At 42.2% G+C, this 71089-nt stretch overlaps 5 protein-coding genes across 5 annotated transcripts; 3 read left to right on the plus strand and 2 right to left on the minus strand.

The window, feature by feature from the left end:
• The first annotated feature begins 28589 nt into the window (after positions 1–28589).
• On the plus strand, positions 28590–32441 carry tagln3a (transgelin 3a). Its single transcript, XM_041851334.1, has 5 exons — positions 28590–28786; positions 29659–29870; positions 30758–30932; positions 31170–31272; positions 31521–32441. The coding sequence occupies exons 2-5, from the start codon at positions 29691–29693 to the stop codon at positions 31660–31662; spliced, it is 600 nt and encodes a 199-aa protein (XP_041707268.1). The 5' UTR covers positions 28590–28786; positions 29659–29690; the 3' UTR covers positions 31663–32441.
• Positions 32442–32747: 306 nt separating this feature from the next.
• zgc:152816 (uncharacterized protein LOC777712 homolog) lies at positions 32748–42157 on the minus strand. Its single transcript, XM_041851332.2, has 21 exons — positions 42053–42157; positions 39397–39938; positions 39202–39263; positions 38990–39031; positions 38790–38890; positions 38640–38683; positions 38400–38516; positions 38152–38277; positions 37906–38070; positions 37554–37678; positions 36891–37446; positions 35561–35654; positions 35400–35419; positions 35140–35268; positions 34892–35014; positions 34613–34741; positions 34396–34526; positions 34021–34144; positions 33632–33776; positions 33393–33514; positions 32748–33069 (listed from the first exon to the last, which is right to left on the minus strand). The coding sequence occupies exons 2-21, from the start codon at positions 39904–39906 to the stop codon at positions 33031–33033; spliced, it is 2904 nt and encodes a 967-aa protein (XP_041707266.1). The 5' UTR covers positions 39907–39938; positions 42053–42157; the 3' UTR covers positions 32748–33030.
• Positions 42158–45253: 3096 nt separating this feature from the next.
• On the minus strand, positions 45254–53065 carry zgc:175280 (cationic amino acid transporter 2 family protein). The gene is made up of 12 exons (XM_041851333.2): positions 53015–53065; positions 51994–52364; positions 51607–51762; positions 48193–48355; positions 47941–48077; positions 47603–47825; positions 47295–47431; positions 47057–47159; positions 46828–46961; positions 46574–46740; positions 46354–46462; positions 45254–46156 (listed from the first exon to the last, which is right to left on the minus strand). The coding sequence occupies exons 1-12, from the start codon at positions 53059–53061 to the stop codon at positions 46047–46049; spliced, it is 1857 nt and encodes a 618-aa protein (XP_041707267.2). The 5' UTR covers positions 53062–53065; the 3' UTR covers positions 45254–46046.
• Positions 53066–55638: 2573 nt separating this feature from the next.
• Positions 55639–60776, plus strand: eif4e1b (eukaryotic translation initiation factor 4E family member 1B). Its single transcript, XM_041850232.2, has 7 exons — positions 55639–55813; positions 56021–56124; positions 56508–56603; positions 58140–58203; positions 58322–58435; positions 59827–59966; positions 60449–60776. The coding sequence occupies exons 1-7, from the start codon at positions 55787–55789 to the stop codon at positions 60561–60563; spliced, it is 660 nt and encodes a 219-aa protein (XP_041706166.1). The 5' UTR covers positions 55639–55786; the 3' UTR covers positions 60564–60776.
• Positions 60777–62407: 1631 nt separating this feature from the next.
• Positions 62408–67344, plus strand: casr (calcium-sensing receptor). Its single transcript, XM_041850233.2, has 6 exons — positions 62408–62592; positions 62783–63089; positions 63183–64022; positions 64193–64423; positions 65328–65451; positions 65558–67344. The coding sequence occupies exons 1-6, from the start codon at positions 62408–62410 to the stop codon at positions 66694–66696; spliced, it is 2826 nt and encodes a 941-aa protein (XP_041706167.1). The 3' UTR covers positions 66697–67344.
• The last annotated feature ends 3745 nt before the right edge of the window (positions 67345–71089 follow it).

A 71089-nucleotide genomic window follows, 5' to 3' on the forward strand; every position in this document is an offset into this window, starting at 1 on the left:
ATAAATGCAAGGTCCTGCATCCATTCTGCGGAATGAAATTCTAACACTGGTTTGCCCTTTTCTTCCATGAACTGTTCAATTTCTTCTCGTAAATCAAAGAAACGCCTCAGCACAGCACCTCGGCTTAACCATCTTACCTCAGTGTGGTATGGCAGGCCATAGATGTGGTCTTTCTCTCTGAGAAGGCTGTCAAACTGACGGTGATTCAGGCTTCTGGATCGGATGAAATTAACAGTTTGGATGACCACCTTCATGAAGTTATCCATCTTTAATGACTTGCAACACAAAGCCTCCTGGTGCAAAATACAGTGAAAAGACAAAAAATCACGTCCTCCATTTGCAGATTGCACTTTCTCTCTGAACTTTGTCACAACGCCTGCTTTTTTTCCCGATCATTGAGGGCGCACCATCTGTAGCCAGGCTGACAGCGCGGGACCAGTCCACTCCGACCCTGTCCAGCGCGCCCGACGAGTGCGGTAAAAATATCAGCTGCTGTTGTTGTATCTGTCATCGGCACCAACTCCACGAACTCCTCGGTGACGGTCAATGTGTCATCAACTCCGCGGATGAAAATGGCCAGTTGTGCAACATCTGTAATGTCCGTGCTTTCATCAATTGCAACCGAAAACGCAATAAATGACTTTACTTTTGCTTCAACTGGCTGTCCAAATCCACTGAAAGATCGGAAATCCTGTCTGCAACTGTGTTTCTTGTCAGGCTGATATTTGCAAAAGCCTGCCGCTTTTCAGGGCACACAATCTCCGCTGCCTTCATCATGCATGTTTTTACAAATTCACCCTCACTAAATGGTTTTGAAGCCACTGCGATTTCATTAGCAATGAGGTAGCTAGCTTTCACTGCAGCGTCACTGATGTCTCGGCTGTGAGTAAACACAGACTGCTGTTTCTTCAGACCCGCCAACAGTTCATTCACCTTCTCTCTGCTCCGCTGTCCTTGAAAGTTGTCATATTTGTCGGCATGAAGACTCACATAGTGGCGACGAAGTTTATATTCTTTCAGCACTGCAACATGCTGTGAACACACCAAACATACAGCTTTCCCATTCAATTCCGTGAATAAATAGGAGGATGACCATTTTTCTTGGAACACTCTGCACTCTGTGTCCACTTTTCTCTTTTTTGACAGAGACATATTGGGGCAATGAGGGTGCCAAAGCACATAATGTTAAAAGTAGAAGCCGTAATAAATATTGTGGGCAAAACAAAGTAGCTCATTGGCTGCACGTGCTTGACCTACTTGCTCTGCCCCGGTATAAACAGTTTGCTTGCTTAACACAATTGCTATTGCGCCATCCAGTGGACGCAATTGGAACAGCAGTTTATTTTATTGAAAAATTGCAGCGCATTTTTATACTTTACAAAATCATCTCGCGGGCCGGATTAAACCCGTTTGACACCCCTGCGCTACACGCTTCAGCACTCGGCGGTCCCGTTCTGTAAACTTGTGTGGCCTACCAATTCGCAGCTGAGCTGTTGTTGCTCCTAGACATATCCACTTCACAATAACAGCACTTGCAGTTGACCGGGGAAGGTCTAGCAGGGCAGAATTTTGACGAACTGACTTGTTGGAAAGCTGGCATCCTATGACGGTGCCACGTTGAAAGTCACTGAGCTCTTCAGTAAGGCCATTCTACTGCCAATGTTTGTCTGTGGAGATTGCATAGCTGTGTGCTCGATTTTTATACACATGTCCGCAACAGATGTGGCTGAAATAGCCGAATCCACACATTTGAAGGGGTGTCCACATACGTGTATGTATATGTGTGTGTATATACAGTGGGGAGAACAAGTATTTGATACACTGCCGATTTTGCAGGTTTTCCTACTTACAAAGCATGTAGAGGTCTGTAATTTTTATCATAGGTACACTTCAACTGTGAGAGACGGAATCTATAACAAAAATCCAGAAAATGACATTGTATGATTTTTAAGTAATTAATTTTCATTTTATTGCATGACCATAAGTATTTGATACATCAGAAAAGCAGAACTTAATATTTGGTATAGAAACCTTTGTTTGCAATTACAGAGATCATATGTTTCCTGTAGGTCTTGACCAGGTTTGCACACACTGCAGCGGGTATTTTGGCCCACTCCTCCATACAGACCTTCTCCAGATCATTCAGGTTTCGGGGCTGTCGCTGGGCAACACGGTCTTTCAGCTCCCTCCAAAGATGTTCTATTGGGTTCAGGTCTGGAGACTGGCTAGACCACTCCAGGACCTTGAGATGCTTCTTACGGAGCCACTCCTTAGTTGCCCTGGCTGTGTGTTTCGGGTCGTTGTCATGCTGGAAGACCAAGCCACGACCCATCTTCAATGATCTTACTGAGGGAAGGAGGTTGTTGGCCAAGATCTCGCGATACATGGCCCCATCCATCCTCCCCTCAATACGGTGCAGTCGTCCTGTCCCCTTTGCAGAAAAGCATCCCCAAAGAATGATGTTTCCACCTCCATGCTTCACGGTTGGGATGGTGTTCTTGGGGTTGTACTCATCCTTCTTCTTCCTCCAAACACGGCGAGTGGAGTTTAGACCAAAAAGCTCTATTTTTGTCTCATCAGACCACATAACCTTCTCCCATTCCTCCTCTGGATCATCCAGATGGTCTTTGGCAAACTTCAGACGGGCCTGGACATGCGCTGGCTTGAGCAGGGGGACCTTGCGTGCGCTGCAGGATTTTAATCTATGACGGCGTAGTGTGTTACTAATGGTTTTCTTTGAGGCTGTGGTCCCAGCTCTCTTCAGGTCATTGACCAGGTCCTGCCGTGTAGTTCTGGGCTGATCCCTCACCTTCCTCATGATCATTTATGCCCCACGATCATTGATGCCCCACGAGGTGAGATCTTGCATGGAGCCCCAGACAGAGGGTGATTGACCGTCATCTTGAACTTCTTCCATTTTCTAATAATTGCGCCAACAGTTGTTGCCTTCTCACCAAGCTGCTTGCCTATTGTCCTGTAGCCCATCCCAGCCTTGTGCAGGTCTACAATTTTATCCCTGATGTCCTTACACAGCTCTCTGGTCTTGGCCATTGTGGAGAGGTTGGAGTCTGTTTGATTGAGTGTGTGGACAGGTGTCTTTTATACAGGTAATGAGTTCAAACAGGTGCAGTTAATACAGGTAATGAGTGGAGAACAGGAGGGCTTCTTAAAGAAAAACTAACAGGTCTGTGAGAGCCGGAATTCTTACTGGTTGGTAGGTGATCAAATACTTATGTCATGCAATAAAATGTAAATTAATTACTTAAAAATCATACAATGTGATTTTCTGGATTTTTGTTTTAGATTCCGTCTCTCACAGTTGAAGTGTACCTATGATAAAACGTACAGACCTCTACATGCTTTGTAAGTAGGAAAACATGCAAAATCAGCAGTGTATCAAATACTTGTTCTCCCCACTGTATGTGTATATGTGTATATATATATATATATATATATATGTGTGTGTGTGTGTGTGTGTGTGTGTGTGTGTGTGTGTGTGTGTACAGTGAGGGGAAAAAAGTATTTGATCCCTTGCGGATTTTGTGCGTTTGCCCACTGACAAAGAAATGATCAGTCTATAATTTTAATGGTAGGTTTATTTGAACAGTGAGAGACAGAATCCAGAAAAACACATGTCAAAAATGTTATACATTGATTTGCATTTTAATGAGGGAAATAAGGATTTGACCCCCTCTTAATCAGAAAGATTTCTGGCTCCCAGGTGTCTTTTTTTTATACAGGTAACGAGCTGAGATTAGGAGCACACTCTTAAAGGGAGGCTCCTTATCTCAGTTTGTTACCTGTATAAAAGACACCTGTCCACAGAAGCAATCAATCAGATTCCAAACTCTCCACCGTGGCCAAGACCAACGGGCTCTCCAAGGATGTCAGGGACAAGATTGTAGACCTACACAAGGCTGGAATGGGCTACAAGACCATCGCCAAGCAGCTTGGTGAGAAGGTGACAACAGTTGGTGCGATTATTCGCAAATGGAAGAAACACAAAAGAACTGTCAGTCTCCCTCGGCCTGGGGCTCCATGCAAGATCTCACCTCGTGGAGTTGCAATGATCATGAGAACGTTGAGGAATCAGCCCAGAACTACACGGGAGGAACTTGTCAATGATTTCAAGGCAGCTGGGACCATAGTCACTAAGAAAACAATTGGTAACACACTACGCCGTGAAGGACTGAAATCCTGCAGCGCCCGCAAGGTCCTCCTGCTCAAGAATGCACATATACATGCCCGTCTGAAGTTTTCCTATGAACATCTGAATGATTCAGAGGAGAACTGGGTGAAAGTGTTGTGGTCAGATGAGACCAAATGGAGCTCTTTGGCATCAACTCAACTCGCCGTGTTTGGAGGAGGAGGAATGCTGCCTATGACCCCAAGAACACCATCAACACTGTCAAACATGGAGGTGGAAACATTATGCTTTGGGGGTGTTTTTCTGCTAAAGGGACAGGGCAACTTCACCGCATCAAAGGGACGATGGACGGGGCCATGTACCGTTAAATCTTGGGTGAGAACCTCCTTCCCTCAGCCAGGGCATTGAAAATGGGTCGTGGATGGGTATTCCAGCATGACAATGACCCAAAACACACGGCCAAGGCAACAAAGGAGTGGCTCAAGAAGAAGCACATTAAGGTCCTGGAGTGGCCTAGCCAGTCTCCAGACCTTAATCCCATAGAAAATCTGTGGAGGGAGCTGAAGGTTCGAGTTGCCAAACGTCAGCCTCGAAACCTTAATGACTTGGAGAAGATCTGCAAAGAGGAGTGGGACAAAATCCCTCCTGAGATATGTGCAAACCTGGTTACCAACTACAAGGAACGTCTGACCTCTGTGATTGCCAACAAGGGTTTTGCCACAAGTGCTAAGTCATGTTTTGCAGAGGGGTCAAATACTTACTTCCCTCATTAAAATGCAAATCAATGTAACATTTTTGACATGCGTTTTTCTGGATTTTTTGGTTGTTATTCTGTCTCTCACTGTTCAAATAAACCTACCAATAAAATTATAGACTGATCATTTCTTTGTCAGTGGGCAAATGTACAAAATCAGCAGGGGATCAAATACTTTTTTCCCTCACTGTATATACATATGTAAGTGTGTGTGTGTGTGTGTGTGTGTGTGTGTGTGTGTGTGTGTGTGTGTGTGTGTGTGTGTATATATATATTTATATGTGAATCCAAAAATTAGACTTTTATTATCTAATAACGAAAGCCGAGCAGTTCCATGGAACGGCTGTCTTCCTTTGGCTTAGAGCTCCCTTTATACACACATGCACAATCATGTTACATAGCATATACAGTTACCCCCCTTAGGGCAAACGATTAACTTATTTTAGTGCCATTCTACCCTTATCTTTCAATGTCCAGATGTCACATGTGGCTTACTCCAAAAGGCCATGGGCGCTTTTCCATATGAGGCCTCTTCCCTAATCTCATTATATTGGTGGCAGACCCTTTCTTAAAAACAATACACATACATACATTAATGCATGTTTACACACTGTATTGGCTATATTCCTTATTTGAGCATGCATCTGGATTACAAAATGTAAATCATGTTTACTATATTTTACCTTTGACATTTCCCAACATTTTGCCTTAATGATACATAATTTATTACCATATAATCCCCCCTTTGGGACATTCCAACAATGTCCCAACAATACAAAGATTTACTTTAAAAGGAATGTAAGCCTGTGCATTTACTTATTCTTAGCCTTGCCATATGTGGTTACTTTTTATATACATATATTTAAACCGATATATATTCCTCATTGTTTGACCCATCCTGATGAGAACCCAGAGCCCAGTCAGGTATTCGATACAAGTCTGGAAGGTTTTCCTCTAAATTAACCTCCAAATTGTTCTATTGAGCTTTGTAACCATTGCTCCCCTTTTTTGTTTTGTTGTAGCATTTCCAATATACGTGGTAGTATCCTAACACATCAAAATACACTGCTCAAAAAAATAAAGGGAACACTTAAACAACACAATGTAACTCCAAGTCAATCACACTTCTGTGAAATCAAACTGTCCACTTAGCAAGCAACACTGATTGACAATAAATTTCACATGCTGTTGTGCAAATGGAATAGACAACAGGTGGAAATTATAGTCAATTAGCAAGACACCCCCAATAAAGAAGTGGTTCTACAGGTGGTGACCACATACCACTTCTCAGTTCCTATGCTTCCTGGCTGATGTTTTGGTCACTTTTGAATGCTGGCGGTGCTTTCACTCTAGTGGTAGCATGAGACGGAGTCTAAAAACCCACACAAGTGGCTCAGGTAGTGCAGCTCATCCAGGATGGCACATCAATGCGAGCTGTGGCAAGAAGGTTTGCTGTGTCTGTCAGCATAGTGTCCAGAGCATGGAGGCGCTACCAGGAGACAGGGCCAGTACATCAGGAGACGTGGAGGAGGCCGTAGGAGGGCAACAACCCAGCAGCAGGACCGCTACCTCCGCCTTTGTGCAAGGAGGAGCAGGAGGAGCACTGCCAGAGCCCTGCAAAATGACCTCCAGCAGGCCACAAATGTGCATGTGTCTGCTCAAACGGTCAGAAACAGACTCCATGAGGGTGGTATGAGGGCCCAACGTCCACAGGTGGGGGTTGTGCTTACAGCCCAACACCGTGCAGGACGTTTGGCATTTGCCAGAGAACACCAAGATTGGCAAATTCGCCACTGGCGCCCTGTGCTCTTCACATATGAAAGCAGGTTCACACTGAGCACGTGACAGACGTGACAGAGTCTGGAGATGCCGTGGAGAACGTTCTGCTGCCTGCAACATCCTCCAGCATGACCGGTTTGGCGGTGGGTCAGTCATGATGTGGGGTGGCATTTATTTGGGGGGCCGCACAGCCCTCCATGTGCTCGCCAGAGGTAGCCTGACTGCCATTAGGTACCGAGATGAGATCCTCAGACCCCTTGTGAGACCATATGCTGGTGCGGTTGGGCCTGGGTTCCTTCTAATGCAAGACAATGCTAGACCTCATGTGGCTGGAGTGTGTCAGAAGTTCCTGCAAGAGGAAGGCATTGATGCTATGGACTGGCCCGCCCGTTCCCCAGACCTGAATCCAATTCAGCACATCTGGGACAGTTGGCGGATGCTTTAGTCCAGGTCTGGGAGGAGATCCCTCAGGAGACCATCCGCCACCTCATCAGGAGCATGCCCAGGCGTTGTAGGGAGGTCATACAGGCACGTGGAAGCCACACACACTACTGAGCCTCATTTTGACTTGTTTTAAGAACATTACATCAAAGTTGGATCAGCCTGTAGTGTGGTTTTCCACTTTAATTTTGAGGGTGACTCCAAATCCAGACCTCCATGGGTTGATAAATTTGATTTCCATTGATAATTTTTGTGATTTTGTTGTGAGCACATTCAACTATGTAAAGAAAAAAGTATTTAATAAGATTATTTCATTCATTCAGATCTAGGATGTGTTGATTAAGTGTTCCCTTTATTTTTTTGAGCAGTGTATATAAGAAATAAATGCAACTTTGTTTTAACCATAACATCTAGAACATGTTAAGAATAGTGTCAACATCTTTAGCTTACATAACCTTTTTTACCCATATCACTATTATTATAATAATCAAAATATTCTATGAATATCTAATCCATAAATTGCAATGTCAACATCATTAGTTATTAACATATTAATAACTTATTCAAATCAATCAGTCACCTTATAATTCATAGTCATTATCAGATTAATTACCCAAAACAAATTTAGAATGACAATTCTTAGTTATTCACTTTGGTTCCATCATTCAAAGTTAAATCTCTCACCTTGGCACATATTGACACTGGCAGAATGTATATTTATACTATCATAATTATAGCATTAACTTCCTCATAACGAGAATTACAACAGATCAGTATCTTAATGCATTCCTAGTCTAAATTACTATAAATGTAGCAGTGTATAATACCTCCTTATTCAACACACTACCTCAACTAACACTCCCTTCTACCGGCACTCAATCTTCTGGCGTCTTCATTATGTTCTTCAGATAGCTTCATAGTTCATCTTGGATTGCCCATGGCAATGTCCCCATTCCAATGTCACACCTGAACCACCTCACCTCTACCCCCATTCTGTTTTGTCCATTTGCCAACCAGTATACCCAAACTACGAAGAACGTTGCACTGGCATAGACCTCTCTCTTCCTGCTCACTCCACATGGACTCCTGTCACATTCTTGAGAGAAAAGGCACAAAAGAGAAGGCAATTGATTGCTTTGATTTGATGCTGGATTCAGGTCTCCTGGCAGAGGTGGTGTCGGACAGGGACGTCTTCAACGCCTTTGTTGTTCCTCTTCAGCCGGGTAGAAGGTTTTTGGTTTTTATTGAGGTTTACACCGCTCTGGACCTAATTATTTATACTATGCATTACAACACCATCCGTAGGAACATCTTGAATGTCTGGAATCTCTCGGCGGTCTGGAAGGTCTTGGAAGTCTCGGTGGTCTCCTAGTCATCAGTTCCCTCACTCTGGTACAATGGTTTAGATGATACCCGATCGCGCTCCCCTCTATCCGTACCGCTGTTGGTGTAACCTGGACGAAGATGTATGGTCACTTTAGCTGTTAACCTTCCCCATCACTAGGGTCTCCGGAACAGCCAGAGTCCCTCTCAATCTATCGACATCGGTCTGCGAAGAGTGTCCTTCTATCAGCCTACCCATAGGGAAGCTCAGAGTTACTGCTGCAAAGACACAAGCACAGACACACACAAAAGACAACAATGCTACCCAATGGCTGAGGTTGGAACACTCCTATAGTGGGAAACATGGATCTAAGTATCTGTCTCCCCCACTTTTACCATCATTGAGGTAGCCAACAACACCTGGTACAGGCCCCTCCACATAGGGTCTTTCCAGCTCTTTCTTCTGTAGTCTTTTGCCATCACATAGTCTCCAGGGCACAGAAAATACTCAGATTATCCTACTCAGTTGGGCAGAGTTATCTTCACCCATGAAAATAAAATGTTAAGAGCATTGTTAGGTTAGGTGAGACACAGTATGCTACTTAGTCAGCCAACAATTGTGCAAGTTATCCCACTTAAAAAGATGAGAGAGAGGCCTGTAATTTTCATCATAGGTACACGTCAACTATGACAGACAAAATGAGAATTATTTTTCCAGAAAATCACATTGTAGGATTTTTTATGAATTTATTTGCAAATTATGGTGGAAAATAAGTATTTGGTCAATAACAAAAGTTTCTCAATACTTTGTTATATACCCTTTGTTGGCAATGACACAGGTCAAACGTTTTCTGTAAGTCTTCACAAGGTTTTCACACACTGTTGCTGGTATTTTGGCCCATTCCTCCATGCAGATCTCCTCTAGAGCAGTGATGTTTTGGGGCTGTCGCTAGGCAACACGGACTTTCAACTCCCTCCAAAGATTTTCTATGGGGTTGAGATCTGGAGACTGGCTAGGCCACTCCAGGACCTTGAAATGCTTCTTACGAAGCCACTCCTTCGTTGCCCGGGCGGTGTGTTTGGGATCATTGTCATGCTGAAAGACCCAGCCACGTTTCATCTTCAATGCCCTTGCTGATGGAAGGAGGTTTTCACTCAAAATCTCACAATACATGGCCCCATTCATTCTTTCCTTTACACGGATCAGTCGTCCTGGTCCCTTTGCAGAAAAACAGCCCCAAAGCATGATGTTTCCACCCCCATGCTTCACAGTAGGTATGGTGTTCTTTGGATGCAACTCAGCATTCTTTGTCCTCCAAACACTGACGAGTTGAGTTTTTACCAAAAAGTTATATTTTGGTTTCATCTGACCATATGACATTCTCCCAATCCTCTTCTGGATCATCCAAATGCACTCTAGCAAACTTCAGACGGGCCTGGACATGTACTGGCTTAAGCAGGGGGACACGTCTGGCACTGCAGGATTTGAGTCCCTGGCGGCGTAGTGTGTTACTGATGGTAGGCTTTGTTACTTTGATCCCAGCTCTCTGCAGGTCATTCACTAGGGCCCCCCGTGTGGTTCTGGGATTTTTGCTCACCGTTCTTGTGATCATTTTGACCCCACGGGGTGAGATCTTGCGTGGAGCCCCAGATCGAGGGAGATTATCAGTGGTCTTGTATGTCTTCCATTTCCTAATAATTGCTCCCACAGTTGATTTCTTCAAACCAAGCTGCTTACCTATTGCAGATTCAGTCTTCCCAGCCTGGTGCAGGTCTACAATTTTGTTTCTGGTTTTCCTTTGACAGCTCTTTGGTCTTGGCCGTAGTGGAGTTTGGAGTGTGACTGTTTGAGGTTGTGGACAGGTGTCTTTTATACTGATAACAAGTTCAAACAGGTGCCATTAATACAGGTAACGAGTGGAGGACAGAGGAGCCTCTTAAAGAAGAAGTTACAGGTCTGTGAGACCCAGAAATCTTGCCTGTTTGTAGGTGACCAAATACTTATTTTCCACCATAATTTGCAAATAAATTCATTAAAAATCCTACAATGTGATTTTCTGGGAAAAAAACTCTCAATTTGTCTGTCATAGTTGACGTGTACCTATGATGAAAATTACAGGCCTCTCATCTTTTTAAGTGGGAGAACTTGCACAATTGGTGGCTGACTAAATACTTTTTTTCCCCACTGTATGTCCTCTCATCCGTCAAGAGAAGCCTTGAGATTATGAAGCACACCTGCTTCCAGCTTGTTGTAGTCCACTTATCTCATAGACAGACCTCCTCTACACCATGCCTCCTATCACAAAAACAAAAAAGATTTAACCTAACCCATAACACATTATTACTACTGCTCATATCCTTAATACACCTTGCATATTTCCCCACAAAACCATTATAAAACATTAAAAACCTCTGTAAGCCCAACTTCCCCCCTTGGACACATGCATCACATCGTGATTCATGTGTTCAAAAAACAAAACAACAAGAATATTGCCTATCAAACCAAAAATAATAACTAAACTTAAAATGACAACCCTTGAGCATATCTTTACTTAACTGTATCCCATATCACTATTCAAGGAATACCTCTCCTTCAGGACTAACTCTCTCACTTCATCCTTGTCCTGTTTGGACTAATTTATATATAGGATTTTTCCAAATTATATACTTCTTTTACAATTCCTTATTATATCTAACCCCCTAATTCAGCATGCCTCTAGAATTTACAGTGCAGGTGATCAGGTCACACTATAAAGCCAGGACAGAATTCAGAGGTCATTGAAATCATTCAATGAATTGTTTCATCCAATAGTATACTACTCTTAACAACCATCAAGACATTTAATAAATGTTGTATCCCGAGTGTACAGTAAGTCCTTAGTACAGCTCTTTTCAAAATAAATCACACATATTTACTTATCCCTCAGTAAATAAAAACCCAAATGACATGTGTATGCCCCTTTAAGATATTTCACTTCCACCCCGTCAAACCCAAAATAGAAATAAAAATCCTATACAGAATAACATTTCATACTAAGTAGTTTGTTTGTGGTTATTCGAACACCATATAGTAAAACAATAAACAAACAAAAAATGGCCAGGCCTTATTTCTTTTGGTAGCTCCCTATGACAACCTAAAAATAAAACTACTTAAATGTACTAACTAGTTCCACCCTAGCCTACAGACTTTTTTAACATCCCAATGAGATATAAAGAAAAATGTTCCAGGAAGAGAAAGTATACATGTCGTTAACATATAATCAACAATCCAAAGATAGTAATTACACACAAAACATCATACATATATCCCCAGTCCTATCTCATCAACAATCATTACCCCAGCATCGATTTAAAATTGTTTGATACGTCGTGTCCTACTTTACCCCTAACATAATATTATAGGGGACTCCCATCAATCCTGAAAAAATAAAAAACTCCCACTTAGAAGACACTAGATAATAACACGTTTTAAGTTAACTACACCTTCCACTATAAACCTATAACCCCTTTTTAGTAATTTAAACATCGCAAACTGTTGCATTGATGTTTTTTTAAAATATAAATCTATTGTTTCATAATCCAAAACCCATAAAAATATGTCTACTTAATCCATCAGGCCAACAGCAACGTTATCTGAAGTAATGAACCATCGTCATAACTCACCACTGTTTAACCAAACTATATAATGTCATAATAAAATGATCAATTATCAAATATCGTTCCTTATTCAACTATCGAGACGTTCTTCATTAGTAAATCGTCTCCACAAAGCAATACTACCTAATAACATATTCTCATTCTCCTAAATATAAATAATTACTTACAGTGCCCTCCACTATTATTGGCACCCCTGTTTAAGATGTGGTCGAGGACTTCCAAAAATTCGCCTTTTTTTTTTAACAACATAGAACCCAAATGCAAAAAAATAGAAAAATCCAACCTTTTTGTCACGAGTTACAAAGCCAGAACCCAGAAGCAGACCAGGACAAGGTAAGTTGAAACGAAGGTGAGTGTTTATTTACAAATTCAAGAGTGATGCTGAATAATCCAGGGAACAGAGCGGGCGGCGTTGATTAGTTGTTGGGGGTGCAGTGGTTGATCCAATCATGGCTCGGCAGCCGCCGACCACCAGGCAGAGGTTGGATGAAGGTTCCGGACGAGTGACTGCAGATGGAACAAAACGGAGGTAAGTAAACAACAAACCAACAAGGTGCAAAACAACAAAACTAACGCTAGAAGCTCTAAGACTGATACTCTGGTAAACCTACTGTTCATGGCTAACGATCCGGCAGGGAATGGATGTTAGGCCAGAGCCTAAGAAGGGTGATGATCAGGACCAGGTGTGCAGATTGCTGATGGGATGCAGGTGCGGAAATCAAGAGAGCTCCCCGGAGCGTTCCAGAGCCCTCGGGAAACTGGAGATCACGAGCAGAAAAACTAGTCCACAGACAGGACCCGACTCAGACTGCCGGGATCGTTACAGTACCCCCCCCTCCGACGAACGCCACCGGGCGGACTCCCCGGAGCGCCAGGATGGAGGCGGTAGAAGTCACGGATGAGGTCAGCATCTAGGATCTGTCGCCGCGGAATCCAACTCCTCTCTTCAGGACCATACCCCTCCCAGTCCACGAGATACTGGAAACCCCGGCCCCGCCGTCTGGAATCCATGATGCGTCGCACCGTGTAGGCAGGACCACCTCCGATCATCCGAGGAGGAGGAGGAGGAGGCGGAGGAGGCAACAGAGGACTGAGGAAAACAGGCTTGAGGCAGGAGACATGAAAGGTGGGATGGACTCTGAGCGTCCTCGGGAGTTTGAGTCGAACTGCCACCGGATTGATCACCTTCTCCACCACAAACGGACCAATGAACTTCGGTAACAACTTCCCTAGACTCAGTCCGTAAAGGAAGATCCCGTGTGGCCAACCAGACCCTATCTCCGATGGTGTAGGTGGGAGCGGGGATCCGGCGACGATTCGCCTGGAGCTGATACCGGTCCGAAACTCTAAGGAGTGCCTTTCTGGCCCGATGCCAGGTCCGGTGGCAACGACGAATATGGGCCTGAACAGAAGGCACTGAGAGCTCCTTCTCCTGAGAAGGGAACAAGGGAGGTTGGTAGCCATACAGGCACTGGAAGGGAGACATCCCAGTGGCAGATGTAGGGAGAGTATTGTGGGCATACTCAACCCAAGGCAACTGAGAGACCCAGGAGGTGGGGTTGGAAGAGGCCAGGCAGCGTAGCGTGGATTCCATCTTCTGGTTGGCTCTCTCCGCCTGACCATTAGATTGGGGGTGAAAACCAGATGTGAGACTGACTGTAGCTCCAATGGCCAAACAGAAGGACTTCCAGACAGCAGAGGTAAACTGAGGGCCACGGTCGGAAAGCGATATCACTGGGCAACCCGTGGACCCTGAAAACCTCCCTAACCAGGATCTCGGACGTCTCCGAGGCCGAGGGAAGCTTGGCAATTGGCACAAAGTGGGCGAACTTGCTGAATCTGTCCACGATAGTCAGAACGACCGTGTTCCCCTCAGAAGCGGGCAACCCAGTGACAAAGTCCAGGGCCAGATGCGACCATGGTCGCCGGGGAATAGGAAGGGGGTGAAGTAGTCCAGAGCTGGGCCGATTGGTACTCTTATTCTGCGCACACACTGGACAGGCAGCAACATAACCCCGAGTATCCTCGGCCATGGCAGGCCACCAAAAACGTCTGCGAAGAAACGCCATCGTCCGAGCCACGCCAGGGTGACAAGCCATCTTGCTGGCGTGGGACCATTTGAGGACCGCAGGACGAACCGACTCAGGCACAAACAACCGACCGGGTGGACCGTTACCGGGACCGGGCTGCGTCCGAAGAGCCGCCATCACCTCCTCCTCAATCTTCCACCTAACAGCTCCCACGACGCAGTTCCGGGGAGAATTGTCTCGGTCTTGGACCCACTCTCCTCCGTCTTGGAGAACATCCGAGACAAGGCGTCCGCCTTGCCGTTCTTAGATCCAGGTCGGAACGTCAGGGAAAAATTGAATCGTCCGAAAAACAACGACCACCTGGCCTGACGGGAGTTGAGACGTCTAGCCGATTGCACGTAAGCAAGATTCTTGTGGTCAGTCCAGACAATAAACGGCTGCTCCGCCTCCAACCAGTGGCGCCACTCCTCCAAGGCCAGTTTCACCGCGAGAAGCTCCCGGTTACCCACATCGTAATTCCTCTCCGCAGGCGAAAGGCGACGAGAGTAGTAGGCGCAGGGATGGAGTTTACTGTCCGTGGAGCATCGCTGCGACAGGATGGCGCCAACTCCCACATCAGACGCGTCCACTTCAACGACGAACTGACGGGCCGTGTCCGGTTGAGAGAGAATCGGTGCGTTGGTGAATCGCCTCTTCAAATCCAGAAACGCTCGATCCGCCTCCGGATTCCACTTGAAGCTCCTGATACTGGAAGTCAAGGCCGTTAACGGAGCGGCCACACGGCTGTAATCCCGGATGAATCTGCGGTAGAAATTCGCAAACCCCAAAAATCTCTGGAGCTGCAATCTCGTACCGGGCTGGGCCCATTCCAGAACCGCTCTAACCTTCTCCTGGTCCATCCTAATCTCTCCCCTGGAGATGATGTACCCGAGAAAGGATGTCGTGTGGGCGTGAAACTCGCACTTCTCGGCCTTCACGAACAGGCGATTCTCCAACAATCGCTGCAGAACCTGCCGGACATGCTGGACGTGGTCGGAAGGTTCCTTCGAGAAGATCAGAATGTCATCCAGGTAAACAAACACAAAGAGACCGATCATATCTCTCAGGACGTCGTTCACCATACTCTGGAATACCGCTGGAGCATTGGTCAGTCCAAACGGCATCACCTGATACTCGAAGTGACCCATCGGTGTATTGAAACCCGTCAACCACTCGTCTCCCTCTCTGATCCGGACCATGTGATACGCATTGCGTAGGTCTAGCTTGGTGAACACCGTAGCACCCTGTAAGGAGTCGAAGGCAGAACTCATCAAGGGCAGGGGATACTTGTTCTTGACCGTGATGTCATTCAACCCCCGATAATCAATACACGGTCGAAGAGAGCCATCCTTCTTACCCACAAAGAAGAATCCTGCCCCCAGGGGTGATGACGAGGGACGAACGAGACCAGCAGCTAGGGACTCCTTGATGTAGGTCTCCAAAGCCTCACGTTCAGGGCGGGAGATACTGTATAACCTTCCCTTGGGGTAGACAGCTCCAGGGAACAGGTTGATGGCACAATCATATGGTCGGTGGGGAGGGAGTGACAGAGCCTTCTGCTTACTGAACACTTCCCCCAAATCGTGATATGTCTCGGGAACCAGGGACAAATCTGGGGGTTTAGCCTCAATCACCTGACTGGGAACCGAATGGGGACAGGCAGTCTTGAGACAGTTAGCATGACAATCAAGGCTCCAACTCGTTACCTTGCCCGTCACCCAATCGAACGTGGGATTGTGTTCCTTCAGCCAGGGGTATCCAAGGACCAGAGGAACATGGGAAGACGGCAGAATGAAGAATGAAATCATCTCAGAATGATTCCCCGACAACAGCATCTTAACCGGTTCAGTCCTCATCGTGATACGTGCCAGACTACTGCCGTTCAGAGTGGTCGCTTCAATGGCTTCCGGCAATTGCTCCTTGGAAAGCCCCAGCTGTTCCACCAACTCGGCATCAAGAAAGCTTCCATCGGCACCTGAATCGATAAAGCGTTAATCGCTAAGCTCTGATTCCTGTTCACAAGGGTAGCCGGAAACGGGGTCTGACAGAGGTACTGAGAGGTTGAAACTGGCTCGCTAAAAGTCCTCCCAACTTTAGCGAGCCGGGCAGTTTGACGACCGCCGGGAACAAGTGGAGATGTAATGTCCCGAGCTACCACAGTAGAGGCAGCAGTTGGTCTTACGTCTATGTTGACGCTCCTCCTTGGTTAACCCGTGCCGCCCCACTTGCATGGGTTCAGAATCGGGAGAGGGACCTCTCCACTAATCCTTTGTGGTGGAGAATGATCGACGTGTTCTGGTCCACCACCCGACCCGACTGGGAACTGAGAAGCTGATCGATTGGACGGACCCCATTGCTTCTCCCTCCTTCGCTCTCGGACTCGATTATCCACCCGAATAGACAAGGCTACCAAGCTGTCCAGGTCACTAGGCTCCGGATAGGAGATCAACTCATCCTTGAGCTGCTCCGACAGACCCTGGTAAAAGGCCGCTTGCAGAGACTCCTCATTCCACCCACTCTCCACAGCCAACGTCTTGAACTCGATCACGAAGTCGGCCACGCTGCGAGTTCCTTGGTGAAGCGAAAACAGGCGCCTAGCTGCGTCCCTCCCTCGGACGGAATGGTCGAAGAGCTTCCTCATCTCGGCCGTGAACCCCTGGTATGAAGCCATGCAGGGGTCTTGTCGTTCCCAAACGGCTGAAGCCCACTCCAGCGCTCGACCACGCAGCAACTCAATCACAAAGGCTATCCTAGCCTTGTCTGTGGCATAAGAGTAGGGCTGTAGATCGAACACTAACCCACACTGCATAAGGAAAGAACGGCATCTTCCCAGCTCCCCCTCATATTTATCCGGCGTCGGAACCTTGGGCTCACGGAAGGACACAGCTCCAGACGCGGCAGGCGAGATGGGTGAAACCGGTAGTGGATCCTCCACCGGAAACTTGCGCTGGTTCTGGACCTCCGTCAGACCGGTAGAAAGGTTCCGAACTGACAACGCTATCTCCTGTAGTGCCGTGCTATGTTGTCCCAACATCTTCTCCTGATGGGAAATGGCATGGCGAACAGAGTCCAGGTCCGCTGGGTTCATTACTGGCCGGATCGTTCTGTCACGAGTTACAAAGCCAGAACCCAGAAGCAGACCAGGACAAGGTAAGTTGAAACGAAGGTGAGTGTTTATTTACAAATTCAAGAGTGATGCTGAATAATCCAGGGAACAGAGCGGGCGGCGTTGATTAGTTGTTGGGGGTGCAGTGGTTGATCCAATCATGGCTCGGCAGCCGCCGACCACCAGGCAGAGGTTGGATGAAGGTTCCGGACGAGTGACTGCAGATGGAACAAAACGGAGGTAAGTAAACAACAAACCAACAAGGTGCAAAACAACAAAACTAACGCTAGAAGCTCTAAGACTGATACTCTGGTAAACCTACTGTTCATGGCTAACGATCCGGCAGGGAATGGATGTTAGGCCAGAGCCTAAGAAGGGTGATGATCAGGACCAGGTGTGCAGATTGCTGATGGGATGCAGGTGCGGAAATCAAGAGAGCTCCCCGGAGCGTTCCAGAGCCCTCGGGAAACTGGAGATCACGAGCAGAAAAACTAGTCCACAGACAGGACCCGACTCAGACTGCCGGGATCGTTACACTTTTATTTAAGTACATTACTTTGGTGGTAAAAAAAAAATCACACATTTAGAAAAAAAAAAACTTGAAATCATGTGTCCCACAATTATTGGCACCCCTAACAATTCCGCTGAAAATTTTAATTGATTTTTTTAAAAATATATTTTTCTGTAGTTGCTAAAGTTGGTCAGGGTATCTAGGAACTTTTAATTAGTAATTCATGACTTCCTGTTTCCCTGGGGTATAAATATGACGTGACACAGAGGCCTAATTCTCTTACCCATTTGTCAACATGGCAAAGACAAGAGAACACACCATTCAAGTAAGGCAGATTGGTGTCGACCTTCATAAGTCAGGCAATGGCTACAAGAAAATAGCCACTCGCCTTAACTTGCCCGTATCTACAGTCAGAGGAATCATTAAGAAGTTTAAAACAACTGGAACAGTGACAAACAAGCTGGAAGAGGTCCCAAGTTTATCTTGCCACAACGCACAGTGAGGAGGATGGTAAGAGAAGTAAAAAAAAGTCCTAAGCTCACTGTCACAGAATTGCATCAAAGAGTGGCATCTTGGGGTCACAAAGTCTCCAAAACAACCATCAGACTCTCTCTACATGCCAACAAGCTATTTGGGAGGCATGCAAGGAAAAAGCCTTTTCTCACTAACACTCACAAACGTAAACGTCTGGAGTTTGCTAAGCGGCACTGGGACTTCAACTGGGATCGTGTGCTTTGGTCAGATGAGACTAAGATTGAGGTTTTGGCAACGAACACTCTAAGTGGGTCTGGTGTAAAACAAAAGATGAGTATGCCGAAAAGCACCTCATGCCCACCGTGAAGTATGGTGGAGGATCTGTGATGCTGTGGGCCTGTTTCTCTTCCAAAGGCCCTGGGAACCTTGTTAGGGTGCATGGCATTATGAACGCTTTGAACTACCAGGACATTTTAAATAAAAACCTGATGGCCTCTGCCAGAAAGCTGAAGATGGGTCTTTCAGCAGGATAATGATCCAAAACATGTGGCAAAATCTACACAAAAATGGTTCAGCAGTCACAAACTCAAGGTCCTCCCATGGCCATCTCAGTCCCCAGACCTCAACCCAATCGAAAACCTGTGGGGCGAGCTAAAGAGGAGAGTGCATAAGAGAGGACCCAGGACACTGGATGATCTAGAAAGATTGTGCAAAGAAGAATGGTCAAAGATCCCTCTCTCTGTGTTCTCCAATCTTGTGAAATGTTATAGGAGGAGATTAAGTGCTGTCTTGTTGGCAAAAGGGGGTTGTACAAAGTATTAACATCAGGGGTGCCAATAATTGTGGGACACATGATTTCAAGTTTTTTTTTTTCTAAATGTGTGAATTTTTTTTTTTTACACCAAAGTAATGTACTTAAATAAAAGGTTGGATTTTTCTCTTTTTTTGCATTTGGGTTCTATGTTGTTTAAAAAAAAAAAGGAGAATTTTTGGAAGTCCTCGACCACATCTTAAACAGGGGTGCCAATAATTGTGGAGGGCACTGTATATTAAACAATCCCATTCAACATCAAGTCAACCTGTCTCATCACCCAATTAACTTACTTATTTTTTAAACCCTCTACAATATCTATCATACTCTACCGCTAATTTTCCTCATAACGGTACCTCAACAGATGAGAAATTAATTTAAAGCTATAGTCAAAACATCCATTCACGTATGTCGTGTTTTGTAATATTTGTTTTGTGTCCAGAACTCTGGATCTTGTTGTTCATGTCTGTTCTCTTATGTTTAGATAAGAACTGTACACATGTCTTTCATACCTATACACCATTCTTGTGTGTGTTCAATAAAAAATATTTGAACAGAAAACATCCATTCACCGATATGCAATTTTCATTACTATGTTATCCTATCCGACATGGATTGGTAGAACAACATCTTTCCTATAATGTTATCAATGAAACCAGTAATTCACGTCAATAGCATCAATGTAAAAGATTTGCTTTCTGTCCCTTACTGGATTCGAACCAGGGACCCTCTGCACACATCGACAACACTCACCATCGAAGCACCGCCACCCGTCGCTCCACAAAAGCCACAGCCCCCGCAAAGCAACTACTTCTAGTTCATAGAGCAAGTGACATCACCCAACGAAAAACCGCACTAGCTCTCACCGCTAACTAGCTAGCAATTTCCAGCCGATAATATTCAACCTCCTACGACTTCCTACAAAATACGCGATCCTTGTACACCTAACGTAACCCATAATGTCCCTTATAGCGCTCTCACATTTCAGCAAGCCCCAATGGTTAACACCCGCAGACAAAAATGGAAATTCTTCCATTTTTACTAGCAGACCTAATAAAACACACTTTCAAACAGCGTTCTGCATTTACCTCTATCATAGGGTTTAAAAAACGAACTTAACAACATTAACCATCCTAAATTGCCGTAGTAACGTCATGTTTGGTTCAGTTTATCTATTACCATATAAGACATTCACTTCTCCATGCGTCGTAAACTATATCCTATTTCTCTTGTAATCAACTAAAATCATAGCCACGCAATTAAACCATCACTCCGCCATTATCAGAATGAATGAGATCTATTCGACTATCCTTTCTAAGTAAGCTACAAGTAGCACCAAACACTTGCTGTAGTTTACCATCATATATTGAAATCATCCATTTATCACGATCCAATTTATTTATAGACATATTCCACCATTGTCACTCGTTTAATCTAGCAAAACCTTATTCAATGCCCAAAAAAAGTACTACCACGCACTCTTCTCTCCATACCCGTTAAGATTTTTACATGTTAGTCATTTAGCTGATGCTCTTATCCCAAGCGACCCACAATTAGTGAGCTCATACATTTTTATACTAGCCCCCCTTGGGAATCGAACACGCAACCCTGGCGTTGCAAGCACCATGCTCTACCAACGGAGCTACAGAGGACCACAGATGAGCGTATAGTGCCTTTTTCTGATAATGTTATAATTATAGCCTATTGCATTACTTTAGTTTAAAATATACGTTTGTTTATTCAACAAATCTAGAACCCACTATAAATTGGTGCTATTCACTCAGCATAATAGCCAAAGCTCCTTGCATCCCCTGGTTCATGTAACGAAAATACATTATCATTCTAGAATTCACCAACTATTCGCATACATCACTGGTGTCACGCAAACTATAGAATAAAGTAATAACAATTAGAATTTGTCAAATAAATGTTTTCCATCCAACTATTCAAACTTGCTTCAAATATCTCTTTCAGCTCGATACAGTCAAGCAAGTACGACTCTCCTTTACCCGGAAACTAGTTCATGGCATTAGTAAAGTCTATTCACATCCCAACAATAACTAATAATATATTTATATTCATATTATTAAAAGACCTTACTTTCATTCCAGTCTACCTAAACAATTCAAATTATGGCCATAACTCTATCGCAATTGCCAGTCCGCTATTCAAATGTATGTAACTGTCCTTTCTGATTAGACTATAGTCACTCCTCCTTCTTTCCCGTTGAATAAGTGAGTCCTTCAGTCTGAAAAGACGCAGGCTGCTAAATCATCCAGTCTTATCCTGACTGTTCCGTCAATCTAAACAACCCACAACCATAGTTGAACTATACTTTAAAAAACCTAGACTAATCAGCGATGCAGAATCTATGCTTTATTGAAATGACAAGTTAATCCTCCTTTATTCCAATTATAATGGTCAGTAGTTTTAGTATCTGGATAAAATTCATTATATTCTAATATATTCACATCTACCAAACCATTAATGTTTCTAATTATTCTTTATTGCCACAAATCAATTAATCACAATCTAGTCTCAGCGGAACGAACAACAAATTACCCAAATCCTTCCCCTCAGTCATAGAATCCTCCCAGAATCATATAGGCTGGTCACTATTCACTGATCTTACAAAATTATACGACAGGCATTGTTGTACGAAACTCCAAGATATCATTTACAAGAAAAGCTTATTATTCCAACGTATATATATAATTATCATACACACCTCTATATCTCATCATTCAAACTTCAGAGTGCGACTCATTTACACCATTTATACCACTCTCATTCCATAGTTATACAATGTTGTTCTCAAACGCGCTTAATTACTATTGTATAACCTACAGGAATATTTTATTCTATCAAAGGGCCCAAATTTGGAATGTTAACCATATCACAGTTATTTTACTGTAGTCAATTTATCATAATACTACATCACCTATAAAGTTTCCAAATATAATGTCAGAAACATACCCTAAAAGATTGATCAAAATACAATGCAAAGACGTCATATGATCACACCGGTACACGTGACCTGTTCCTCCAACAGGATTTATTCTACCCCTCCTGGTATCGTGAATTTTCTACACTCAGTTGGTCAATGAATATCCAAGCACCATTTATTCTTCTCTTTCCTAATGTGAGATTGGGCACGCCCTTTCTCCATCAGACAGAAGCTTCAAACGACCTCAAATATAGTTCCTTTCCTTACAGAAAGGCTATTACTTGCAGGATTTGTTATTATACTCACTCACACAGATGAGGAGCCACTTGTGCCCAAATGAATCAGACAGTTGAATGACTCACAGTAGCCCAAGCAAACCACTCATCCACATGATCAGACCTACTCTATCTAACACATTCTCTATACTTTGAAGCCCTAGTGACTGTTTAACCTGTTCACCTACTCAGAATGACTGGTGTTAACTCCAATTTATGTCACCTACTCAGGATGACCTATTTTTTTACCTGATCGACCCTTTCTGATTCACTTCCCCGACACAAGAAAGACGATTTTATATAGGATTTCTATCTATTGCCCCCTAGGTGATACACTTCCTCAACACACCTGGACTTCTACCTATCTTACGCTTTCCTAAGCGACCTGTAAATTCGGCCCTCTTTCTCTGATAGACTTCCACGACAGAGAGAAAGAGCGTTATTGCACAGGATTTCGCATACCTAAGCAGTCCTCAAGACGATTCACTTCCACTACACGTCTAGAGCGGTATCTGTAGGTCTTTTTAACATGTTATTGTCTGATCGCTCAACCAGATGGACAGCCGCCCGTGTCGAAATGACCCAGACAGAGCGATCAGCAAGATGAATCAAATGAATTGACTGAATCGAACAGACGCATCTGATGAGCCGCCGAGTGACCCCGATGATTGAATGCACAAATTGAGCAATTGAATCAAACAGATCGATCAGACTGTCCAGATGAGCAACCTGAATGAGACAGATGAATCATCCAACTTGACCACAACCAATCAAATCACAATGGATTAAACAGAATGACCAACAGGACGAACAAATGAATCATATGATTTGAACAAATGGTTCAGACGAACAACAGAGTGACATCGACATGTATTCTTAAATCCAAAAGCTCCCAGTCTCTAATTTTCTGGTTCTTAAATTTGGAGAGACCTACTTGGTATTTCTGCTGCTGAGGCCGGGCCCCGGATCGAACCATACAACTTTATACTATATAAGTAAGAACTTGGCTTACCTATTAAAAGCGGCCGCTTTTGTTTGTATGGTCCGTCCAAGCCGTTTCATAACTGCAGATGTACACCGTCTCTGGCCCCTGTTATCAACTCCTGGCAAAGCTCGCCAAATATGTCGTAGAAATATTTGACTCAAAAGTAGTCAACTTAAAGATATTTCTCAAGAAACTGGAGCCTGTGAATCCAAAAATTAGACTTTTATTATCTAATAACGAAAGCCGAGCAGTTCCATGGAACGGCTGTCTCCCTTTGGCTTAGAGCTCCCTTTATACACACATGCATAATCATGTTACATAGCATATACAGTCACTCCCCTTAGGGCAAACGATTAACTTATTTTAGTGCCATTCTACCCTTATCTTTCAATGTCCAGATGTCACATGTGGCTTACTCCAAAAGGCCATGGGCGCTTTTCCATATGAGGCCTCTTCCCTAATCTCATTATATTGGTAGCAGACCCTTTCTTAAAAACAATACACATACATACATTAATGCATGTTTACACACTGTATTGGCTATATTCCTTATTTGAGCATGCATCTGGATTACAAAATGTCAATCATGTTTACTATATTTTACCTTTGACATTTCCCAACATTTTGCCTTTATGATACATAATTTATTACCATATAAGCTGCTCTGACAACTGACGCTTAAAGTTAGTGAGGGAAATAAGAGTCTCCAGCTTCAGAGATTTTTGCAGTTCGTTCCAGTCATTGGCAGCAGAGAACTGGAAGGAATGGTGGCCAAAGGAGGTGTTGGCTTTGGGGATGACCAGTGAGATATACCTGCTGGAGCGCAGACTACGGGTGGGTGTTGCTATGGTGACTTCTTGACTGATGTCTTGAGATGTTGCTTCAATATATCCACAAAATTTTCCTTCCTCATGATGCCATCTATTTTGTGAAGTGCACCAGTCCCTCCTGCAGCAAAGCACCCCCACAGCATGATGCTGCCTGTCCTTCATGGTTGGGATGGTGTTCTTCGGCTTGCAAACGACCCCTATTTCCTCCAAATATAACGATGGTCATTATGGCCAAACGGTTCTATTTTTGTTTCATCAGATCAGAGGACGTTTCTCAAAAAAGTACGATATTTGTGCCCATGTGCAGTTGTAAACCGTAGTCTGGTTTTTTATGGCGGTTTTGGAGCAGTGGCTTCTTCCTTGCTGAGCGGCCTTTCAGGTTATGTCGACATAGGACTCGTTTTACTGTGAATATAGATACTTTTGTACCTGTTTCCTCCAGCATCTTCACAAGGTCCTTTGCTGTTGTTCTGGGATTGATTTGCACCAAAGTACGTTAATCTCTAGGAGACAGAACGCGTCTCCTTCCTGAGCGGTATGATGGCTGCGTGGTCCCATGGTGTTTATACTTGTACTATTGTTTGTACAGATGAACGTGGTACCTTCAGGCGTTTGGAAATTGCTCCCAAGGATGAACCAGACTTGTGGAGGTCTACAATTTTTTTTTCTGAGGTCTTGGCTGATTTCTTTTGATTTTCCCATGATGTCAAGCAAAGAGGCACTGAGTTTGAAGGTATGCCTTGAAATACATCCACAGGTACACCTCCAATTGACTCAAATGATGTCAATTAGCCTATCAGAAGCTTCTAAAGCCATGACATCATTTTCTGGAATTTTCCAAGCTGTTTAAAGGCACAGTCAACTTAGTGCATGTAAACTTCTGACCCACTGGAATTGGGATACACTGAATTATAAGTGAAATAATCTGTAAACAATTGTTTGAAAAATGACTTGTGTCATGCACAAAGTAACGTCCTAACCGACTTGCCAAAAAGATAGTTTGTTAACAAGAAATTTGTGGAGTGGTTGAAAAACGCGTTTTAATGACTCCAACCTAAGTGTATTTAAACTTCCGACTTCAACTGTATATATATCACAACCTCTATCCGGAATGTTTCATCTTGTGAACTAAGTTTGTTTTCGACCTGTTCCATATCACAGTTAAATTTTTCTAGGTAATAGTACTATGTTGCAGAATTGATGGGTTAGCTCCCTTTATAGTGATCCTAACAATACAATATGAAGCTGACGCCGATAAGCAAAGTAACAAAACTTATGGATTAACAACAGGGTGGGCCTAACGCATTGTTTTGCACATTTTCACTTTGTTTATTTCTCTCATACTGTACATCTGGGCTCCCGAGTGGCGCAGTGGTCTAAGGCACTGCATCTCAGCACTGCATAGACCCCCCCCTGTTCGATTCCAGGCTGTATCACAACCGGCCGTGATTGGGAGTCCCATAGGGCAGCGCACAATTATCCCAGTGTTGTCCAGGTTTTGCCGGTGTAGGCCGTCATTGTAAATAAGAATTTGTTCTTAACTGACTTGCCTAGTTAAATAAAGGTTAAATAAAATATCTGATAGGCCTCTTTTCTTTATTTTTTTATTTTTTATAAATGAGCCGTCTCCAAACATGTATGAAGTGTCCTGTTTCTGTTATATATTACTGCTTTCATTAATAAAAGCTCAATGTTGACAAATTGAAGACTGAGACTTGTCCTTTACAGGAAAGAAACCTAAATATTTGGTAAGTCAGAGTGGAAACAAAGTTTCTGTACAGGGTCTCTGTCACAAGAATTTCTATCTCTAATTAATCAAACTTAATGCTCTGAATAATTCCCAGAGGGTGTAAATTCTCTGGTTTAATCATGAATTAAACAAAGGTCCGTAACCAGCAAGAATTATCTGTATTTTTATTCATGGAGAGCTCTGGCGCCAAAAAATACATACACAGCCTTTATACCCCCTGACACACAAAGGCACTTTGTTCCGCCCACCTTTAAACAGCTCCTCAGTCCCCTTCACCCTGGAATGCTTTCTCAGCAGTTTCTAACTCCTCCCCCTCTGTTAGTGGGTTGACACTACATTATAACTCTTAACACCGTTCACACATTTATACTGTATTTGGGGTGAAATCCTTTAGTCATTATTAAAATACAAAATGAATCTATCAGTCTCTGTGATCCTCAGTGCTGGACTTGTTTTTAAGAGCTTGTGAGCACCAGCCCAGCCAGATGAGTTTGTGTGAAAGGCCTATTTCTAACAGGTTGCTACCTTGCAAGCTTGCTGGTATTCATTCCTCAGGGCTTTCTGCATTCCCTGTGAAAGAGAGTTTTGTTCCCTTCACATCCATTTGTGAGATTCCAACCCAGAGCCTCTCTTACATGCCACAGAGCAACAGTTCACGTCTCCAGCTTCAGGTAAATCTAACTTATTTCTGCTACGTTTTACAGAACTCCCTTAAATACCTTTAACAGGTTGATGGTTGAAGGCTATGAGAGGTTGCAGCAGTGGTATATTTTTCCAGATGCATAATCAAACTGTCTAATTTAATAAGGGTTGTGTGGCAACACAGGCATGTTTTGTTAGTGGCCTATATTTACAAAAAAAATTGTTTTGGTCGTTTACACAACTGGATTAAGATCATTTTTTTCAGGTCAGAAGCAATCTCAATAACATTTATTTTAGAAATTACTAAACAGAAATGTGCAATACCAATATTTTTTTACAGGGGTTTTTGCTGCTTTATTTGTGAAGGAAGAGGAAGCTAAGTGATTCATCAGACTGATGAGATCATCAGGATACTGGGATCCCAGCCAGAACCAGTGGTCTTACACTGTTCAAGAATAGGTGCCTCCACAACTACCATTGTATTGTGTGTATGGATTTTGTATTGCCTTTGACCAGTCCAGGCTTTCTACCTGTGTAAACATGTACTTGTGTTTGTTTGCATTGCCATGATATATTGCTCTTTATGAACTGGGTGGTTCGAGCCCTGAATGCTGATTGGCTGACATCCATGGTATATCAGACTGTATACCACTTGTATGACAAAACATTTATTTTTACTGCTCTAATTACGTTGGTAACCAGTTAGCAATAAGGCACCTCTGGGGTTTGTGGTATATGGCCAATATACCACTGCTAAAGGCTGTTACCAGGCACTCGGCGTTGCGTGGTGCATAAGAACATCCCTTAGCCGTGGTACATTAGCCATATACCACACCCCCTCGTGCCTTATTGCTTAACTACCTAAGGCCAATGAGTACTGGACACAACTCCGAACAGATGCCCAGTATTACATGGATATGGGACACCTGACGTTCGACCACTCTACAGTCGCCCATAACCGCAATGACACCCAAAACATGTCCTATTTAGAACACGGCTTACACATGCATATAATGTGTAACTCTGCTGTTGGCATGCGTTTTGAAATAGTGAGATTGCATTTATCTGTCTTCCAGTGAAAACAACAGGCTCTTTATGGAGATGCTGGGGAATGCTCGTGCTCACCTTGACAGGTAGACAGTGACAGATGGTCAGTAGAGGTGGTGTGGAGATGCTGAGCAGCCACAGTGTCTTAGACAGTAGCATCAGCACCTCAGTGGGGGTGGATGAATACAATCACTGCGATAAGTGTGCTTTCTCTACAGCGCTGTCCTTGATGTAAGAGTGTATAGCTTGCAGAATGCATTTACTGTATGTAGCCTATTATCCTGTTTATTCTGTCAAAATAAACATTTAAAAAGGAAAATGCACATTACAGTTTTTTCGTATATTTAGTTTCTCCATAGACGTTTTTCATATAGCGTAAGCTGCTGTATTTGTGTGAGGTATATGAATATAAACTATTTTATAGGAATTATAAACGTGGTTTCGTCGAGATTAAGGCAAATATGCCTTGATTCGAATGGCTTTTGAATCAAACAGTATCCTCCTCACCTTGACACCCCCCCCCAATTTTTTTTTTTTTTAATAAATACAAATAATAATAATCTTCATTTATAATAAATAAATACAAAAACAGCACTTACACTTGATCCCCCCCATCCCCCACCTCTTCTGGCTCTGACTCCACTGATAGCTACGTTATTGAGGGAAATTTTTACTTTCTATGCCTGTGATATGTGGTTGTCCCACCTAGCTATCTTAAGATGAATGCACTAACTGTAAGTCGCTCTGGATAAGAGCGTCTGCTAAATAATTTAAATGTAAAACAGATCAATGTATTGATCAACATAGAGAAAGCACACACATATCAACCATGGTAGTAAAATTAACTGGGAGTAAAATTGACTGGTGAAGATTATATACAAATCATTGATGGCCTACATTAATGAAATAATTGTAATGAACTCCCAGTAAATTATTGAAGGGTAATGTAGTCCTAAAACCATTCCTGGACATTATCACTGGATGTTGTGACGTTTCCCCCGTTAGGCCATGAATTCATCGCTTACATCCCCTGTCAGAGGCGCGAAGGCGCTGAGGCATCACTTCACTCGCGTGGCACTGAAAGCTGTGGCGAGTCCGAGAACGGCTGCTTAGTAGGGATGCTGAGCTTGGTACCGCACCCCTCAAAGATGTCCGTCCAGTTTGAACAGCATGTGACTGCAGAGCAGGGCTAACGACCAGGAACTGAACGAAGCGGACCATACATTCATTTAAAATTAGTAAGTAAACGAATGAAATGGGAAAATAATGTGCTGAGCCGAATGACATTCCGAATGGGCCTAGATGTGTTGCGCATGCTATAATAAATGAATTTATGTTGCATGCGCTTGCACTCGCAATATTTTCCCTTGGCGGGAGTGTATCCAGACTGTTTTGCCTAAGTTATTTCTATAGCTCGAAGGTCCGAGATGGACTTTTATTTTTGGGGGGTTCCATTTGCCTTTTTCTTTAGCCTATATATGCAAGTGCGTTATGGCGTTTCATAAATCCTGCCTTGCATATGCTGTCCAGTGGCGAGTGACACCGCGCGCATCACGGGAACACTACGTATATTACATTTATATCATATTTTCCTTGAATTTGTTTTCGAGAGAAGTATCACTCACACGGTTAAATTATACATTTCTCAATGTGAAGCTAGAGGTGTACGAATATGAAGAAAATTGCTGAACTTCACAGCTACGTTATCTGCGTCTCCTTGAAGTCATAGGCTCACGCATGCCCGCATCTAGCTATATATAGCCTACATATGACATCGGAAATGAAAGCGCAGGGCGGGATTATGTGCGAGCTGCATAGAGTGCATTATTTATGAATGCAAAGAATAAACAGAGAGCAGTGAAATGTACACAGGCAGCCCAATTCTGATATTTTGCCCAATTGTTGGCAAAGGAGCTGATCTGATTGGTCAAAAGACCAATTAGTGGGAAAAAAGATCAGAATTAGTCGCCTGTGTAAACACAGCCATAGTGTATGGTTCCAGCAGCATAGGCCAACACATCTGACACATCCTCAAACTAGATGGCAGTTCAAATGTTTTACAGAAGGGGTTGGCGATATTTATCTGTTGAATTGAACCCTTTCCTTGCAGTCACTGTTGGAAGGGCTATAACTCCGGCAGCCATGGCTAACAGAGGACCCAGCTACGGACTAAGTAGGGAGGTTCAGGAGAAGATAGACCAGAAGTATACTCTGGACCTGGAGGCCAGACTGGTGGACTGGATCATCTTGCAGGTTGGGGGGAACATAGAGCGACCAGAGCCTGGGAGACTAAACTTCCAGAGCTGGCTCAAAGATGGAACGGTGAGTCTCTGACCCAAACTCTGGTTGACATAGGGCAGCAGGTAGCCTAGGGAGGAAGGCACTTAGCCCTAATTGCTCCTGTAAGTGGCTCTGGATAAGAGCGTCTGCTAAATGACTAACATTTTTACATAACCTCATGCCTTTACTGTATTCTAAACCTAACTCTTAAAGATGCAGTCCGGGATCTTATGCACAACAAATTTGTTACATATTGTACTAATTCGCAACATATCATACCAACTGGGGGGTGGGGGGAATTAACATATCATACGAAATGGATGACATAGTACACAATTGAATGATGTGGTACACAAAAAACGGGGACCCGTTTTGGCTCGTGAGCACCACTTTCAAAACTACTGACTGAAATTATACAAAAATTCTGGAGCATCACTTTAAAACACACATAAACAGATAATCGCAGTGCTAGCTGTGCCACTAGAGATCCTGGTTCGAATCCAGGCTCTGTCGTAGCCGGCCGCGACCGGGAGACCCATGGGGCGGCGCACAATTGGCCCAGCGTCGTCCAGGGTAGGGGAGGGAATGGCCGGCAGGGATGTAGCTCAGTTGGTAGAGCATGGTGTTTGCAACGCCAGGGTTGTGGGTTCGATTCCCACGGGGGGCCATTATGAAAAAATAAATAAAATAATAATGTATGCACTCACTAACTGTAAGTCGCTCTGGATAAGAGCGTCTGCTAAATGACTAAAATGTAAATGTAATAATCTCAGACTCTAATCCACCATGGTCATAATGTGCCATATTTGATAGCCTTAGGCATTATGGGGTTTCTCCTACAAGCAACCAACCACGGCCACCCCTGATGAGGCTGGGTGGGTGTAGGCCAGTTGTATCCTGTCATTACAATATTAAATCTCTCATTGCAGATTCTTTGTAGGCTCATTAACAGCCTCTATCCCACTGGTCAAGAGCCCATAAAGAAGATCCCAGAGACAAAAATGGTCTTCAAGCAGATGGAGAAGATCTCCCAGTTCCTGCATGCAGCTGAAGCTTATGGGCTGATCACCGGGGACCTTTTCCAGACTGTGGACCTGTGGGAAGGTACAGCTCTCCTAATACAGTAGTGATTCCACTCCAGCATAAACTCACATGCAGCAACCTGTTAGTTGTTATGATAGATAACTTCAGGTATGTAAATATATGGGTTCAATATAATATAACTTCCTGGCAGATCATACATTTTCTTCTACAAAAACAAATTTGTATTATACCCAATGAGGACCTACTAAAGCCAAATATGGTATTGAAATATCTGTCTGGTATTTGGTGTGACTACAGGGAAGGATATGGCTGCCGTGCAAAGGACCTTGTCGGCTCTAGGCAGTATGGCGCTCACAAAGGATGATGGTCAATATCGTGGTGAACCTGATTGGTTTCATAAGTAAGGAACTAATCATCTGTTTGTAATGAGTTCTACAAAACAGCAAAGATACTTTGTCAATTTCTTTATTACATACCACTCTAAAATTAGCTATTTACAATAAGTTGCATGACCTAACCCCCACCACCTCTCTCATCTGTTTGTTTATGCTTCCATGTTATTACTGTCTGACATACATTTTAATCTCTCTTGTACAAACATCCACCACAGCAGGTAATTGACCAGTTTTGTCTCTCCTGTGCTTTCAGGAAAGCTCAGGGAAACCGGCGGGAGTTTTCTGAGGAGCAGCTGCGTCAAGGCCGTAGTCTGATTGGCATGCAGATGGGCGGCAACTCAGGGGCTTCTCAGTCTGGCATGACAGGGTACGGCATGCCACGCCAGATAATGTAAAAATGTCACGTCTCCCCTAAATGGATGCAAAGTTTCTCTCTCATTAGCGCAGGGGCAGCGTGAAGTTTCCCGGATGATCTCTCTATAGGGGCCCTAGATGTCACTTCATACTGAAAATCTCACTGCGCTCTAACCGAGTATTATAGACATCCTTCAATAAACCTTTGTATGAGCTCAGTGGCTCTACGGCTGCGTTTACACAGTCAGCCCAATTCTGATATTTTTCCCCCCACTAATTGGTATTTTGACCAATCACATCAGATCTTTTTCAGAGGTGATCTGATTGGTCAAAAGACCAAATAGTGAAAAAAATATCAGAATTGGGCTGCCTGTGTGAATGCAGCCTTCACTCAAGTTACATGGTCATGTGTGTCATTTCTATCAGTGTGGATGGATGTTCTCTGTGCATCAGACTGGTGTTCAAGGTTTCTGTCAACACAGTTGTGACATGACAGCATGGAACTGTGCCATTGTCCAAGAAGACATTTTTTTTGTTATTTACAAAAGTCATTGTAATGATAGTCTCAATAGTATTACCTTACAGTATTCTTTATTTAGGTATTTACAGCACGACTCGTCTTATTTACTAGTGTGGAATGTGAACGCTATACGGCAATTTTGTTTCACAAAACTTTGTTGCATGCTAATGTTCAGTATCGAATGTTTAGTCATATTTATACCTACATTATTTTTCTGGTTTAATGTATTACTTAATGTACACAGATGTATGAGTACTGTGTGAAATGTATAATGTTATGGAATATATTTACTGAACTTTCCCCCGATTGGTTTGTATCATTTAAAAGTATCTAGGCCTGTATGGATTAAATCCTTCATGCTGGTTTGGACTGAACAATCTCCCCCATTTGTCCTTTCCTCAAGCGAATTGCTGCTCCTTGCGACAGGGTAGGTGAATCTTAGCCAGCTCTGCTGTCACAGTCAAGCACCAGATGGCTCTCTGGGTTATGGCAAATTCTGGGTGTAGTTCCAGCCAATCCTGTGCACATGTCCTAGTCATTGATGACAGTTAACCATTGAAAAACATTAACAACCATAGGCCTGTCAAATAAGGTTCAGAGTAAATGTTAGCCATAACAGAGGTGACACATTTAATTCCAGAAGTCAAAGAATACATCAAGCAAACATTTTTGTTTATTCAATAAGAGGAAACTATATCCAGGTACTATTATTAACCACATAATGGGACTACATTTCATAATAGGCTGCATTAATTCATTTCAAATGGATAACATAATGTTGTCAACAGTAACAGAAAATTCTGGAATGTTAAAAACAAACTGGACAGAAACGTTTATACTAAAACGGCTAATCTTCCTCTGGGAAGACTACAGGTGGACAGCAACCCTCTCAATCAGCTAAGGGCTGTTTATCTTCATCCATCTTTTTCTGAAAAAAAGAAAATCAGTGGGATATTGAAATGGAATATTAACTCATAACCAAGAACACCTGCTAAAATAGATCCCCTAAAAAGTCTCATATCTTTCCATTTGGTCGAGATTCCACTAGCATAGGTAAAACTAGCTTAAATCAATAAGGTTTCCCTATGACGGTGATTAATATTCAAGATATTTATTGTTAAGAATTAACATTTGACAGTGAACCCAGAGGAATGTTGAACGTATTCTGGCCTCCAAGGTCAACTACATTTTCTTACCAATACACCACAAAGTAAGGATTCATAAGAATGACTTGTTACAGTTGAGAATTACCTTCAGGTTTAGGTAATGTACCTCACTGCTACAGTGGACTGATTTGGCTGTTTTCTCATTGGTGTAGAAGATGTTGCACAGCTTGCAGAAGAATCCGGTCCTTGGCACCAGATAGTCTAACCCTACAAATAAAAAGGACAGAAAAACTCCACTTGTTTTTGTCCTTACTGATATCTCCATCACCCCTGATAATAAAAAAAAGACAGCCAAACTGAAACAGAAGTCAGTTTCTCTCTTACCAACAGGGTTGTCATGTTGATAAGGACCCAGAGGTTCCTGCTGCTTCTTCTCCTCCTCCTCTGGGACAGCTTCCACACCACTGGTCTCCTCACCCTCAGGGTCCACACAGACCCCCTCACTATCAGACACAGGGCACTGGACATCCTGGTCACACAAACACAATCATGTCTATCACTCATTTGTTCTACTAAGCCTGAGATTGAGAGACCAACACCAACAAATATCTTTACTCTTCTGTGTGAAGAGTATTAACTGATTACTAACCGGGTAACTGTAAAAGTATTGTTCACAGAAATGCCTAAATACATAAATATTCAGCCAGCATTTCACTAAACAAGGCAATCGCTCACCTCATTTAAATTAGGGAAACAAAATTATAGCAAATAACCTTCTCTTTCACCACTGGAGAGTGGCTTTTGGCTGACTGGCCATTAGTCTCATCTCCATGGCGATCTCTTGTTCTTCTGTTGTTTTGACTGGCCAACCACAGCTCATACTTGACTGGAGGCTTCCTGTATCCGGACAGTAGAATTCAATGTCAACCCAGTACTATAACTCACACAGTCCAGTTGAACCATACAACACAATATTATTTTATCTGAGATTACTTCATTCTTCCAATTGATATCAATCAACTGCACCAGCAGTGGACGTTGGCTGGATAGGATATCAGCAAAATTAAACTTTATGTAACGAATTTCCATCATCTACTCTGCTGCACACTCCCACTGCATAATCTTAGGGGTTATTGAAAATTATTTACCAGGATATAAGTGAGTCTCCCTTTTTGCACAAACTGACCCTTATCAGGGTGCCGTAAAATCGGGGAGGACGTTGGAAGCACTTCTTCACCATTTTCTGAGCGGCTTCCACACTCTCAAACTGGATATAACACTGGAAAGGTAAAAAACAATGTGAGTCCTTTATCAATAGAAAAACACATGAACTCCTCCTTAACAAATGGGCTGGTGAAACGTTACCTTTCTGTGAACCCAGTTCAAATGATAGCCAGTGATTTTCCCAAAAGGTTGGGCAAGCCTTAACAGAGAGACGTCCGAGTACTTCTGGCGTGGAAGCAAACAAATGTAGATGGATCTCCCACTGGGACTCTACATTGACAGAAACAAAGTCACACATTACACATAATACTCATCATTGTGTTACAAATATTGACTATATGCTAGGTGTGTAGTTTAGCTTATTACAATTAATTCATCAAATGCATAACGTGCAGAGCATAGGTACTACACCAAACCAACCTCCAACTTTTTCTGTGAATAGCACATTCTAATATCGACATGTTTCCCCAACAACTGTCCTTTGCCTTTGTAGAATTTCACCATCTTATGTGCTTCATCGGTAGTATCAAGCTCTAACCATGCCTGCAAATTTAGAGAAAGCACAACGTCATACAAACTACGACAACATTATTATTTCCATCCCATAAACAAACTAGATAACTGATCCCCAAATAACATATCGGCAAGTAACATAATAATGAACCTACCTCCTGTCTGAAAAAGGATATGGTATGGTTTACAACTTTCACGTTTGCTCGCTCTGCCAGTTTCACGATGGCCACCTCTACGTCTCTATAGCCCTTTCTGATTGGGCTAATATGGACAACTCTTCCATCCTGTAGAAAACAGTTTTACTGAGCAACCTACTAGCAATAATGTTGGATAAAACAACTTCTACACTTTTGACACATTCCAACTTCACGTTTCTAAATTAACCATGTAGTTGTATATTTGGAGGAATACCAACCCATGAAGAATCCTTTGACTCTGCAAATAAAAAGAAAAGTAATTTGTATAAATTATGATCTGCAGATTATCTTTAATTTGTTATCCGCACAGGCTGAACAACAGTAAAAAATTATGTCCTTTGCTGCCAAGTAAGAATGTTTTTCATCATTCATTGCTTACCGAGTGACACGTCCCCTTCAGTATCGTTGTCAAGTTCATCCAATGTCACAAAATCATCCATATTATCAGGGAAATCCATGTCATCCATGTCGTCCTGTTGGAATAAGTACAGAACATCAATAAGTTAAAGAATTAAGAATGTTTCAAGATCCAAAGGGCTGCAACAGAATCACATCGAATCTCATGACAAATATTTGTGAGGTTGCAATGGGAAACTGTCAAAAGCTGCTCAAACACTGAACATATAAGTATGCAAAACTGTTTTCAATGGTCTTGAACTATGATGAAGATCCATGTCTCTTAAAGCTAGGACATGAATCCTGTGGCTGCACTATAACAAAATGATAGACAGCTTAAATCGTATTTAAAAAAAATTTGGTCAGTCCAGGATCAAACCAGTTAAGGCTGAACAGCTAGGCTGAACATCTACTGATCCATAGATCTAAAATGTCTGACTGATTTCCGAGTGCTTAAACGCTGTGCCACTTGAACTCAGTCTTACTATGGGAGCTTTCATAGGTAAACACCTGTTCTGGATTACTACTGACAGGCTAGGTTTTCTAGAGCTTGTACAGAGATTATTCTATCACCTTTGATATTCAACCATGGAAAGAGACACCCTTCGAAGCTGATCTCCATCATTTAACTGATGGAATGAATAAACCCTGAGCATGTCATTAAGCCTACATAGAGTTAAGCAGGGCGGCAGGTAGCTTAGTGTGTAAGAGTGTTGTGCCAGTAACCGAAAGGTCGCTGGTTCTAATCCCCGAGCCGACTAGGTGAAAAATCTGTCGATGTGCCCTTGAGCAAGGCACTTAACCTTAATTGCTCCTGTAAGTCGCTCTGGATAAGAGCGTCTGCTAAATGACTAAAAATGTTAAGCCATGTCATTAAGCCCACATAGAGATAAACCATGTCATTAAGCCTAGATACATTGCATGTTATGCTACCAAGCAAACTCAGTATTCCAACAATCCATGACTGAAACCGGGCATTGGCGACATGAGTCAGAAAACATCTTGACTGTTTGTCTGCGTTGACGAGGTTCAATCTGAGCTTCAATCACAAGTGTCAGATCGATTTTATTTGCCACTGAAACCATTTCAGTAGTTCTAGGCATAAGATGGCCACATCTGTTTCAACTGCTCAATGGAGGATCTCAACCAAACTACATTCTCGGGAATGCTCCCAGAACTTCAACCAAGCTGCTTTAAGAACCCATTGCTGGGAACCAACATCTTGTTTACTTGACAAAAACTTATTTTCAATTCTGCAAACAATATGCCTTTGTTGGTTCAGGTCACAAATATGAATGACAAGAATTCCTTACACCATGTTCATGAAAGCTCTCCTGTTCCATCACGTCCTCCACTGAGACGTCAGCATCACACAGAGCTGGATCATCGGCAGCCTTTAGGTCAGAATCCTCCAAGGTATCGTCTGCCAACAATTCTGTGCTTTCGGGTTCCCCCTTATCTTTTGAATCAGCCACCAGAGGGGCACTTTTGGAAGGAGCAGAGTCGTTAGTATCAACACCAGCTCCAACCTTATCTAACAAGCTTTGTTCATCTTCCACATGGACGCCCTCTTTCTCTGGATCTTTGTTTTCCAAATCAATGTCCTCCCCTTTTCTCTCATTCTTGACCACCTCCTCCTTGATCTCCTCCTTGTCCTTGATCTCCTGCTTTACCTCTTCTTTAACCTCCTCTGAGGAGCTTTGTTGACCTTCTCCTTGTTCCACCACTTTCTCATCAGGTTGTTTGCCTGTACTTGGTCCCTCTTCGTTTGTGGAGTTTGAGGTCTTGCTGGTCTCCTCGCTCTTCTGTCTGCTGCTTTGGCTTTTACTGGAATCTGCTCTTCTGGATGTGGTGGAGTCTGGACTTTCTCTACAAGGCAAAAACCATTGAGGTAAACTTCCCTGACACAAACTTCCCGACGAGTCCTACAGGAAAATTGGTCTGGCCGCCATAGCCCCAGGTGGACTCTTACTTACCTCAGGCGCTTCAGTGATGATGACAAGCTGACTTTGACACTCTTTCCATTGATCTTGAGGGGGTTGGAGTGGTAGTACTTCACCATAATGTCAGCATCCTTCCAATCTACCATTTCAATCAGGGCCTGCAGATGGATAAGGAAGAATTTGTAAGAGAAAGCTAGAGGTGGTGGTGAATAATGGAGGTTTTGGTGTTGATTGATCTACTCCAGTCATACAATTCCATGCTATTCTGAATTTAAAATAGATACACAGCATTGTTCAATTGTTTTAATAATGTTTTTCTATTTGAAATAGAGATATTTGAAGATTTGATTGATTACACTTCAATTCCATATTGCTCGAACCTTACCTGATCACTTGAAAATGATGAATGTCGCACATCCCCAAACATTTTGGCGAGCTCTAGAATCTCTGGTTCTCTTTCCTTCCCAGGAGGTACGCGGGAAAAACAAACCACTGTATTACTAACTTGTTTGTTGGGGCGTTTTCCTGGTGGTTCATCCGACCTTGGCGTCTAAAGGAAAAAACAAGCTCATACTGGGATCCTCTGTGATTAATACAGAATCTCAAACTTTTAAGAGGCAGGTGTACTTACATAAATACTGCACACTACAGGTGACAGGTACAGAGTCAAACCATTTCCCTTCACAAAAGCTTTGCTTTCACTGAAGTGATCCACCATATTGACTGCCTCTTTGTGCGAACCCAACTCCACAAAGCCCTGTAACAAAAAACAACAGTGAATCATCCAATAGACATTAAACTACACATTTAAAAAAATGAGAGAGAACGTAAAGAGATGAGTGTTTAAACCTGAGTTTCTTATCAATTTGTGTAACTTACCTTGCAGGGGAACACCAGATGTTTTACAACTGTGCCGAATGGCTTAGCCAAAGTCACCAAGTCTTCAACAGCAACAGAGCCACGGGGATATTTAGCGACCACCACCTTTGTGCCAGCCTGTTGCAAAACATAAAATCACACATTTAAGTATGTAGATTTAAGCAAATAAACTCCATCATAAGAAGTGAATGAAAAATGCTCTATTTATAAGACAACACAATGACACAAATGGGGCAATACCTTGGGCTTCAAATGGTGTCTTTCTGGTGCAGACCAGACTTCACCTAAAGATGAGAACATGAAATGAGATTTAATTTTCAAGTTGTTTGCCACTGGGCCTTATTTGGTCTGGATCAAACTTGACATTATGACGGGACGTGAGGTTATCACCTCCTACGCGGTCTGAGCTATGTTGTCTCTTGTAAGGCATAGCAGGACGTGGCACTCTTCTGGGCGGTGAATTAGCATCTCTACTTGGGATGGAAATTGGTCTGGAAGATAAACAGTGCTAAGTAAGAAGAGGAACGGCTAATTGTTTTACATCATGACATGCTTGTTTTCAACATAAAGCTTTATTTCATGACCCTCACATTTTCCTCCCCTTGACATCTTGTTTTTCCCAATCTGGATATCTGTAAAAAAAAAAAAGTAAAAAAAAAAATTATACAAAATTTACAAAAATAAAAGATTAAAATAAACAAATATGAATAAAACCAGGTAATAGGAAATACCTCTGCTGATTGATTTTGTGACCTGCATCAGTTCATTTTCTAAATGTTTTACTTTGCATAGAAACACTTACAGATGCAAGAGTTCTCGACAGCCCTCTGCATGGCGTAATCCATTGAGATGATCCTTCCATTGCTGTGAAAAAAGCAAACTCATATTAAGCAAAAATGAATGTCATTATGAAAGGTTGAGTATTCTGATTAACAGGATATACTTGTAGATACACACTCCAACAGCAAGAGTATTGAAATATAACAAAGATTATTACCTTAGTAGAATTCAACATGCAGAAGCATAGAGAGCATGTGTGTGGGTAAATATTGGGCACAACTCCTTGAAAATCTTCCACTTGATAGGAAGAAGGTTGGCTGTCTGATGTTTTTTCCGTCGAGGGCCTAGTGTGATGGGAATCTCTCCTTGCCTCGGCCCGCTCTGGTTGCACCTCCACTTTCCTATTGTCAGTGTCACTATGGCTGCTTGACCGGCGACGGACTGCAGGGGGACTGTCCTGTTTGCTGCAGTCTTTAACATCTGCATCCTCTTCCTGCCCGTCTCTCTTCGGGGAGGGCTCTCCCTGCTCCTCTCGCTTGGCTCGCTTGGCCTTCAGTTGCATTATCAGATAAGGCAGTGTCTCCACACTGATCTCGTTCTCTGGAATCTTGGCCAGAGCATCCACATCTTCTGGAGAGAGCCCCAGAGTGGCATATAAATTCATAGCGCTCAACGCTCCATCACCAGATCCTTTGCGTGCAGAGCTTTGACCCTCACTGCCCTCCATCCTCAAATTTCCAGGGCACAGAGAAGTTTATTCTGAAATGGGGCGAAAGTTTATGTTCAGTAATTTCAACAGATGGCTAAAGTAATGAGTGTAACGACTGTGGGCGGAGTGTACCTCCGACTACATCAAGTCACTGTCAGTCGATACGAGGAAACCGGTTGCATTTTACGAAAGTTTTAATAAAAAGTATGGATTTCAGTAGCAGACTAAACTACACGATTTAAGATGGAGTTGAGCGGTGACTAGTGTGGGCGGACTGGAGCTATGACGTCACACAAAATGTTTTTTTAAAGAAAAAAACAAGTTGACAATGTCCTGTGTAAATGTGGGCTATTCTTTCGGTGCTGAAATAAGTCGTTTTTAGGGCCAGGACGATAAAAATATTGCGATATCGTGGCAATGAAACAAAAGACGAAGCAGATTTAACTTATTTAGGAAAAATGCCATAATGTTGCAAACAAACATGTTGTCATCCAGTCACATGTATTTATTTTCCAAGCTATTGCACACAATAATTTACATACAGCAGGTTTTTTAAGGACCAACGAGTTTGGTCTGCTTCGTGTTATCATTTTTGCCATGGGAAAAAATATTGCAATACTGGTATAATCCCGGCTGAAGTCGTTTTTGATAAAAACGTCATTTTTATGTGACGTCATAGCTCCAGTACGCCCACACTAGTTGCCACTTAACTCCATCATAAATCTTGGAGTTGAGTAGGCTGGGATTTCAGGTAGTCATGGGAAAAAAACGGTTCATTACTTAGAGCTTCATTATTTGTTCACAATGCACATTAGTGACATCAGCTGGTCAGCAATAAATAGCAGCGTGAGATTATCAGATAGAGGTATTTTTTTCCTCCGTTGTTTTCATTATAACACTGTGGCGCAGCAGTAACTGGTTGGCTTTAGTAGTGTATAATCAGTTGGAATACCAGGTTTGCATCATGCTTCCCTTTTTTGCCTCCAAGTTGACTCTTTTTGAAAAACAGAATTATTTAGGATGCTTAAGACAGAAGCTTATACTATAATAAATAAAACAAATTATTTGAACAAGTGCAGAAATAACCATTTTCTAAATAGTGTGCCTTCAACCAGATTCGGCCTCCTCATACCCTCACGTCCCTGAATGTTCCATAGCCCCTCCTCTACCTGCTAAACTACCTGTCAGGTAAAGGTTTATGCACAAAATCCTAACTATATTTGTAAGTACGGTGTCCAGTAGAGGTCGGTGTTTGAAAGCAACTTGGAATCTAATAAAACACCGGAACCAGGGCGAAATCAGTGGGATCTAGCATTTTGTAACACATGGTTTGAAAAAGCACGTGATCAAACGAAGCTTCGGACGCCATTGATGACGTACTTCTGATAAAGTGATACACGCATTGGCACACTACTTCGCGATTTCGACGCATGCCTCGCCCTCGGAGCTCCGGTATCAAACGTAACGTCACTAGGCAAGGGGTTAATAGTTACATGTGTACAAGTAGCGACTGACAGCGACTCGATGTAATCGGAGGTTCAGTCCGACCAAAGTAGTCTCCGTTCAACTCCACATTGATGTGACGTACATCGTGGGGTTGAGAAAAGGCTCGGGTAAAAAGTGTAGGCCGTACAGATGAAAGTCTCCTTAGCACTGACTGAATGCCTACCATCTTCAATTAATTCCATAGTTAGCTTGATAGTCTTCATTTGCTATGATGTTCCTTACTGAAAAAATAAGACGTTTCCCAGAATATTGTTGCACGGTAGCTAACGTTAGCTAGCTACATTCTCAATGGTGGAGAGGCCTTCAGCACAAGCGCTTTGTTTTTAACGTTAACTACGCATCTTTAACTCTGCGAAACGAAGCTTAATATCGTCTTAACCCCCTGATGAAAAAAGATAAGCTATCAACCAAGCGCCATGTTTATTAGCTATAATGTTACTGTATTGTAAGCTATTAGCTCGCGCTGCTTTTACCAAGCTTAGCTAGCTGCACGCAGGACTGGGTAATGCTGCCTAGCGGCCCGCTAGCTAGCATGCAAGAAGTAGCTTACCAAAGCTTTCTAGAAAATTAAGCAAGATATCACATTTTCGGTCTGAATGTTTAAGCATGAAGTTCAACTATTACATTCAATTCAAATTGTGATTGCTGTAAAACATACCTTTAAAGAAGTCCCCTTTCAGGTATTTGGTAAAATGTGGTAGCTAGCTACAGCACAGTTTCAGTCCTATACCGTTTCAGTCTGGCTAACCGTTTTTTTTTTTTACACACCAAGCGTGCGGGACGGTAAGCAAACGTTTTCATTGGTCGGTTTAGGATGTATGTCAACTGAGAACTTCCGCTCTATCGTTTGGTAGGCAGAGTGGAATATTTGATCAGAAATCAAACTCACTACACTATTCAGATAACACAGACAAATTATTATTATTACCTTCATTCAGGATGCACACACACTTGCTCAACCTGGACTCAGGGCTAGACGTAACATAGTAAACGGAAGTCCGGAACACTCCAATTAGTATGATATGTTACGTTTCATATGCTACAGTATGCATTAAATTGTGGGTGTCCATCATCCATTTCGTATGATATGTTACGAATTTCAATTTGTTGTGGCTAATGTGTGCTAGGTGGCTAAAGCAAATGTTAGCTAGGTGGCTAACGTTAGCTAGGCTAGGGGTTAAGATTAGGATTAAGGTTAGGAGTTAGGTTAAAAGTTAGGGGAAGGGTTAGCTAACATGGTAAGTATACTGAACAAAAATATAAACTTAACATGCAACAATTTCAAAGAATTTACTAAGTTACAGTTCATATAAGGAAATCAGTCAATTGAAATAAATTAATTAGATATACATCTATTGGTCACAGATAGCTTTAAAAAATAAAAAGTAGGGTCATGGATCAGAAAACCAGTCAGTATCTGGTGTGACCACCATTTCCCTCATGCAGCGTGACACATCTCTTTCGCATAGAGTTGATCAGGCTGTTGATTGTGGCCTATGGAATGTTGTCCCACTCCTCTTTGAGGGCTGTGTGAAGTTGCTGGATATTGGTGGAAACTGGAACACGCTGTCGTACACGTCAATCCAGAGCATCTCAAACGTGCTCAATGGGTGAAATGTCTGGTGAGTATGCAGGCCATGGAAGAACTGGGACATTTTCAGCTTTGAGGAATTGTGTACAGATCCTTGTGACATGGGGTCATGCATTATCATGCTAAAACATTAAGGTGATGGCGGCGGATGAATGGCACAATGGGCTTCAGGATCTCGTCACGGTATCTCTGTGCATTCAAATTGCCATCAATAAAATTATATTGTGTTTGTTGTCCGTAGCTTATGCCTGCCCATACAATAACCCCACCGCCACCATGGGGCACTCTGTTCACAACGTTGACATCAGCAAACCGCTCGTCCACACGATACCATACACATGGTCTACGGTTGTGAGGCCTGTTGGTTGTACTGCCAAATTCTCTAAAACGATGTTGGAGGTGGCTTATGGTAGAGAAATAAACATTAAATTCTCTGACAACAGCTCTGGTGGACATTCCTGCGGTCAGCATGCCCATTGCACGCTCCCTCAAAACTTGAGACATCTGTGGCATTGTGTTGTGTGACAAAACTGCACATTTTAGTGGCCTTTTATTGTCCCCAGCACAAGGTGCACCTGTGTAATGATCATGCTGTTTAATCAGCTTCTTGATATGCCACACCTGTCAGGTGGATGGATTATCTTGGCAAAGCAGAAATGCTCACTAACAAGGATGTAAACAAATTTGTGCACAAAATTTGAGAGAAATAAGCTTTTTGTGTGTATGGAAAATTTCAGGGATCTTTTATTTCAGCTCATGAATCATGGGACCCTCACTTTACATGTTGCGTTTATATTTTTGTTCAGTGTAGTTGTAAAGTAGCTAAAAAGTAGGAAATAGTTGCTAATTAGCTAAAATGCTAAAGTTGTCCATGATGAGATTCAAACACACAACCTTTGGGTTGCTAGACGTTCGCGTTATATACCCACCCATCCACCCTACTTTCGTTTTTTGCCTTAAGTAACCTTCTGTCTTATGTAACTATACCAAACATAACATATCATACTAATTTGAGTGTCCCGGATGTACATTTACTATGTTACGTCAAGTCTATGAGACCAGGCTGACTTGTGAGACAGACCACTAATTTAAGTCACTTCATGTTTTTCTGCAGCAAACACATTTCGTGTGCCATTCCACTTCTGACACCAATGTGACAAAGTCCAGGTATTTCTGACTAGGACTGAACTGACAATCCAGTATACACAAGGTGGACATCTAATCACTCTCGATAGAGAATCAGCTCTCTTTGTGATTATACTGTAGGACTAATGAATTACTACTATTGTTAAAAGGGTAGCAATAAATTAGCCAACTGACCTTTCAATATAGTATAGCCTACGGAGACCAACAAAAAGTAAACATTTGAATTTTTATTACATATACAGAAGTCGGAAGTTTACATACACCTTAGCCAAATACATTTAAACTCAATTTTTCACAATTCCTGACATTTAATCCTTGTAAAAATTCCCTATCTTAGGTCAGTTAGGATCACCACTTTATTTTAAGAATGTGAAATGTCAGAATAATAGTAGAGAGAATGATTTCTTTCAGCTTTTATTTATTTCATCACATTCCCAGTGGGTCAGAAGTTTACATACACTCAATTTGTATTTGGTTGCATTGCTTTTATATTGTTTAACTTAGGTCAAATGTTTCGGTTAGCCTTCCACAAGCTTCCCACAATAAGTCTGGTGAATTTTGGCCCATTCCTCCTGACAGAGCTGGTGTAACTGAGTCAGGTTTGTAGGCCTCCTTGCTCGCACACGCTTTTTCAGTTCTGCCCACAAATGTTCTATAGGATTGAGGTCAGGGCTTTGTGATGGCCACTTCAAAACCTTGACTTTGTTGTCCTTAAGCCATTTTGCCACAACTTTGGAAGTATGCTTGGGGTCATTGTCCATTTGGAAGACCCATTTGCGACCAAGCTTTAACTTCCTGACTGATATCTTGAGATGTTGCTTCAATATATCCACATAATTTTCCATCCTCATGATGCCATCGATTTTGTGAAATGCACCAGTCCCTCCTGCAGCAAAGCACCCCCACAGCATGATGCTGCCACCCCTGTGCTTCACGGTTGGGATGGTGTTCTTCGGCTTGCAAGTGACGCCCTTTTTCCTCCAAACATAACGATGGTCATTATGGCCAAACAGTTCTATTTTTGTTTCATCAGACCAGAGGACATTTCTCCAAAAAGTACGATCTTTGTCCCCAAGTCCTAACCGACTTGCCAAAACTATCGTTTGTTAACAAGAAATTTGTGGAGTGGTTGAAAAACAAGTTTTAATGACTCCAACCTAAGTGCATGTAAACTTCTGACTTCAACTGTAATAATGTATAAAATACAACAGATACATCAAAACCTACGGCACCTTTCCCCCTTAAATTGGTAATGTATTTTGATGGACAGATAGTTGGAGAGACAGGAACGATAGAGAGGAGTGTCAGGAAGATGGTGAGTTAGATTCGAACCCTTGCCAACAGTGGTATATGTATGAGGAAGGCAGCATCACTAGCAGCAGCACTAACTCCAAGACCACCCGCTGGCCACATCATAAAAAACACTTTTATTGTGATACTCACGACAGAATAAAAAAACGGGTATTTTCAGTGTACTGTAGACTACAATATATATATATATATATTTGTAAAAGTTTGTTCATGTTGGTTACATTACTGGCCTCTTGTTACATGATTTAAGTAAAAGTTTATTTAAAATTCATCACGACAAGTGGTTTTATGTAAAGCTCAATCCACATGATTTTCTGTTTAAAACAAAGTGTCAGGGCAACACCTTCAAATATAAAATTGTTCACATGATAACCTGAGCTGGTTTATGCAAACTATGCACCTTGTTGTTAAAATTCAAGGGGTATATATTTCAAGAGTTAAAATGAGTGATTAGCAGTAGGGTATGTTATGGAATGCCCCTTTCAAATCAAAACAGCTTTATATGGTAATATCAATGTATTGATGTTTCCCTTCTTTTGAAATCTTTTATTCCAATTCCAGGTCAGATATCAGGGCCACAGGAATCCTCATCCGTCACAAAGTTTTATCCCATATTTGTGTTAAGACTTTGGATGTTGACCTGATTGTGTGCATTTTCCAGCCTTTGCTTTTGCACACTGTGATGAACTCCATAACAGAAGTAGATCAATAACCCTGTGAAGAAATACAATGTCACTAATAATTTTCATACAATGGCATGACATCATTTATTTTTAAATGTCATTGAATGCATTGTTGAAGAAGTCAATTCAACATCTATTCCACGTTGGTTGAACTTAATTTAATTGAAATGACGTGGAAATAACGTTGATTCAACCAGTGTGTGCCCAGTGGGTTCCTAGGTTCCTTACCCACTGCCATCCAAACAGCATAGCGAATCCATGTGTCTCCTCCCAACTGAACCATCAGATAGACATTGACAAATGTACTCACAATAGGAAGTGCTGGTATAAAAGGAACCTGCAGCGATAACAAACAAAATGGGTCAAAATTGCAGAGAATCTAAGTTAAGCTTTGACGCAATGGTGTCATACCACTGTACTGTAGATCAAGAGTCAACTGAAATGTTACCATAAAAGCAGCTTTTGTTGTATTCTGAGGCTGTCTCCAGATGATGAAAACAGTGAGGACCAGCATCAAAAGGATCACAGAGACGATTAAAATGCTCCACCACTCCTGGTTCATCAGGGAATCCACAGCCTTGGTCAGGACAACGCTCAGAATAATTGCTAAAAGGACTGGGGGGATAAAGCAAATGTGTCAGACCTCTAAGACAGTATGAGACTGGATATAAAAGGAAACAGGATATAAAGAAAATCACTCACTGATAAAGACTGTGAACATGGATACATTTTTAGAGGTTTGAGCATTGGGCTGAGAAGGAGGGTTTAGGGCCTCTATCATCGAAAATGATTCAGATGTATTATCACTGGACTCCTCACCGAGATCTGGTTGGTACCTAAACGCATACACAGTAACCAGATAAAATGCATACATGCTTTGGTGTTAAATCATATTGTGTAAAATGTCTCCGTTCAGATCAATCAAGCATACCTCAATATGAGAATACATATTGCTACAAGAGTGTAGGCAAAGAGTGTTCCAATTGACATCATGTCCACAAGTGCCTTCAGGTCAAATAATAGAGCCATGATTGCTGCAAAAACAAAAAGTTGATAACATAGTACATTGTGAATACCAACCAAACAAGGAACAGCATCTGCATTTTAAAATGTCAATACATAGTTCGATGACCTAGGCTTGATGATATTGTGCTGCTCAGCAGCTTTACCTGCCACAACACCAGAAGATAGAGTGGCTACCACAGGACTTTGTCGAGAACTCATGTTACTGAGTGGCTTGAAGAGCAGCCCGTCCCTGGCCATCGCAAAAAGGACCCGGGGCATGGGAAACATGGATCCTAGAAGACTGCAAAACCAACACACCATTTACAATCCACCACTTAAACTTTACAAATGACAATACAGGGGACAACTTCTGTAATTATATATAATACCATATTTACAATCCACCACATAAACTTTACAAATGACACTACGGGGGACAACTTCTGTAATTATATATAATACCATACCATACCTTGTTGAAAGTGCACAGAGGGAGCCTACAGCCACAGCGTACTTTGCAGGGCCCCAGCCGATGTATGTAAAGGCCACAGGTAATGGGCTATTGACGCTGAGCATGCAATAGGGCATCATGAGGGTCAGGGCTGCCGACACGCCAAAGTAAGCCAGGAAACAGATCAGCAGGGATGCTACGATGCCCAGAGGGATGGACTTCTGAGGGTTCTGCACCTCCTCCCCTGGGATATTACACATACAGATGTTATACATACAGATGAGACAATGGCATCATTGATTCTACTATTGATCATTCTAAAATGCCCAAGGTTTTCAGCACAATTATACAACAGTTACCTGTTGTGGCTATGCAGTCAAATCCAACAAAGGCGTAAAAACAGGTTGCAGCTCCTGCCAATGTTCCCTCAACACCAAAGGGGAAGAAGCCACCAACACCATAATTTGTTGTTTCATTTAGTGCCGATGTGAAGTTTCTGAAGGGGAATGACACACTTCATGTTATTTGAATTTCAATTTACTGTAATTCATTAGAACACTTACATCGTATTTCATAATAGTGCTGGGATTAAGAGTAAAAAAACTTCATACCCATTTGTTGTTATGTTCAGGATAGTGTCCTCACTAATGTACCAGTTGTTAATGTCACCTTTGATGAAGCCAGCGATGATAACAAACCCCAACACCACTGTATTAACTGCTGTGAAAACCTTATTCACAATAGCAGACTCTTTAACGCCAAATGCAAGGATCCCTATGGAAGTGATACATTATGTAAGCTCCTTATATAGTATACTATATATATATATACACAGTGGGGAAAAAAAGTATTTAGTCAGCCACCAATTGTGCAAGTTCTCCCACTTAAAAAGATGAGAGAGGCCTGTAATTTTCATCATAGGTACACGTCAACTATGACAGACAAAATGAGAAAAAAAAGTTCCGAAAATCACATTGTAGGATCTTTAATGAATTTATTTGCAAATTATGGTGGAAAATAAGTATTTGGTCAATAACAAAAGTTTCTCAATACTTGTTATAGACCCTTTGTTGGCAATGACACAGGTCAAACTTTTTCTGTAAGTCTTCACAAGGTTTTCACACACTGTTGCTGGTATTTTGGCCCATTCCTCCATGCAGATCTCCTCTAGAGCAGTGATGTTTTGGGGCTGTCGCTGGGCAACACGGACTTTCAACTCCCTCCAAAGATTTTCTATGGGGTTGAGATCTGGAGACTGGGTAGAACACTCCAGGACCTTGAAATGCTTCTTATGAAGCCACTCCTTCGTTGCCCGGGCGGTGTGTTTGGGATCATTGTCATGCTGAAAGACCCAGCCACGTTTCATCTTCAATGTCCTTGCTGATGGAAGGAGGTTTTCACTAAAAATCTCACAATACATGGCCCCATTCATTCTTTCCTTTACACGGATCAGTCGTCCTGGTCCCTTTGCAGAAAAACAGCCCCAAAGCATGATGTTTCCACCCCCATGCTTCACAGTAGGTATGGTGTTCTTTGGATGCAACTCAGCATTCTTTGTCCTCCAAACACGACGAGTTGAGTTTTTACCAAAAAGTTATATTTTGTTTTCATCTGACCATATGACATTCTCCCAATCCTCTTCTGGATCATCCAAATGCACTCTAGCAAACTTCAGACGGGCCTGGACATGTACTGGCTTAAGCAGGGGGACACGTCTGGCACTGCAGGATTTGAGTCCCTGGCGGCGTAGTGTGTTACTGATGGTAGGCTTTGTTACTTTGGTCCCAGCTCTCTGCAGGTCATTCACTAGGTCCCCCCGTGTGGTTCTGGGATTTTTGCTCACCGTTCTTGTGATCATTTTGACCCCACGGGGTGAGATCTTGCGTGGAGCCCCAGATCGAGGGAGATTATCAGTGGTCTTGTATGTCTTCCATTTCCTAATAATTGCTCCCACAGTTGATTTCTTCAAACCAAGCTGCTTACCTATTGCAGATTCAGTCTTCCCAGCCTGGTGCAGGTCTACAATTTTGTTTCTGGTGTCCTTTGACAGCTCTTTGATCTTGGCCATAGTGGAGTTTGGAGTGTGACTGTTTGAGGTTGTGGACAGGTGTCTTTTATACTGATAACAAGTTCAAACAGGTGCCATTAATACAGGTAACGAGTGGAGGACAGAGGAGCCTCTTAAAGAAGTTGTTACAGGTCTGTGAGAGCCAGAAATCTTGCTTGTTTGTAGGTGACCAAATACTTATTTTCCACCATAATTTGCAAATAAATTCATTAAAAATCCTACAATGTGATTTTCTGGATTTCTTTTTCTCGATTTGTCTGTCATAGTTGACGTGTACCTATGATGAAAATTACAGGCCTCTCTCATCTTTTTAAGTGGGAGAACTTGTACAATTGGTGGCTGACTAAATACTGTTTCCCCCCACTGTATATATATATTAATATATATATATATATATATATATATATATATATATATATATATATATATATATATATATATATCAGTACCAGTCAAAAGTTTGGACACACCTACTCTTTGAAGGGTTTTTCTTTATTTTTACTATTTTCTACATTGTAGAATAATAGTGAAGACATCAAAACTATGAAATAACACATATGGAATCATGTAGTAACCAAAAAAGTATTCAACAAATCAAAGTATATTTTATATTTGAGATTCTTCAAATAGCCACCCTTTGCCTTGATGACAGCTTTGCACACTCTTGGCATTCTCTCAACCAGCTTCACCTGGAACACTTTTCCAACAGTCTTGAAGGAGTTCCCACATATGCTGAGCACTTGTTGGCTGTTTTTCCTTCACTCTGCCATCCGACTCATCCCAAACCATCTCAATTGGGTTGAGGTCGGGGGATTGTGGAGGCCAGGTCCATCACTCTCCTTCTTGGTCAAATAGCCCTTACACAGTCTGGAGGTGTGTTGGGTCATTGTCCTGTTGAAAAACAAATGGTAGTCCCACTAAGCCCAAACCAGATGGGATGGCGTATCGCTGCAGAATGCTGTGGTAGCCATGCTGGTTAAGTGTGCCTTGAATTCTAAATAAATTACAGACAGTGTCACCAGCAAAGCACCCCCACACCATAACACCTCCTCCTCCATGCTTTATGGTGGGAAAAACACATGCGGATATCATCTGTTCACCCACACCACGTCTCACAAAGACTCGGCGGTTGGAACCAAAAATCTCAAATTTGGACTCCAGACCAAAGGACAGATTTCCAACAGTCTAATGTCCATTGCTCGTGTTTCTTGGCCCAAGCAAATCTCTTCTTCTTATTGGTGTCCTTTAGTAGTGGTTTCCTTGCAGCAATTTGACCATGAATGCCTGATTCTCACAGTCCCCTCTGAACAGTTGATGTTGAGATGTGTCTGTGACTTGAACTCTGTGAAGCATTTATTTGGGCTGCAATTTCTGAGGATGGTAACTCTAATGAACTTATCCTCTGCAGCAGAGGTAACTCTGGGTCTTCCATTCCTGTGGCGGTCCTCATGAGAGCCAGTTTCATCATAGCGCTTGATGGTTTTTGGGACGGCACTTGAAGAAACTTTCAAAATTCTTGAAATGTTCCATATTGACTGACCTTCATGTCTTAAAGTAATGATGGACTGTCGTTTCTCTTTGCTTATTTGAGCTGTTCTTGCCATAAAATGGACTTGGTCTTTTACCAAATAGGGCTATCTTCTGTATACCCCCCCTACCTTGTCACAACACAACTGATTGGCTCAAACGCATCAAGGCAAAGGGTGGCTATTTGAAGAATCTCAAACATAAAATATATTTTGATTTGTTTAACACTTTTTTGTTTCCATATGTGTTATGTCATTGTTTTGATGTCTTCACTATTATACTACAATGTAGAAAATAGTAAAAATAAAGAAAAACCCTTGAATGAGTAGGTGTGTCCAAACCTTTGACTGGTACTGTATATATATAGTTATTTACTGTCACCATTGACCAGTTATTTTGCCCCATTAACCTTTCTGATAATAGCACTTGCCTGCCAACAGCATGATGAGAGCAGCAGCAAAGAAGTCTGGGTAGGTAGCGAGGCCTGGCATATCCATTGCTGCATGTTGACCCAAAGAGTTGGCAATGGCATTTCCAATGAGGTCATCAAAAGTCCCACTCCATGCCCTGGCTACACTTGATGTTCCTGATCAGAGAAGAAATCAAGAAACCAAAGCAGGTGATGTCGGCTATGTTTAAAGGATAATTACAGTATGTCAATGAGACATTGTCAATGCAGCAGTGAACTCTAATTGTTACTGTTGATTGTTTCTTGTCATGCTTTATACAAACCTTATGGGCTTGAGCTCTGACAGTAGCTTCCAATAAAACGTATTTTACATCAAATATTCTATATTCCATATTAGATGTCACTTGCCTATGACATATGACAGCAACAAGTTCCAGCCAGTGATGAAGGCCCAAATCTCCCCCACCGTCACATAGCTGTACAGGTAGGCAGAGCCAGTCTTGGGCACACGCGCTCCAAATTCAGCATAGCACAGCCCTGCGAAAATTGAAGCTATTGCTGCCACAAGGAAAGAGATCATTATACTGGGCCCAGCTACAGCCCTGGCCACCTCTCCTGACAGCACATACACGCCAGCCCCCAGTGTGCTGCCAACCCCCAGAGCCACCAGGTCAAGGGTAGTCAGACATCGTTTGAAGTTGGACACCTCCCCCTCTGGCTCCAGGGGCTTCCTACGAGACAGGCTCTGTATGAACAGTAACAGCCTGGCACCAGACATCCTGCAAGAGCAGAAGATCTGCCCATCAAAATGCCATTTATCGCATAATTTGTACAACCAACTGTTTTAGAACACTGAGTAATGGTAGGCCTGTATTACATCAAAACAGAATTCAAATGTATAGACTGACTCTATCTATCAACCAATGACAAGCAGTGTTGATTTGAATTATAGATCTACTGTAAACTGTTGTACATACTGCTTGTAAGACACTACAGACAAAGCTACTACTATTGTAAACCTTTGCAAGCAGTACATTCAGTCTCTAGTATTTCATAAATAGGATTAGATAATCTTCCACATGCATTACAAATTTGATAACAAGATCAGAGTGACAAATACAATATTTAATATGTCAAAATCAAACAAAGCTATGACCAGCTGTATGTTTAACTCATATGAAATTAATCAAGCAAACAATTAGCTGTTTTCTTTTGAAATTATATTTGTGATGGACTGTAGCAGTGGATTTTCTTCTCCCTGTTTCATAAATACTAGATAGATATTAGATATTTGCAGTTCATGCATGGAAGAGATACTGCCTGTAGAGCAGCAGATGAGACCATACAGATCCACTCCATTAGCACCAAGGCTGCAGTACAGAAGGCTACAGTGCATGTCACTATTAGTATTAAATTAAGGTAATCTTACCTTCTTGGCCGTGTGCTAAGGTGCGGACTCTCTGGGTTGTCCTGCATTCTGTCCTCGGTATTTGTGGGCACAAACCCATCCTATAGCTTCTCTCCTGTTAACTTTCACATCTCTGAAGTACAAGCATTTTAGACAGATTATGTTACATTTCAGATGTCTGTGCCATTTCTGAAAAAAAGAGGATCAAGACTGATTTTTCTAGAACTTGGACTTGGTCCGCAACCTGTCCATAATTGGTAATGTCAACGGCTCAATGGGATGTTTTAGAGAATATGTCCAATAGACTGGGGTTTTAATTAATTATTTGTTTATTGTTTTATTGAATTATTGTTTTTTGGTTACAGTATGGTGGTGAATTCATTATTTTAGGGATGCATGGTAGTGACTTGAGCTTGATGCTCACCTTCATGGCAAAACCTATATGAACATTCCAGAACAGGGCACATTTAGGTGACTTGTGACGTAAAAGGTAATAAGGTACATACAGTATTTCATAATTTACTCATGTATTTCTTAACCGGTTGATGATCACAGTCCTCCAGAAGGTGTATCAAATCCCCACTTCAATAGATCTTATTCTCTAATAGGAAATGTTTTGGGTTTATGGCTTTTTGACTGTAGTCTACTACTGTATGGAAATTTTACAACCACAGACAAACATGTAGTGTGATATATGACAATAAATCATAATTAAATAAAACACTGCATGCTTATTTTGTATTTTGTCGTTATTGCTTCCACTAAATTTCATGAGTTCTAAAATGTCAATGATTATGGTTCGTTATATTTACGTGCTCTGAGAGTGCAAAATAAACATGCTTTAGAATTCACTATGAAAACTGAGTGTAGGCCCACTCCCTCCAGTCCAGAAGCTCTGTACTGCATGTGTGGAATCCTCTGATTTCTGTGGAGAAACCATACCCATTACATTAGGAAAACTGTTGTAATGAACATTTATGAGTATGGTGGGCTGAATTTTCTGGACTTTACTACCTTAAATAATACTTTTAAGATCAATTGGATAAAACAATTCCTAAGAAGACCCACTTCTATGTGGAACTTTATTCCTCATCATGTCTTCTCTACATTTGGTGGCCTAAACTTCATGTTAATTATAATATTGACAAAGTTCCAGTGAAACAGGTTTTCTTGTCATGGTCCTTAATTTATAAGCATCATTTTTTTCCACACAAAAATTATATATGGAATAATCGGGACATATTGTATAAAAATAGTTCTTTGTTTTTAGAATATTGGTTCTGAAATAATATCCTATTGGTGAGCCAACTTGTAAATGCAGAGGGTATTTTACTTAATTATGAGGAATTCTTATCACTTTACAAGATCCCTGTAAGACATAAATATTTAGCAATTGTTTTAGATGCCCTTCCCTCAGGTGTTGCTTTATTATTCAGGAAGGTGTCAAGACCTGACCCTCAAAACATACGTACGATGTTGACTCATCAGTAGGAAAGATTGGTTTTCTTTACCTCCATTCAACAACAATAGAGCTATATGAGCCTTGTTTCAACAGGATGTTGTATCTATACCTTATGTCATGCCTTATTGGAATGGTTTTATTGATAATATCTATTGGAAAAACTTTGGATGTTGCCACACACATACCTACTTATTAACAAAATGAAGGACGTTTCTTTTAAAATGATTCAGAAATATTATCCTGCCAACCACTATATGAAGAAGTTTAAGAAAAACATAAATTCAGATTGTACCTTTTGTAATGACAATCTTTTTGGCATTGTATTCATGTAAGGAATCTGTGGCAAGACATCAGTAGATTTATAATTGAACACATTTATGAAGATTTTGCACTATTATGGAGAGATGTATTGCTTGGATTCTTTACCTATGATATAAATAAGTTGAAAATAATTGGTCATTTAGCAGACGCTCTTATCCAGAGCAATTAGGGTTAAGTGCCTTGCTCAAGGGCACATCGACAAATTTTTCACCTAGTCGGCTCGGGGATTAGAACCAGCGACCTTTCGGTTACTGGCACAACGCTCTTAACCACTAAGCTACCTGCCGCCCTTGAAACTATTTTATGTAATTAATTTCATAATTCTTTTGGCCAAATTTCATATTCACAAATGTAAATGTACAAACAAAACACTACATTTTCTTACCTTACAAAAAAATATAAATATGTATATTTCAGACAATTAAATACTCTATCAACAAAAAAGCTGTTAGAATTATAAATGTGTGTATGTCCCTTAAGGTCCTTGTGTAATGTGATATTGTACCCCCTAGCCCAAATGTCCTTTGTATATTCTTTGTATGTACTTTTTGTATTGATTTGTTAATTTAAAAAAAGTTAAAAAATAATAATCCTCTGATTTCCCCTCAACAAATGTCGATAACATGCCCTGAAGAAGAATTAAAACGACCGTATCTTGCCTACGGCGCCATCTTGTGGTAAATGCTCAAAGTACATCGGTGATAGGCCAACATGTCATAACTGAAGTTTAATAAGAGATACTGTATATAATGACGAGATGGTCTTATCTCCGCCCTAACAATGGGAGTCGTCCCGAAGGCGGGAAGGCAGCTGCCTGCAAGGCGGTCTGCGTTTCCGTCTGCTTATCGCTGTATTCCCGCGTGGAATGATTTTGACGGGAGTGGACCCTCTCGCTTTGCCTCTTCCTCTCTGGTTTAATCGATATTTCGTCAAAATCCACCGGAAGAACCCCTTTCAATTATCTGCGACACCTCAAGTGCAACACCTGCCTCGTCAAACTAATTACATTAATGATGGCGTGCGTTGCAGTTCGCTTGGTAAGGTTTCGTTAGGCTATATTTTGCTGGAATATAAGTGTTCAATTGCTTGATTTCGAAATGAATTTGACAAACATTTTTTTTACCAAACAATTTTGTTAAAATGTTTGCTTGTTTGATTCCGTTGACTTTTAATCAAATCGAAGTCACCTCCCTACTCTCTCGTTGCCTATATGCCTATTTATAAATGTCTTCTCCCATTTTTAGGACAAAGGAGCCCTAAAAAAGATTGATGGAGCCAAAAAAAGGCTTGATAACAAAGTGGTACGTGTTGTTGTGGAGCCACATGTGAAGCATCCCCTACAAAACAGGTGTGTTTTCAGGTTGAGAGATTCCTAGTACATGTTAATTACTTTGAGGTTTCTATTGTTTTTTGTTTGTTTTGTCAATCAATAACATTTATGGCTCATACCTGGGGTGTATTCATTACGTCGATTCTGTTGTAAAACGTTCCGTCTGATAAACGTTTACTCAACGGAAAACGTTTTGCAACGAAAACTAATTTCTATTAGATAAATTCAGGAAGGGCCCTCTGTTTCATTTCATTTACTATTTTTGGTTATTTTAACTAAACGGTTTCTGTTGCAAAACGTAGTTAATGCGCAATTCACTTTACAATTCAGATAACAATTGAAATATGAAGAGGGTCCACCAACCTCTGCTTTTATTCTATTCTATCACTTGTGTGTTTCAGATGGGCCCTCTGGTTCTACAAGAACGATAAAAGCAAAATGTGGCAGGATAATCTGAGACTCATCACAAAGTTTGACACAGTGGAAGACTTCTGGGCGTGAGTTTTGCAGTTTGTCTTTGATTTTCAGTAGGCTAAATGGCTGATATCCTTGTCAGTTTTATACAGTGGGGAAAAAAGTATTTAGTCAGCCACCAATTGTGCAAGTTCTCCCACTTAAAAAGATGAGGCCTGTAATTTTCATCATAGGTACACGTCAACTATGACAGACAAATTGAGAGAAAAAAAATCCAGAAAATCACATTGTAGGATTTTTTATGAATTTATTTGCAAATTATGGTGGAAAATAAGTATTTGGTCACCTACAAACAAGCAAGATTTCTGGCTCTCACAGACCTGTAACTTTTTCTTTAAGAGGCTCCTCTGTCCTCCACTCGTTACCTGTATTAATGGCACCTGTTTGAACTTGTTATCAGTATAAAAGACACCTGTCCACAACCTCAAACAGTCACACTCCAAACTCCACTATGGCCAAGACCAAAGAGCTGTCAAAGGACACCAGAAACAAAATTGTAGACCTGCACCAGGCTGGGAAGACTGAATCTGCAATAGGTAAGCAGCTTGGTTTGAAGAAATCAACTGTGGGAGCAATTATTAGGAAATGGAAGACATACAAGACCACTGATAATCTCCCTTGATCTGGGGCTCCACGCAAGATCTCACCCCGTGGGGTCAAAATGATCACAAGAACGGTGAGCAAAAATCCCAGAACCACACGGGGGGACCTAGTGAATGACCTGCAGAGAGCTGGGACCAAAGTAACAAAGCCTACCATCAGTAACACACTACGCTGCCAGGGACTCAAATCCTGCAGTGCCAAACGTGTCCCCCTGCTTAAGCCAGTACATGTCCAGGCCTGTCTGAAGTTTGCTAGAGTGCATTTGGATGATCCAGAAGAGGATTGGGAGAATGTCATATGGTCAGATGAAACCGAAATAGAACTTTTTGGTAAAAAAGTTCGCCTGGACAACGGAGTGGCTTCGTAAGAAGCATTTCATGGTCCTGGAGTGGCCTAGCCAGTCTCCAGATCTCAACCCCATAGAAAATCTTTGGAGGGAGTTGAAAGTCTGTGTTGCCCAGCGACAGCCCCAAAACATCACTGCTCTAGAGGAGATCTGCATGGAGGAATGGACCAAAATACCAGCAACAGTGTGTGAAAACCTTGTGAAGACTTACAGAAAACGTTTGACCTGTGTCATTGCCAACAAAGGGTATATAACAAAGTATTGAGAAACTTTTGTTATTGACCAAATACTTATTTTCCACCGTAATTTGCAAATAAAGTCATAAAAAATCCTACAATGTGATTTTCTGGAAAAAAAAATCTCATTTTGTCTGTCATAGTTGACGTGTACCTATGATGATAAATTACAGGCCTCATCTTTTTAAGTGGGAGAACTTGCACAATTGGTGGCTGACTAAATACTTTTTTCCCCCCACTGTACCTACTGTGGATATTGCAACTTCTAGGCAAGTGTCAGTAAATTAAACCTACAAAAGTATGTTGGGAACCTATGATGTAGGTCACCACCACTTGTATTGTTTTCTCGACTGAAAATGTATTTGGTTTTATAGGTTGTACAACAACATTCAGCTGGTGAGCAAGCTTTCATCTGGTTGCGACTACTCCGTTTTCAAGGTGATGTAGACTTGTGGAGAAATGTCTCCTTCAGTTTGAGGTTTTCAATTTCCATCATACTTCTCATACATGTACTCCTATATTACTTGGACTAAAGTGATACTGTCACTTCCCCCAGGATGGCATTGAGCCAATGTGGGAAGACAGGCGTAACAAGTGTGGAGGACGCTGGCTGATTACACTGTCGAAGCAGCAGAGGCACACTGAACTCGACCGCTTCTGGAAGGAGACGGTCAGTTGTTGGTCCACTCTGCTTTACACTTTACACTTTTGTATCACTGAAAGCCAGAAATACTGTGTGCTCAAGATTTGTCAGGAAGCTGATTCAAATCCAAATAAAATGATTGGTCGCATACACATACTGTATTTAGCAGATGGTATTGCGGGTGTAGCGAAATGCTTGTGTTCCTAGCTCCAACAGTGCAGTATAATCTAACAATACACACATCTAAAAGTAAAATAATTGAATTAAGATAATATAAATATTCGGACGAGCAATGTCTGAGTCCGGAGTATAAATATGTGATGTGTAGACATTATACCCACATACTGTCCATATCTGAAGAATACGTAGGATAGAATAGTATATGTACAGCAATAGATTAAAAGGATAGGCCTTGACTAGAATACAGTATATACATATGAAATGGATAAAACAGAATGTAAATATTATTAAAGTGACCAGTGTTCCATGTCTATGTACATAGGGCAGCAGCCTCCAAGATGCAAGGTTGAGTAACCGGGTGGTAGCCGGCTAGTGACTAAGTTCAGGGCTGGGTACTGGGTGGAGGCTGGGAGTCTGGCCTTCAGATGGAAGCTGTTTTTCAGTCCCAGCTTTGATGCACCTGTACTGACCTTGCCTTCTGGATGATAGCAGGGTGAACAGGCTGTGGCTGAGGTCCTTGATGATCTTGGCCTTCGTGTGACACCGGGTGCTGTAGATGTCCTGGAGGGCAGGCAGACCACACCACCCTCTGGAGAGCCCTGTGGTTGCGGACAGTGCAGTTGCCATACCAGGCGGTGATACAGCCCGACAGGATGCTTTCAATGACGCATCTGTAAATGCTTGAGGATCTTAGGGGCCAAGAATTTCTTTAGCTTCCTGAGGTTGAAGAGGCGCCATTGCGGCTGCACCACACTGCCTGTGTGGGTGGACCATTTCAGATTGTCAGTGATGTGTACGCTGACAAACTTGATGCTTTTCACCTTCTCCACTGCAGCCCGTGGATGGGGGCGTGCTCCCACTGCCGTTTCCTGAAGTCCACGTTCAGCTCCTTTTGTTTTGTTGAGGGAGAGGTTATTTTCCTGGCACCACTCCGCCAGGCCGCTCACCACCTCCCTGTAGGCTCTCTCGTTATTGTTGGTAATCAGGCCTACCGCTGTTGTCGTCCGCAAACTTGATAATTAAGTTGGTGTGCGTGGCCACGCAGTCATAGAAGTACAGGAGGGGGCTGAGCACGCACCCTTGTGGGGCCCCTGTGTTGAGGATCAGCGTAGTGGTGTTGCCTACCTTCACCACGGTGGCCCGTCAGGAGGTCCAGGACCCAGTTGCACATGGGGTTCAGACCCAGGGCCCCGTAATACTGAGGAAACCAATTAGTTATTTTAAATATTTTTTAACAGCTCCTTTGCCTCATTGGAGAGGGCTTTGGCTCCTTCAGCAGGGACGTTTGCGGTGCTGTCGTCAATGTTCGAGCCAAAGGTGACAAAATCGCCGTCTGGACCACCAATACAGAGAATGGAGAAGCAGTTACCTATATTGGGTAAGTCCAGCATTATTCAGTGTGGCCGGACCAAATGACTCGTTTCTGTAGTGTCATGTCTGCCCTGATTCACAGGCATCTTGACAGACTTATGGCATACTTGCCTTGAACAGTCATAGATTTTACCTGCCGGCTTCACTCACCTCAGTCAATAAACAGCCAGGCTTGGACCAGATCCCACAGAAGCCGGATGTGGCCTGTTGGCAGCCATGTTGTAAACTATAATTGTTGAGGATGAGGACATCTGCTTAGCAACCTAATGAAAAATGGATGTCCACTAGACTAAGGAAAGACCTAATGGTGCAATCTATTGCTCCCAGGATATTAGTATTACATATGGCATTGGCTACAGATAATTGACATCAACAGTTGCCCCCATACAGCCAGATTTAACAGCATTTCTTTATTTTCAAAGCTACCTTTTTGTTTGATCATGTGATTGGTCAGTTAAATTAATGTTTTATCATGATTCATATTTTCAGACGGAAGTACAAGGAAGGACTAGGCCTACCTCCAAAACTCGTCATTGGATATCAAGCCCATGCAGACACAGCCACCAAAAGCAATTCAATAACAAAGAACAAGTTTGTGGTGTAGAAATGTTATTGTTTTTCCAAGTCTCCTATAGCAAAGGACAAGTCTACTCTTTAAGTTTTTCTGTACTGTAATTTATCATGTTAAGTTTGTATTTGCGCTTAATTCAATACCTAATTTAAGTAGTACATTTGGCATGATACATGTGGGAGACGTTTCTTTTGAAGAAGGTTAGACATTTTGTGTGGCCTACAAATAAAATATATATGGACTGTATTTGTCTTTGCATTTTTCTTCAAAGATCTTGGAATGCCATTTGGCACAACACTAACCCCTGAATATAAACAAAAAATGCTGTTCCTGTGCTGTAAAGAATTTGTTCCACCATTTCAGTGCTCAACTGTAAGATTTGGGAAGTACCTTTTAGACTTAGTGCAATTTACTCAACTACAAAAACTTGAAAAAGGAGTGACCAAAGATTGGCTTAATTAGCTAAAGGAAATGGACTGCCCTCCTAGTTAATGTTTAATCTAGTTCAGATGCAGGGCTTGGCGAAACCACTGAGCTGAATTAATTCAAGAGACTAGAATTGCGGGAGTCTTTGTTCCAACAGCATTACATTTTTGTTCTAACAGTTGAATTTCCTTTGGTTAGTCTGAAATCAAGCATTATCAAGGTAAGTTTCTTGCTTCAGCTCTGTATATAGCTCTTTATATAAGATGGATAGTGTTTTTGTATACCATTAAATGCACTCACATTAACTGTTAATATACAATTTCCCAAAAGCACAATCATTGGGTTAATCTTAACACCTGTTTCACACGTTTAATTTCATTTAGTTCGTTTACTAAATATGCATTACCTTTGTTAATGTATGCCATGGAAATAACTCATTTGTGTTTTGTATTTATCATTAAATAAAAAAAACTAATTTGAGTGTATTCATAAAGGGAAGACTAAGGATCTAGGTAGACTACCTACCTTGGAAGATGTTTGCTTTCAATTATGCATTGTGTTTTGGGTACTACGTGACCTGTTACTCTCAGACATTACTATGCCACGTGAAATTCAATTATGGTTGATGGTAGCCTTGTTATCCATCCTCCTTGGGTTTTCATTATTGGAATCTCTTTCAATAACTTGCCAGTCACAGCAACCATGGTATCATTGTGCACTGTGGATGTACAGTATATCAGATGTTCATTTCTTACAGTTGGGCATACATTTGAAAGTCAGGTTGGTATAGACAGGGCATGCCGACCTCTGTATAACCTGTCCAGTATCCTTTTCCAGAGAGTGTTCTAGCAAGCTTTTGCTCAATAGCACAATCCTGCCCTAGCATTTTTCCAGGATAATTAGCCAGATGCAGGACCATTATTCTCCATGGCGACAGGGTACACTGGTCACAGCATTGCACTAGCAGGAAGGAAGGGCAGTGGAGTGTGACGCCGCTCTCAGTTCATGTCACTCCTACTGTGCGTCTACAAGAGGAAAAAGACTACGACAATAGGAGCTCAGGAACTTGTAATGCTTTTATACCCAAAAGGGTTCATGGCGCAGAGCGACTTTTTCCGCAATGTTTTACGTTGGACAAGATCTAACGAACAATGGCAGTCATTAGGGCCAAACATGGTTAGCTGTCATAGTTCATTAACCTCCTTTAAAACATTTGTTCCTCTTTTAAATTTTTTTTACAGGGTTGAGTAAGACAAACAATTGAGTTGTCAAACTAAGTGTATACACATTTCCAGTTCTCTCTTTAATGGATGTCTCACACTGATGTTCTTCAGAGCAAGAACAGCATGAGTCAGAAACAACAAGGCGACAGACAGTCACTGGAGGGGACAAGACTGAGGTGAACTCTGAAGTCTGTGCTGAGAGGACAAGCCCCTCCTGAGAGCTGAATGATGAGATTTTACCTGTATTACCTGGTGTTTTTGGGCTCCAGTTCTGTCATCTCCACCTATGGGCCTCATCAGAGAGCACAGAAGACTGGGGATATTCTACTGGGCGGGCTGTTTCCAATGCACTTTGGTGTTACCTCCAAAGACCAAGACCTGGCAGCGCGGCCAGAATCCACAGAGTGTGTTAGGTAAGGTTTGAATCGGCAATTGAGGCTGTATGTTTTTTTTGTATGTAAAACTGTATAAAACTATGCTTGGTGCTAACTGTCAATGAAATTGTATTTAAATTAATAAATGAATGCATTGCAGTCAGTATTATTGGATTGTACTTCATGAAAACCAAAAGGTATGCATGTTATGGCGTGCCGCCCCTTGCAGGTACAATTTCCGGGGATTCCGTTGGCTTCAGGCCATGATTTTTGCAATAGAGGAGATCAACAACAGCAGTACCCTCCTGCCCAACATCACACTGGGCTACAGGATCTTTGACACCTGCAACACTGTGTCCAAGGCCCTGGAGGCTACCCTCAGTTTCGTAGCACAGAATAAGATTGACTCTCTGAACTTGGATGAATTCTGTAACTGCACAGATCACATCCCATCGACTATAGCAGTGGTGGGGGCATCTGGGTCAGCAGTCTCCACTGCTGTTGCCAATCTGTTGGGCCTCTTCTACATTCCACAGGTGAGCTACAATCTCAATTCCAATGTCCTGATTTATTTAAATCAAACAATATCAATATATCACAGTAACTTTATTCCCCCTGTATTGCTGCAGATCAGCTATGCCTCTTCCAGTCGCCTGCTGAGCAACAAGAACCAGTTCAAATCCTTCATGAGGACCATTCCCACAGATGAGCACCAGGCCACTGCCATGGCAGATATCATCGACTACTTCCAATGGAACTGGGTCATTGCAGTAGCGTCTGATGATGAGTATGGACGTCCGGGGATTGAAAAGTTTGAGAAAGAGATGGAAGAACGAGACATTTGTATCCATCTGAGTGAGCTGATCTCTCAGTACTTTGAGGAGTGGCAAATCCAAGGGCTGGTTGACCGTATTGAGAACTCCTCGGCTAAAGTTATAGTCGTTTTCGCCAGTGGGCCTGACATTGAGCCTCTTATCAAAGAGATGGTCAGACGGAACATCACAGACCGCATCTGGTTGGCCAGCGAGGCTTGGGCAACCACCTCCCTCATCGCTAAACCAGAGTACCTTGATGTTGTAGTTGGGACCATTGGCTTTGCTCTCAGAGCAGGTGAAATACCTGGCTTCAAGGACTTCTTACAAGAGGTCACACCAAAGAAATCCAGCCACAATGAGTTTGTCAGGGAGTTTTGGGAGGAGACTTTTAACTGCTATCTGGAAGACAGCCAGAGACTGAAAGATAGTGAGAATGGGAGCACCAGTTTCAGACCCTTGTGTACTGGAGAGGAGGACATTATGGGTGCAGAGACCCCATACCTGGATTACACTCATTTTCGTATTTCCTATAATGTGTATGTTGCAGTTCACTCCATTGCACAGGCCCTGCAGGACATTCTCACCTGCATTCCTGGACGTGGTCTTTTTTCCAACAACTCATGTGCAGATATAAAGAAAATAGAAGCATGGCAGGTAAAATGAACACTTTTAAAGAGTAGGAAATGTAATTAATGTAATTCAGTATAATGACTAACAATGACAAATCCATTTGTATACTCTTTTTGTTTGCTCCCAGCTTTGTTGACCCCTTTGAGCACTTTCCTATATCCCGTCCTGATCAAATACCTGGCTCTGTATTATAGGTTCTCAAGCAGCTCAGACATTTAAACTTCTCAAACAGTATGGGAGAAAAGGTGCACTTTGATGAGAATGCTGATCCATCAGGAAACTACACCATTATCAATTGGCACCGGTCTCCTGAGGATGGCTCTGTTGTGTTTGAAGAGGTCGGCTTCTACAACATGCGAGCTAAGAGAGGAGTACAACTTTTCATTGATAACACAAAGATTCTGTGGAATGGATATAATACTGAGGTATGTTGCTCCAAACAGGGATATTAAAGGCCCAGTGCATCCAAAATGTACGTTTTTCCTGTGTTTTGCATTACATTGTACAACAATTTATGAAACGAACACTGTAAAAGTGTGAAGAATTTGATGAAGTTATTTCCTGATAGTTGCTGGTTGAAGATACAATCTACACAGGACTTTCTGATTTGCAGGTTTTGGATGGCTGGAGTTTTGGCTTGCCTGGTGACATCACATTTACATTTTACATTTTAGTCATTTAGCAGACGCTCTTATCCAGAGCGACTTACAGTTAGTGAATACATATATTTTTTTTATACTGGCCCCCCGTGGGAATCGAACCCACAACCCTGCCGTTGCAAACACCATGCTCTATCAACTGAGCTACATCCCTGCCGGCCATTCCCTCCCCTACCCTGGACGACGCTGGGCCAATTGTGCGCCGCCCATGAGTCTCCCGGTCGCGGCCGGCAGCGACAGAGCCTGGATTCGAACCAGGATCTCTAGTGGCACAGTTAGCACAGGCGGTGTAAATTAATATAGACCAATAACAAAGAGAGTTCTTAATCTCTCTCCCAATAACAGCTAGTTTACAGATTACACATCCATCCCCCTCAGACCACTACCAGACAGTCCTAGTCTTGCTTGAGAAAGTTGTTTTTCCTAAAAAGCAATTTTTGTTGCTTTTTGACAATTTTAATGGAAAACTATTACCGTAAGGCACTTCATTGTTACCCAGAAACGATTTGATATTGAGATAAAAACGGCTGCATTGGCCTTTAAAATCTTTGCTCTGTATGCATTCTTCCTAAAATACAGTATGTCATATGTTCTGCATTTGTTTCTATTGGTTCTGTATCCAAAATCATATGATGCATGATCTTTTTCTGGGTTTCTCTCATTTCATTAGGTGCCATTCTCTAACTGTAGTGAAGATTGTGAACCAGGCACCAGAAAGGGGATCATAGAAAGCATGCCAACTTGTTGCTTTGAATGCACAGAATGCTCAGAAGGAGAGTACAGTGATCACAAAGGTAAGAAAGACATCGGGAAAAATCTTAACCACGCCGCCATATATAATCTATTGCTATTTCATATGTTTCTATCAATAATACAAACACGACTTCTCTTTTCCTGCAGATGCCAGTGTTTGTACCAAGTGTCCCAATGACTCATGGTCTAATGAGAACCACACATCCTGTTTCCTGAAGGAGATAGAGTTTCTGTCTTGGACAGAGCCCTTTGGGATTGCCTTGGCATTATTCTCTGTGCTGGGGGTATTCTTGACAGCATTCGTGATGGGAGTGTTTATCAGATTTCGCAACACCCCAATTGTTAAGGCCACAAACAGAGAGCTGTCCTACCTCCTCCTGTTCTCACTCATCTGCTGTTTCTCCAGCTCCCTCATCTTCATTGGTGAACCCCAGGACTGGACATGCCGTCTACGCCAGCCTGCATTCGGGATCAGTTTTGTTCTCTGCATATCCTGCATCCTGGTCAAAACTAACCGAGTACTTCTAGTGTTTGAAGCCAAGATCCCCACCAGTCTCCATCGTAAGTGGTGGGGGCTAAACTTACAGTTCCTGTTGGTGTTCCTGTTCACATTTGTGCAAGTGATGATATGTGTGGTCTGGCTTTACAATGCTCCTCCGGCGAGCTACAGGAACCATGACATTGATGAGATAATTTTCATTACCTGCAATGAGGGCTCTATGATGGCGCTAGGCTTCCTAATTGGGTACACATGCCTGCTGGCAGCCATATGCTTCTTCTTTGCATTTAAATCACGCAAACTGCCAGAGAACTTTACCGAGGCTAAGTTCATCACCTTCAGCATGCTCATCTTCTTCATCGTCTGGATCTCTTTCATCCCTGCCTACTTCAGTACTTACGGAAAGTTTGTGTCGGCTGTGGAGGTCATTGCCATACTAGCCTCCAGCTTTGGACTGCTGGCCTGTATTTTCTTCAATAAGGTCTACATCATCCTCTTCAAACCGTCCAGGAACACTATAGAGGAGGTTCGCTGTAGCACTGCGGCCCATTCTTTCAAAGTGGCAGCCAAGGCCACTCTGAGACACAGCTCAGCCTCCAGGAAGAGGTCCAGCAGTGTGGGGGGATCCTGCGCCTCAACTCCCTCCTCATCCATCAGCCTCAAGACCAATGACAATGACTCCCCATCAGGTCAGCAGAGAATCCATAAGCCAAGAGTAAGCTTTGGGAGTGGAACAGTTACTCTGTCCTTGAGCTTTGAGGAGTCCAGAAAGAATTCTATGAAATAGGGAAGTGTCTTTTGGGGGGGCCGAGGGCCCTGTCAAAACCTGAGTTGGTGTTGCATTCTTTGTTGGCTGGGTAGTTGTAGTAGAAACTATGACATTAAAATCTTTGATGTATTCATAAAGGTGACACAGCATAGGTGGCCAAGATTCCATTATATTACAATAATCTGTGTTGTTCATTATGAGGATATTTCAAAATGCTAAAAATCATAAAATACATAATTTACTGAATTTTCTTGATAATCTTGAGAATAGAATAGCATATTCAAGTCACTGTTGAGCAGACAATGACCAATGATGTAATACTTTCCCATACCTATTTCCTATAACAAAAGATTCACATTGTTAAAGTTCAACTATGACCTGTAAAATACATTTTAGATATAACAGGAGACAATAAAACAATGTAATTCACTCTGAGCACAAAGGCACAGGACATAGGTCTACTAATGTAGGCTATATCAGTCTCTTTCCTACGGTCTTTCTCATTAGGCCTTCTGCAGGTTCTTCAATATGGTGTCATGCTACTGTCTGGTTGTTTTCTGCATATGTGTATTTTACCAAGTTACTGCACTTATTTTTTCATTCTGATGTTCGCTGAACCACATGTTAGGCCTATACAATGGAATCAAAGGTTTGTTTTCACAATGCATCCAATGACAATAAAATCTCCATATGCCAATGAAGAGAAGCATCAGTCTGCGATATTGAGGTCATAAAGTAGCGTATTAGTGGAAGCTAGTAGTGGTAGCCTATCAATGCATCTGTCTGTCTGGGGATACACATGGAGAAGAGGCTTTTGCTTCAGCCCTGCACTAACACACCTTCTTCTTTGGTATCCTGGCGTTCGCACATTTTGTTTGTGCATGCCGCCACCTACTATGTGTGTGTTCAATCACATATTTTGTGATACAAAAATCTAAAAGGAAGGGGGTAAAAGGAAAACATTGCACCACCAACTAACACCTATATACCACTATTACATACCACCAACTAACCCTCCACATATATACCACTATTTCATACAAATAGAAATCACCACCCCATTCCACTACTTTGACCCTAACTGATCCTACATCAGGCCCGGCGGCCTGGGAGGACGGGACTCTTTCGTTCACCACACCTTGAAACTCTTCTGCAGTAAAACCTCGTACACCCAAGTACTTATCTGCAGCTGCCACCACAACATCTATTTTCTGTGATTTACGTTTCATTTCTGCGATACAGTTGATAACGACGGCAATGAATGCTTAATCTTACTGAAGCACAAATTCATATCACTCTATATTGGCCTAAGCCTACTACTCACCCTTGACCCATCATCCTCTACTTTCTTCACGTTCTGTTCTACTCTGACAATCTCAACCTGTCTCTTTCGCACTGGACACTTATGATCCCCAGCAACATGGGCACCACCACAATTGACACACAGTTTTTTCCACCGATGCTACACATTCCTTTGTTCCATTCCCTCCTGCACACTTCTCACATCTTGGAATCTCCCTCCTACACACTGCTGCAACATGACTATAAGCTTGGCACCTGAAACACATTAGTGGGTTCAGCACAAAATCTCTCACTGGATAACTGACATATCCTAACATGACTTTATCAGGTAAAGATTCTGCTTCAAAACTCAAAAGAAAGACTGCTTCAAAACTCAAAAGGACTGACAATGTCTTCTCAGTTTCACCACGCTCACCATCGGGTCTGCGTCATACCAAACAGTGGGTGTCACAGACACAGGGAATTTTCCATTTCAGTTGCTCCACCTCAAGACTTAACGCCACCCCAGTAATCACTCATTTCAAAGGCACCCTGCTCCGGAAAGCAAAGCAAGTCACAGGTCCTGTCCCTAGTCACGTGACGCAAAGCGCCCGCTCCGTCTGGACGGAAGAAATATAGAAAATCATTACAAGTCCACTTCGAGCTACCTTCACCGATGATTTAATAGACCCAACTTATTTTCTACCCAGCATGAGACTACATATGGGTCAGCCAAGCCAAAAGACAGGGATCCACTTTCTCCAAAAATGTCACTCATCCGATCCTTTGCATGACCATCGGGGCAAGGCTGGCTATCTCTAGCCTCTCCATGCTTCCTAAGCCACCATTACTCTACTAGCGCCCGCTGGCTAGTTCATAAACGTTTTAAATATATGTATAATCATTTATAAGCAAACATAATGCAAGTTTGATCAGTTTCTCCTATGTTTTCAGCTTGACTTTACCTCCACAACAACACATCCTACACCTGACTCAACCAGCAAATCAAGCAAAAAAAGAAAATCAAGGAAATAACTAACTCCAACAATATCCTTAACCAAACCTAACCCTAGTTTTCTATGGGATTATAATGATGACAGAACTACTTGAGTTTGTATTTGGAATTTTGTGGTCGCACATTGAAATTCGTGGTTGCAAGTACGATTCTCAAACGTGTAATTTTAATTTCGCAAACTTGTATCATGATATGTGAAAGATTTAACAGCGGTCGCAAACTTGTAACTTGACATTTGAATACATTCAATAAGATTTGTAAGCATAATTCCTGCACGTGCTCAGAGCTCTGTCACATTACCAAGAGATTTGTAAACTTGTAGAAAGTTTTGTAGGTTTACAGAGAGATTCGCAAGTAAAAATTCGATTTGAGCAGCTCTGGGGCAGGACCTTTTACTCCTAACCAATCAGTTCCCTCTGCCAAAACCACAGCTGCCTAACCATAGGCTGGATTGTTCAATCAATTAAATCTCAGGAAGTAGCTACCCACATGAGGGCGGCAGGTAGCTTAGTGGTTAAGAGCGTTGTGCCAGTAACCGAAAGGTCGCTGGTTCTAATCCCCGAGCCGACTAGGTGAAAAATCTGTCGATGTGCCCTTGAGCAAGGCACTTAACCCTAATTGCTCCTGTAAGTCGCTCTGGATAAGAGAGTCTGCTAAATGACGTAAATGTAATGAGCAACAGAGGATGAGGTAAATTACGATCTACTAGAAGGTAATTGTCTCTTTTATCTGTGTATATCAATTTATTTGTGAAAAGGCATGACAGTAGTTTGCTTATCATGTGAAATAATATAATAATATAATATAATATGCCATTTAGCAGACGCTTTTATCCAAAGCGACTTACAGTCATGCGTGCATACATTTTTGTGTATGGGTGGTCCCGGGGATCGAACCCACTACCTTGGCGTTTCAAGCGCCGTGCTCTACCAGCTGAGCTACAGAGGACCACAAATATAATTGTACATTTCAGATTAACCCTAGACCAGACATTGCATTGACAGCCGCTATTGCGTTAGCTAGCTGGCCTCTGACATTCATCCTAGCTTTACTATCAACTGGCTAGCTTTATCAGGCAGCTTTAGATGTGAGGGTAAAACTAATATACACTACCAGTCAAAAGTTTGGACACACCTAGTCATTCAAGGGTTTTTCTTTAATGTAAAAATGTTTTACATTGTTGAATAATAGTGAAGACATCAAAACTATGAAATAATACATATGGAATCATGTAGTAACCAAAAAAGTGTTAAACAAATCAAAATATATTTTATATTTGAGATTCTTCAAATAGCCACCCTTTGCCTTGATGACAGCTTTGCACACTCTTGGCATTCTTTCAACCAGCTTCATGAGGTAGTCACCTGGAATGCATTTCAATTAACAGGTGTGCCTTCTTCAAAGTTAATTTGTGGAATTTCTTTCCTTCTTACATTTACATTACATTTATGTCATTTAGCAGACACTCTTATCCAGAGCGACTTACAAATTGGTGCATTCACCTTATAGCGAGTGGGATAACCACTTTACAATATGTAATTTTTTATTTTTTATTTTTTTGGGGGGGTAAGGGGGGGTAGAAGGATTACTTTATCCTATCCCAGGTATTCCTTAAAGAGGTGGGGTTTCAAGTGTCTCCGGAAGGTGGTGAGTGACTCCGCTGTCCTGGCGTCGTGAGGGAGCTTCTTCCACCATTGGGGTGCCAGAGCAGCGAACAGTTTTGACTGGGCTGAGCGGGAACTGTGCTTCCGCAGAGCTAGGGGGGCCAGCAGGCCAGAGGTGGATGAACGCAATGCCCTCGTTTGGGTGTAGGGACTGATCAGAGCCTGAAGGTACGGAGGTGCCGTTCCCCTCACAGCTCCGTAGGCAAGCACCATGGTCTTGTAGCAGATGCGAGCTTCAACTGGAAGCCAGTGGAGTGTGCGGAGGAGCGGCCTGAAGGTACGGAGGTGCCGTTCCCCTCACAGCTCCGTAGGCAAGCACCATGGTCTTGTAGCAGATGCGAGCTTCAACTGGAAGCCAGTGGAGTGTGCGGAGGAGCAGGGTGACGTGAGAGAACTTGGGAAGGTTGAACACCAGACGGGCTGCGGCATTCTGGATGAGTTGTAGGGGTTT

The sequence above is a fragment of the Coregonus clupeaformis genome, chromosome 27 (assembly GCF_020615455.1).
Source record: "Coregonus clupeaformis isolate EN_2021a chromosome 27, ASM2061545v1, whole genome shotgun sequence".
Classification (NCBI taxonomy): domain Eukaryota; kingdom Metazoa; phylum Chordata; class Actinopteri; order Salmoniformes; family Salmonidae; genus Coregonus; species Coregonus clupeaformis.

What these genes read in the sequence shown, in the direction of transcription:
- tagln3a (XM_041851334.1), top strand. Translation starts at nt 29,691, where the DNA reads ATGGCTAACAGAGGACCCAGCTACGGACTAAGTAGGGAGGTTCAGGAG. An exon ending in GACTGTGGACCTGTGGGAAG is followed by an intron (nt 30,933 to 31,169) that starts GTACAGCTCTCC and finishes GTGTGACTACAG; the next exon opens with GGAAGGATATGGCTGCCGTG. An exon ending in GAACCTGATTGGTTTCATAA is followed by an intron (nt 31,273 to 31,520) that starts GTAAGGAACTAA and finishes CTGTGCTTTCAG; the next exon opens with GAAAGCTCAGGGAAACCGGC.
- zgc:152816 (XM_041851332.2), bottom strand. Translation starts at nt 39,906, where the DNA reads ATGGAGGGCAGTGAGGGTCAAAGCTCTGCACGCAAAGGATCTGGTGAT. An exon ending in GATGTCAAGGGGAGGAAAAT is followed by an intron (nt 38,891 to 38,989) that starts GTGAGGGTCATG and finishes TTTATCTTCCAG; the next exon opens with ACCAATTTCCATCCCAAGTA. An exon ending in TATCCTTTTTCAGACAGGAG is followed by an intron (nt 35,015 to 35,139) that starts GTAGGTTCATTA and finishes CTAAATTTGCAG; the next exon opens with GCATGGTTAGAGCTTGATAC.
- zgc:175280 (XM_041851333.2), bottom strand. Translation starts at nt 53,061, where the DNA reads ATGCAGGACAACCCAGAGAGTCCGCACCTTAGCACACGGCCAAGAAG. An exon ending in TCTCATCATGCTGTTGGCAG is followed by an intron (nt 48,356 to 51,606) that starts GCAAGTGCTATT and finishes TCACTTCCATAG; the next exon opens with GGATCCTTGCATTTGGCGTT. An exon ending in TGCTGTTTGGATGGCAGTGG is followed by an intron (nt 46,157 to 46,353) that starts GTAAGGAACCTA and finishes ATTTCTTCACAG; the next exon opens with GGTTATTGATCTACTTCTGT.
- eif4e1b (XM_041850232.2), top strand. Translation starts at nt 55,787, where the DNA reads ATGATGGCGTGCGTTGCAGTTCGCTTG. An exon ending in AAGCATCCCCTACAAAACAG is followed by an intron (nt 56,125 to 56,507) that starts GTGTGTTTTCAG and finishes TGTGTGTTTCAG; the next exon opens with ATGGGCCCTCTGGTTCTACA. An exon ending in ACCGCTTCTGGAAGGAGACG is followed by an intron (nt 58,436 to 59,826) that starts GTCAGTTGTTGG and finishes ATTTTTTAACAG; the next exon opens with CTCCTTTGCCTCATTGGAGA.
- casr (XM_041850233.2), top strand. Translation starts at nt 62,408, where the DNA reads ATGAGATTTTACCTGTATTACCTGGTGTTTTTGGGCTCCAGTTCTGTC. An exon ending in AGAAAATAGAAGCATGGCAG is followed by an intron (nt 64,023 to 64,192) that starts GTAAAATGAACA and finishes TCTGTATTATAG; the next exon opens with GTTCTCAAGCAGCTCAGACA. An exon ending in AGAGTACAGTGATCACAAAG is followed by an intron (nt 65,452 to 65,557) that starts GTAAGAAAGACA and finishes CTTTTCCTGCAG; the next exon opens with ATGCCAGTGTTTGTACCAAG.